Source organism: Malus domestica, chromosome 17 (genome assembly GCF_042453785.1).
Source record: "Malus domestica chromosome 17, GDT2T_hap1".
NCBI lineage: Eukaryota > Viridiplantae > Streptophyta > Magnoliopsida > Rosales > Rosaceae > Malus > Malus domestica.
The window spans coordinates 12367641-12428588 of record NC_091677.1 but is presented as its reverse complement, the minus strand read 5'-3'; the positions used below and the strand labels follow the sequence as shown (position 1 = coordinate 12428588).

At 37.6% G+C, this 60948-nt stretch overlaps 4 protein-coding genes, 1 long non-coding RNA gene and 1 pseudogene across 7 annotated transcripts; 2 read left to right on the top strand and 4 right to left on the bottom strand.

Annotated features, from left to right (window-relative positions):
* Positions 1–843: 843 nt before the first annotated feature.
* On the bottom strand, positions 844–2844 carry LOC103405162 (GDSL esterase/lipase At4g10955-like). Its single transcript, XM_008344123.4, has 2 exons — positions 2509–2844; positions 844–1997 (listed from the first exon to the last, which is right to left on the bottom strand). Exons 1-2 carry the CDS (start codon positions 2718–2720, stop codon positions 977–979), a joined length of 1233 nt encoding a protein of 410 aa, XP_008342345.2. The 5' UTR covers positions 2721–2844; the 3' UTR covers positions 844–976.
* Positions 2845–5248: 2404 nt separating this feature from the next.
* LOC114822753 (uncharacterized) lies at positions 5249–7130 on the top strand. Its single transcript, XM_029097847.2, has 3 exons — positions 5249–5589; positions 6610–6684; positions 6791–7130. The coding sequence occupies exons 1-3, from the start codon at positions 5403–5405 to the stop codon at positions 7084–7086; spliced, it is 558 nt and encodes a 185-aa protein (XP_028953680.2). The 5' UTR covers positions 5249–5402; the 3' UTR covers positions 7087–7130.
* Positions 7131–10327: 3197 nt separating this feature from the next.
* LOC103426023 (cytochrome b561 domain-containing protein At2g30890-like) lies at positions 10328–16874 on the bottom strand. 3 transcript variants are annotated; one of them, XM_070817590.1, is made up of 5 exons: positions 16317–16874; positions 16068–16232; positions 15357–15505; positions 14527–15058; positions 13133–13264 (listed from the first exon to the last, which is right to left on the bottom strand). In XM_070817590.1, the coding sequence occupies exons 1-4, from the start codon at positions 16446–16448 to the stop codon at positions 14746–14748; spliced, it is 759 nt and encodes a 252-aa protein (XP_070673691.1). In that variant the 5' UTR covers positions 16449–16874; the 3' UTR covers positions 13133–13264; positions 14527–14745. The 3 variants fall into 3 exon arrangements, with proteins under 3 accessions (XP_070673693.1, XP_070673691.1, XP_070673692.1); XM_070817591.1 differs by having other exon boundaries at positions 16068–16229; positions 16317–16598; XM_070817592.1 differs by lacking the exons at positions 13133–13264; positions 14527–15058 and adding an exon at positions 10328–10635 and having other exon boundaries at positions 16317–16598.
* On the bottom strand, positions 13279–14201 carry LOC114824025 (uncharacterized). Its single transcript, XR_003772257.2, has 2 exons — positions 13904–14201; positions 13279–13604 (listed from the first exon to the last, which is right to left on the bottom strand). It is a non-coding gene; the product is annotated as an uncharacterized lncRNA (long non-coding RNA).
* Positions 16875–26230: 9356 nt separating the features above from the next.
* On the top strand, positions 26231–32665 carry LOC103405160 (protein VACUOLELESS1). The gene is made up of 15 exons (XM_008344122.4): positions 26231–27165; positions 27345–27635; positions 28207–28346; positions 28973–29078; positions 29169–29261; positions 29545–29634; positions 29730–29843; positions 29960–30067; positions 30177–30250; positions 30482–30536; positions 31040–31221; positions 31516–31645; positions 31857–31959; positions 32116–32213; positions 32302–32665. Exons 1-15 carry the CDS (start codon positions 26380–26382, stop codon positions 32452–32454), a joined length of 2523 nt encoding a protein of 840 aa, XP_008342344.1. The 5' UTR covers positions 26231–26379; the 3' UTR covers positions 32455–32665.
* Positions 32666–52116: 19451 nt separating this feature from the next.
* Positions 52117–59602, bottom strand: LOC103405158 (3-hydroxyisobutyryl-CoA hydrolase-like protein 5; annotated as a pseudogene).
* Between the last annotated feature and the right edge of the window lie 1346 nt (positions 59603–60948).

Below are 60948 nucleotides of genomic sequence, written 5' to 3'. Positions count from 1 at the left end.
GTGACAAGAACTCTTGTAAAGGGTATGCTGATTCAGAGGAACTTGATTATGAATACTGGTTCAATAATGGATGGGGCTAAATCATGCAGAAGCGTGGTGGATTATAGTGACAAGACGTGGACTAGCCGACAAGCAGACAATGGGAATCGTAGAATAGTTTGAGTGAGATGTAAAGTAAAGAATCTTATCCAGAATAGTTCTAGGAGAGGTTCGGGAGAGTTCCTTCCAGGCCTCTAAATATGTGTGTGTATGATGCTTTGTAATACTCAGACTTGCTTGATATATCAATAAAGAGTGCTTGTTTGTATAACCATCCCTTGTTATTCTACTTTAAGTCATTCTAAAGAGTAAAGATCCTAGTTAGTTTATAGCTTAGTTGTCTTCAGCAACGGTAGTAGACTTACGGACGCTAATTTGGGTTGCACTAAGATTGGGCACAAGACTCCTAACTGCGAGGTCTACATCTCAGAGCCATAAGATTGGGAATACAACCCAACTTTCTGGCTGGCAAAAATGTCCAAACATCTTGAAATTGTTAGTTTTATTTGCTAGGTACGGGGAATTGACTTTAGCACCAAAAATCTATGTCCAAAAGCTTGCATTGGGCTGGAGTTCTGCCTTCGTGATGCTCTAGAAACCGATGATGTAACAACGCTAAAGATCACTGTAAAGAAGTTCAGTGCAGAAAGCACTTTTCAAAATACCTTGGATGGAAACTCCTGAAGGACATAAAAATACCTGGTGAAGCAAGCACGTTGAAAATTCCATAATACCATGTTGGGCCGCTTTAGAGCAGTAGAACAAATCGAAATTACTATAAGGAAACACTGTAGCTTACCAACATGAGCAAAGGCAAAGCCATTATGAACTGATGTTAAACAATGTAAACAAAGCATAAAAAAAAAAAACATGACAGTATGATAGACACAGATCGAAAACGAGTTATTTGACAAACAAAGAGAACAAGAAGCCTTTGTCATCTAGCTTGCGTTTGTTGTGGAGCTGGAACGCTATGCAAGGATTTCAGTTGCCTGCTAATGAGCTTACTGTTATGCATAGCCAGCTGAAGTTCCAGGTCATCCGACCACCATTGCTCTAACCCGTGAGCCTCCAGAAACTTCTGGTTTCCTTTTGACATCACAAACAGCTTCGCTGCTACTTGCCCGTTTGTTGGACGCACATTCTCCTTGTCGGCATTGGCTCCTTCCATTCCATCACGTTCGGTGTAAGAGCAGCAGATATAGTCACTGTTATTTACATATAAATGAGGAACCCATTTTCCCAAGCCTACACCAGGATTCTTCAAACCCGAAAAATTTGGTATCCAATCCTTCAATGCAAAACCAGGAGCTTTATCCCCCTCTTCACTGCTGACCTGAGTTCCACTGCCCGAAGGGAGCATTGCCTTAAATCTCTTCCAAGCAAATCCTGCTTTGTCTCCAATATTTCTGAAGCTCATTGCCAGCGACACAGAAGGTGGATTGAACAGATGAGTCTCCACATACATCCCTTCTTTAGCTAATGCTTTTCCCACTTGGAGAGCAAATCCGGCCCCCAATGAATGTCCTGCAATACACACATTACTGCTTCCATACCGTTCAGCAACTGATTTCAAAGCCTCCATAGCTGTTTTAAACCTCACAGAACCCTTCAAGCTCTCCCAAGCAAGAAAACGAAGGTCGTCTTCAATATCCCTTCTCATAGTTGGGCCTTTGAGCAATGTTCCTCGAAGTGCTAGAACCGCCTTTGGTGCTCCGCTTGGTCTGATAAGTACAAAGTCAGCAAGTGCTGCAGATCGATCCCATTCCAGTATTGCCCCAAAAGTGGATCCATCTCTTTCATCGATTAAGGTTTGGGACAATTTATACTTAAAGGGTGTCCACCATTTAGGAGCTAGAGCATGTGCTTCATCTCGATTCTCTTGTCTGTCGAGTTCAAGCAAATATATTGCTTGTATGAAGCACGCGATTACAGTTCGCTTATAATTCCCGTCCTTCCTGTATGAACATAAAATTTTGATACAAATTACAAATACACACATTGACTGGCTCAGGTGATTTGTCAAACCTACAATTATTTACCAAACTTCTATCTGAGATCCAATAATGCATTTCCCTAATTGATCAACTATTTAATAAAGGGGATTTAGTCCTGAATTATCACCTCAATAAAAATTAGGTCCCTAAATTATTTTTTCAATAAAATAAGTTCCTAAAATTCATTAAAAATTGTTAATTTCATCCCTACTAGACTTGCAAAAACTCTGTTATCTTCTCTGTTCCAGAAGTAGTTTCCTTTTATGTTCCACAAAAACAAATAAAATTCAAAATTAATCATTAGATATCCAAAATTTCATGGGCAAGTTTCTAAATTTCCACATTTATTAGAAAGAAAAAAAAAACCATTCTGCTAAAAAATAAGCAACAATCCAACATATTTCAAAATTGTAAAGTTCCAGAATTTCCTGAAATCTTACAGAACTCATAAAAATCTGAAATGGTTGCTTACCAGCTCGAGTTTATGAGGTCTCTCCAATTCGGAGAGGTCAAATTGCGAGGCCCGGATACATGAAAAGCGTATGGATGAGCAACCTCTGCTGCCACAACTTCCATAGCTATCTCCTCGCCGCCGCCGTGCTCTGTCATTAATGCACTGGCACCAGAAACAGCACGGCCTCGTTCTTCTTCTTCCTTCTCTCTTTGTTCTGGGTTTGTTTGCATGACGAGGGGAGAGAGAGGGGTGGAGTGGGGGTTATGGAAAAGGAAAGGTGAAGTCTTTTAATTGGTATCTGATTCGAAGGACATGTCGGCTTCCCTTTTAAATTAATTTATTTTAATGATTCGAAACGCCTGGTTTGTAGGCCTCCAACGGTCATATTACTGGCTAACTCAGTGGGTTCAATTCTAAATTACCATATCATCCCTCCCTAATTACAAGAAAAATGTCATTTAAAAAATCCCCAATTGTTTTGCATATGAATTTTCGTATTGAGAAAATTACAAAACAATTGCATTTATACACCGTGATGCAAGTTCGCCCCTCATCTATACTTCTCATTTCTAAAAACTAACTATCTAATGCACAAGTGTCATAGTTTTACTCAAAAATCATAGAAAGCATTTTTTAGAGGGCAGTAAATCTGAAGGTTATTTTGGTAAGTGGAGTCTATTGCACGCTGGATTATGTTATGTTGGTGGGGTTAAAGAAAGTCAAATGTTATACATTTGCATAATGTGAGTTTAGGATATCCTTAGGATCCTTCCTCAACGGTGATTTTTTCTTATATTATAGGGATCATGTGGGGTCACTTGGTAGATTTCTTAATCTAGAAGTTAAAACATTTAAATGTAAATTAAAAAAAAAACTAAATAAAATCAACGACGCATGACTATTTGGTCTAGCAACATCAGCCTTCACTTGGTTGAAGCACATTTCAAGTTTGACCCGTACAAATACACAGGGCTGTTACAAGATTTCGTGGATCATGTGCGAAATTTATGAAAGGGTCTCTCCTTAAAATAGTTATAAAAAAAAAAGATAGGACAATATATTTGACGTTATAAAACAATAATTTAAATCAAAACAAATAGGTCTCGTGGATTGTAAGTTTACATATGTAGTTAAATAATAAGTAAAAAAAAGCTACAAACATAACCCTCACTAAATAATCAAAAGCAATTCAACCTTAAACAACCAAACAAGAAAAAAAATGCAAAAACTTTAACATTAAAGTTTCCCTTGAATATGTAGCATTATTATATAACAAAATTAAAAAGAAAATTGTTTTCATTGTTGTTATTGGCACTCCAAATTTTTGTATTTAAATTTAGAAAAAAAAGAGAGTACACCTTAGTGTACAGTAAAATTTTAAAGTGCTACTAAAATCAATTTTTTGAAGATATAGCATTTATGTATAAATATTAGATGGCAAAAATACGGAAATATCGATGATATCGGAAATATCGGTAGTCCAAAAATACGGAAATTTCGATGGAAATATCGGAATATTATCGATATTGATAAAAATTGAATAAAAACCACGAAAATTGTAAGAAAAACTTGGAAATTTTTATTGAAACTTTGTAGGATATTTATTTAGTCAATTATCTATTAGTTTATCACAAAAAATTGGAAGAAAATGCATTATATGATGAATTTAACTGATTTAAGTTGATTATATAACGAGTTGGCAAACATTGTGAGTGTAGAAAATATGAAGTAATTAATGAAAGAAGTTTAAACACATCATAATCATTTATATATAATGAATTAGTACAATATTTTACGCTTTATACATTGTATGATAAGATACATGAGTGACTTAGTACTACATAGAGTTCCTATCAAAGTCTAAAATATCGGTAGTCCAAAAACACGGAAATTTCAATAAAAATATCAGGATAATATCGATATTTTAGACCTTGATGATTGCATCTTTTGCTTCCCCAAAACTGCCTCGGCAATTACAATTTATATTAGACTCGAAAAAAAAAAAAGTACAGGTGGTTCGATTTGCTTTCTATTGAAAAAGGTATTGCAAACCGCTTTTTTTATTTATTTTATTTATTTATTTCTGCTGCTGCGACCGAAACGAGTGGTTCGATTTTATTTCTATCGGAAAAAAATGAAGATTGAACTAACACGCTTCAAATTAATCAAATGATTTAGGCACATGATGTTTTTCTTATTTCTTGTTGCAGTTTATTCTTGTGTTCGCACACTTCTGTACCAACCAAAACGACCTCTCTCTTTCAAAATTTCTCTGCTTTTTCCTCCGAAGTTCTCTCTATTATTATCAATTTTACAGTACAAAATCTCATTTTATTATGTACATTTGAGAAAATATTTGTTAATTTTGTACAAGGAAGAGTGACTGAACCAATCCTAACCAAATTATTACTAAATAAAAATGAGTTTGATTCAATTAGAACATCTTAAACGAGTCAAAAAGTTCACATCAGCAATAACAGTAAAAAAAGACAGCTTAAGTATTTTCCGACTAAAATATTAATTCCTACATGGCAAAACGTGGATTGACATCAAAAGTTGTTGCTGTCAAATTTGATAGCAACTTCAAATCTATTTTTAACGATTAATAAATATTTTTTTACCATTTTTATTATTTAAATTTGTTTTGTCCTAAATTACTTTTTCCAATTATATTTTTAACGATTGATATTTATTTTTTGTCATTTTTTTCTCACATATATTTGTTTAACTTTCCATGGTCAAAAGACATACAACATATGTGTCGATATGTGGAGGAGCAATTTCCCGCATTTATTTTCGTCCATATAAATAATAAAATGAGGTGTGGGTGTAATGCGACCTGAGGCAATCCTCGAAGGCTCCATGGCCAATGAAGAACCTTGTAAACTCACACAAACAAATCTCATAAAATTATGGCCTTGAATATAACTGCTGCTGCTTCATTTTCGTCGTCTTTTAGTCCTCCTCCTCCTCCTCCATTTCTAAACCCAAAGCACAAACATCATCTCAAGTTCTATCCTTTCAGAACGCATGCAGCTCAGTCGTCAGACGGAACTGAGAGTTGGATTAAAGAGGAAGACCCTCCTGCTTCTTTCTCCGGTAAGCTTTTCGTTAGCGTATCATCGATTTAGTTCTTCTTCTGTAATCTGGGTTCGTTAACGCATGCCTCTTCATTATTTTCATTAATTTGAAATTCTAACCTTTTTCTTTGAAAATATTGAATAAGAAGTTTGGATTTTTGGGGATATTATGGATACCTTTGCCATGGGAGAGCCGAATGCTCTCCCCCTTGGATGCTTCTCTGATGCCTACCCTCCCACTTTTATGCTTCTCTGATTCTTACCCTCCCACTTTTCAAAGCATACTAAATGCACAAATATTAGATCTAGTTATGCGCATACACTAGCAACTATACCAACAACAAAGATAAAAAAATCTTAAGTTCACATGACATAATCAACACCTAGCATACCTAGCATACAACCCTTTTCTCCATTTTCCATTTAATAAATAGAAGAGAAAACATGCACAATTGCATACTAGTAAACACAGTCACAAATGGCTGCAACCATTTCCTTGGTAGCATTAAATAAATGCCACACTTCATCCACCACCGAAAGCACATGGGTCACCTCATTGTTGTCAGCTCAAAATATGAGCCAATCACAACAGATTCAACTATACTACTTTAGCAATAAGAGAGGAAAAGCAAAGAATTTAGCATGCCACTAACATTCTCTTACGGCTTCTCATCTCACTGTATTTTTTTAACAGAAACTGATTTCCGCGCTCCCCTTTTGACCTTTTGCACTCCTCTGTTTAATTTTGTCACTCGATTCTCCTTTGTATAGTAAGTTGATAATAATGGAGAGAATTCCAAACGAGGGGAGTGTAAGAGGTCAAAAGGGTTTACAATAACTAGATGTGTCTTGCTCTTCAACTTCTGGTTGCCACTTGCCAGCACCTTTTATTCTGCAGTTGATTTTATTTTGGCATTGGTTACCTGTAAACTAGTGATGCTAGAAGCTCGGCATGAATTTAGAGTATATTAACTTCACTTGATAAGCCAAAAATGCTTGAAACACTTCTGATATGCCTTTTTTTTTTCTTTTTCTATAGGATCATCGTCATCTGCTCGCATGCAGCTGGATCTTTTGGAGCAACTTACCTCTACTAGCTCATCAGTTGACGGTGGTATGCAAGTTCTGTCCATATACTGAAACAGACATATCAAGACATTATATGTTGATCAGAAATTTTGAAGGATAAGAATGCTTAGAGATGCATATTTGATTGCCAGGTTATGTTAGCGATGGTAACTCTCGGAAACTTACAATCCGTCAGCAGCTAGCGCAGTTGGTTGGGGACAGAGACGGCGATTTCATCATTCCACTTGGTAAAAACTTTAAAATGGCGAGTGCCAAGGTTTTAACTGTCTCTCAGAAGCGAAATATCAAACGACAGGCTTACTTAAATGAAGTATCGAAGAGGAATGATTCAGTTTTCTTTGCCACCATTGGAGCATTTGTACTTGTTCCACCTCTTGTAATATTAGGAATAGCCATATCAACAGGTTATGTACAGCTTTTCCCATGACATATATACTACTGAATATAGAGAAATTCAGTTTACTATCTTAATTTGGAGATCCAGTGCTTCATTTTTTGTCTTTTACATGGAAATTTTGTAAAGATCATATATAAACTGCTTCGATCTACAAATCGCATGCTTTTCACTTGAAGTTAAGAATGGTATCTAGACCATAAAAACAAAACCATTTTGTTTTGACGATCCAAAAGCTCTTTGAGGCAGACTTTATTCAAAAGCTATTATGATACGAGCGATATAAGGGGGGACTCAAACCCAAGACCTCGGGTGCAAGGGTACACCGACTTCTTAAAATTGCATTCCTTTACTCACTTTGTAAAAATGTATAGTCATAGAAGCCCCAAATCTTAGGCAGAGTCCTAGTTACAAACTTCAGTTATTGGTGTGTATCACAAGATAATTTCAAAATATACCAGCAAAACATCAGTAGCTCTTATTGGAAGAAATAATAGAAATTTTACGGCTTAAATCACCATGTATTCCATATTCTGAATATATATACATAATACAATCTTGTTCTCCAAGGAAACAATAAAGGACATAATATCCTTCCTAAAACATGACTCTAATAATTACAAAATATTTACATTCCTTTTGTCCTAAATATTGACTTATTCCAATACTCCCCCTCAAGTTGGAGCATAGATATTACTCATGCCCAACTTGACAAGCAAATCATCGAATCTTCTACTACACACAGCATGGGTAAGGATATCTGCAAGTTGTTCTTCTGAGTTCACAAACGGTATTGACACAATCTTCTTCTTTAGCTTTTCTTTGATAAATGGCAGAAGACCGTGACACCACATTCAGCTTCTTGCTTTGCCACGTAACCAAATTATCTCCAACGAATGTGAAATACCTAGATGTAGACCTCTTATCAATCACATCACCAACCCAATCAACATTAGTAAATCCCTCAATCCTTATATGTCCATGACATTCATACAAAATTCCTTTACCCGGGGCAGACTTCAAATACACCAAGATTCTCATTACTGCCGCCATATGATCCACACTTGGTGAGTGCATAAACTGACTAACCACACTTAGGGAATAGACGAGTTGAGACAGATAAATTAGCCTCCCCACTAGTCTTTGATATCTACCTCTGTCAACCGGTTCCTGATCAGGATAAATTCCCAGATAATGTTTCTCTACGATAGGGTGTCCACAGGCTTACATCCCACATGCATGTTTCTTTTAATAAATCCATAACATATTTACGTTGAGACAAGAAAATACCTCTAGATGACCGAGCTACTTCTATGCCAAGAAAATATTTCAAATCTTCCAAATTCTTCATCTCAAACTCGGCGGCAAGATTTTGTTCTAGCTTCATCATCTCTTCCGAATCACCACCTGTTATTATCATGTCATCCACATAAATAATTAAGGTTGTCACTCTACCATTTCCTCGTTTCACAAATAATGTATGATCTGAGTGATTTTGATAATACCTAATCCTCTTCATAACTTGAGTAAATCTACTAAATCATGCACGAGGTGATTGCTTAAGTTTGTAGAGTGACTTTCGCAATTTACATACTCCAGTTTTCGCTCCGGCATTGTACCCTGGAGGAAAATCCATATATACCTATTCTTCCAAGTGCCTAGAAGAAAAGCGTTTTTCACATCAAACTGCTTCAGTGGCCAATTCAAATTTGCAGCTAAAGAAATCATAACTCGTACTATATTCATCTTCACTACTGGAGAAAAAGTCTCCTGATAATCAACACCATAAGTTTGAGTATAACCCTTTACTACTAACCTCGCTTTATACTTGTCTACCGATCTGTCTGCCTTGTATTTGATTGTAAAGACCCATCTACACCCAACTGGTTTCTTTCCTTCAGGTAGCTTCATTACCTCCCATGTATCATTCTTATGTAGTGCCATCATTTCCTCATCCATTGCCGCAGCCCATTTAGGATCCTTCAAGGCCTTCTCAACTCGAGTTGGTGCTTGGAATGCTTCCACATTATTTACCTAGGCTTGACATTCTAGTGCAAGGTTTGAACATGACACATAATTAGCTATTGGATACTTTACTTTTTCTTCAGGAAAAAGCATGTTAGGAGGAACACTACGATTTTGCCTTGGTGGCAACTTATATGTAATCATAATATTATCTGGATTTGTTACATGAGCATCAGTAGTACTTACCTTAGGGATATTCAAAGAAGACATATTGGGTGGCACAATCAAGTTTGAGAGAGAGGGGGTGTGGGTTCGTTAGCTAATGGTTGTTGAAGCGGCGTAACTGGTTCAGCAGCTCTCTGCCGGCACTCTGCATCACACTCGACAACTTGTTGCCGAGAAGACCCAGCTGATTCGGTGCTCGGTGGTTGCATGATACTCCAATTCTCGGCAATGTCTTGCCGAGAGCCACTATCTCCATTATCGGCAGTGCTTTGCCGAGAGCTTTCACAACTTTCTTTTTCAACAAGTGCTCCCCCTGAGTTACATATTTCCAACCACCCAAGATTATCACTAGTATTCTCCCCTTAGTGATTGGAAGGTGACAAAATTGAAGCATCAAAGAACTCGGATTCAGAAAAAGTAACATCCATGGTCACATACATATGGCAAGTTTTAGGGTGGTAACACTTATACCCTTTCTGTTGAGGAGCAAATCCCAGAAAAAACACACCGATGAGCACATGGATCTAACTTACTATGATGAATCTTATGAATATGAACATAGGCTACACACCCAAATACACGAGGAGTAAGAGTATTGGTTGATACTATGGGAACAAATTCTGTTAACATTTGGAGAGGTGTACGAAAGTCCACAACCTGGGATGGCATACGGTTAATCACATACATGGCATAGGTGACAGCTTCAGGCCAGAACCGTTTAGGTACGGACTCACCAATAAGCAAGGCATGGGCAGTTTCTAGGATATGACGGTTCTTTCTCTCAGCAACCCCATTTTGTTGTGGGGTATGAGGACAAGTAATTTCATGTAGAATTCCTTGATCCCGAAGTAAGCCAGACAACTCAGAACCAATATACTTACCTCCATTATTAGAGCGGAGAACCTTAATAATAGAGGAATATTGTGTTGCAACCATTTAAGAGAATGACCGAAACACCATACTAACATCACTTTTATTCTTCATCATATAAATCCAAGTCATACGAGTGCAATCATCAACAAGGGTAACAAACCATTTAATGCCAAACAAAGTACTAACGGGAGAGGGACCGTAAACATCAGAGTGCACAAGATCAAAAGAAAATAATCTATTATTCATACTAGGAGGAAACGAAGCGCGATGACTTTTCGCGAGAATACACATTTCACAATGTAAGTCCGATTCTTTTATTTCATAAAATAAACTAGGCAACATACACCTTAAATAACCAAATGAAGTATGTCATAACCGACGATGCAATAACCAAACTTCTAACAAATTATTGGTATGGGATGCTTGAACTGCATTAGCTATGCCAGGAACGATGTTATCCACATAATATAACCCTTTTCTCGTAGTGCCACGCCCAATTATCTCCTTGGTCTGAATATCCTGAAGCAAACAAAACATCGGATACATAAGTACAACACAATCTAATTGCTCAGTAACTGGAGGAATAGATAACAAATTATGAAACAACGAGGGAACAAGCAGGTAATGATAAAGGCGAAAGGCCGGCGTGAGGTTCACAGTGCTGGCCCCCAAAACCAATGTTGTTTCGTTAGCGGTTGCAATATACTTCCGTGAACTTGTTTTCATGCTAGTAAATAAATTCTTATCAAAAGTGATATGATCGGTTGCACTCGAGTCTAGAATCCAACATATATGATGTTCCATATCAGAGGCTAAAAGAACACACCTTATACTACCTGGAGTGGCCAGGGTTTCACTAAGAGTGGTCCTAGTTAACAAGCTTTGACTCAGATCACTATAGGGGCACGACAGGTATAGCATCCTTGGTGGCAGTGGCAACAGATGCACGGCTTACACTTGCTTCATTAGCGGCTCGTTCTTTGGCATGTAATTTTTTCTTCAATTCAAGGAACCATTTAGGCACTCCATGTTTCTGAAAACATGTATCTTTTGTATGACGGGTTTGCCCACAAAAAGTGCACTTCAAATCATCCTTGTTTTCCCGAATGAATGGCCTAGAATTGGACAATGGTGATGGATTAAAGGGCAAGCTACCTGAAGGTGGCCGTGACACCATAGCCATGTGAGGAGCTTCTCCTTGGTTCCCAACGCCACTACTTCCCATCATAGTTGTATGGCGTTGTACTTCCCACTTAACAATGGAGAACACCCCCTCTACAGATCGTAAAGGTTGAGTTCTCAAAATATTACTATGCATTTCATCAAAATTATCATCAAGCCTTGCTAGGAAGGCATACACACGATCCAGTTGAATCTTTTCTTGAAGTGTCTTTAAGTCAATAACACATTCCATCTTGATTGGTTTTCTTTGATCCAACTTTTGCCAGACAGCTTTGAGATCGGCATAGTATACACCGATAGGTCCTTCTTGGTGAAGTCGGAATTACTTCACCTTCAACTCATAAATTTAAGAAATATCAAACCCATCATAATACGTTCGAGCAACTTCTTCCCAGACTTATTTAGTGGTACGAAGATGAATGAAAAATCCAATGATGGTAGGATCCATGGAATTAATCAGCCACCCTTTCACAATTGCATTCCCCATCTCCCAAACTTCATACTCGACACTGTCCTCCTTGGGCTCTTTGATGCTCCATGTCACAAACCTTTTTTTACCACGTCCAACGATATGCATCTCCAACACCTTGGACCAAAGAGGGTAGTTTGATCCATTAAGTTTTACAGTACTAGGTACGGCCGAAGCATCACTCTGAATAACCACCGGATTGGCAACTGAACCGTGGGTAGAGCCATGCGCCTCACCCTCCAATTTCAATCCCAACTCCCCCTATCACTTGTCATTGATCACGGTATCACCCAATACATAGTAGCACGCATCAAGTAATTGACTTTGCTGCAAGGATGCACCAGGAAAAACAGGAAAAAAAAACAAAAACAAAAAACTTGATGTGTGTTTCCCTTTATAATAGCAATAGCACAGCACACAGAGTTTTGGCAGTAACACACACACACGGCAGCCTTGGCTTGCTACAGGAATGCAGTAAAGAACAACAGACTCGCTATTTTGTTTTTTTCATGGCAGCAGCAATAGCACGACGGGAGTCTTAGGGTTACAGTTAGGCTCCGATGCCAAATAGAAATTGTACGGCTTAAATCACCATGCATTTCATATTCTGAATATATATACATAATACAATCATGTTCTCCAAGGAAACAATAAAGGACATAATATCCTTCCTAAAACATGTGTAACATCCCACATTACCTAGGGGAGTGGATCATGTAAGCCTTATATGTATATTTCCATCTTTATGCTTTTTGGGAGCTCACTGGCTTCGGGTTCCATCGGAACTCCAAAGTTAAGTGAGTTCGCGTGTGAGCAATCCTATGATGGGTGACCCACTGGGAAGTTCTCGTATGAGTTCCCAGAAACAAAACCATGAGGGCATGGTCAGGGCCCAAAACGGACAATATCGTGCCACAGTGGAGGCGGCCCCCAAGATGTGGTGGGAGCCCGGTCCGGGATGTGATAATTTGGTATCAGAGCCAATATCTGGTCGGATATGTGCCGACGAGGACGTTGGGCCCCTAAGGGGGGTGGATTGTAACATCCCACATTGCCTAGGGGAGTGGATCATGTAAGCCTTATATATATATATATATATATATATATATATATATATATATATATATATTCCTATCTCTACCTAGCACGAGGCCTTTTGGGAGCTCACTGGCTTCGGGTTCCATTGGAACTCCGAAGTCAAGCAAGTTCGCGCGAGAGCAATCCCATGATGGGTGACCCACTGGGAAGTTCTCGTGTGAGTTCCCAGAAACAAAACTGTGAGGGCATGGTCGGGGCTCAAAGCGGACAATATCATATTACGGCGGAGGCGGGGCCCGGGATGTGGTGGGGGCCCGGGCCGGGATGTGACAACATGACTCTAATAATTACAAAATATTTACATTCATTTTCTCCTAAATATTAACTTATCCCAATAGAAATCTTCATCCCAAGTCCCAACACCCAATGTGAACATGGTTCACATGCTATAAACACCTACTATTCCTAGTAGGGCTGGGTTCGGTTTGAAACGGTTCGGTTTTTAGTCAAAACCGAAACCGAACCGAAATTTCAGTTCAGTTCGGTTCGGTTCAATTTTTTTCGGTTTTTTTTCGGTTCGGTTTTTTTCGGTTTTAATTTTTTCGGTTCGGTTTCAGTCCGGTTCGGTTTTTTCCATAATATTTTTTTTTTTTTAATTTGGAACAAATCTGCAACGATTGATTGCGAGCACTGAAGATGCAGAAACTTATTGGGTGTTGGTGCAAATGAATATGAACTGTAACAAATCTGCAAATCTGCACTGGAAGAAATCTGCAAATGAATACGAACTGGAACAAATCTGCAAATGAAAACGAAAATTACAATATAAAATCCCAAATCCCAACAAATCTGCAAAGATTATAACATGCAAAATCCCAACTAATAATTAAAAGAAAAACCCATTTTAATTCAGTAAATCACAATATAAAATCCCAACAAATCTGCAAATGAATACGAAAATTACAATATAAATTCCCAACAAATCTGCAAAGATTATAACATGCAAATCCCAACAAATAATGAAAAGAAAAACCCATTTTAATTCAGTAAATCACAATATAAAATTATAAATCATATTAGTTTTGATTCGAAAATTACCTGTGAGAGATCGGAAAACCCGGATTCGAATCTTCCAATTTAGAGGGGGTTCTGATTCGAAAGGGGCGAGGGAAAATCATGGTTTGGAAGAAGGAATCCGTGAGGAGGACATGAGAAGACTGGAGAGAGAGTGATTTGGAGGAAGAGAGGAAGGAGAGAGAGAGAGAGAGAGAGAGAGAGAGAGGGGCTGAGGAAGCAAAAGGCAGAGAGAGGACGCAGCGGAGGAGTGTTTGAAATCTGAAATGGGAAGTGAGATAAAGTGTGAGACGGCTAGGGTTTGTAAAGTTTAAGAAATTTTATAAAGCATTAAATACAAGAACCCTATAAACATTGTACTGGTACAATAATAACAACTCAAAGCCCACAGTCAAGTTGGCTTGCAGCAACTAATCCTAAGCTATAGGGAAGGGGTTCAAACCCCGGCGCCTACATGTTGTTTTAGAATTTATATATGATTTTTTTTTTCGGTTCGGTTCGGTCCGGTTCGATTTCCGGACCTCAAAAACCGAAACCGAACCAACCAGATTCGGTTCGGTTCGGTTTGGCAGTTTCGGTTCGGTTTTTTTTTCGGTTCGGTTTTTTTCGGCTTCGGTTCGGTTTGGTTTTCGGTTTTTTGAACCCACCCCTAATTCCTAGAGAAGAAGTGAAAATGATTCTAGCAAATCCTGTTTTCTCCTTCTGCACTCCTCCTTTTGTTTGTCCATCGATTCTCCTTTTGATCTATTCGAACTGGAGGAGTACAGGGAAGAGAAAGGGACTGAGAAAAGCAAAGAAAAAGGAAAGAAAAAAAAAAAGATTCCATGTTAGTTAAAAACTAGCCAGCCATTTGGTCATTTGCCTTCTCAGCTAGAATCAGTCACCGACTGCTTTTGCTTTTCAATTGGCAAAAGCACTTGATCCGCAGTGGGCCGTACTGGTTCATTGCCCAGAAGCACTCCTTGCTTTTGGATGTACAACCATTTGTCTTGGAAGAGGTAGAAGAAGGTGATGGCACTGACTTGAGCAGTGAAAATTATGGTCCAAAGCTTTATGCCTTTTGAGGTCTTCTCGTGGTAGGCTTGTAGTCCTGTGTATATGTTGAGGACCCCAAGCAGAGACATTGCAGTTCCAAGTATCCAATGTACAGAAAACCATATGCTTCTTCCCTTGGATCCCCTGTTTAGACGATAAAAAGATTCAATTCGTAATCAAAATCATTTCGCCTTTTGTTTTCTCCCACACATTTATTGAACACTTCTATATTTTTTTTATAAGCGATATTCTAAACTATTTTAAACTACAAAAATGGAGAGCAAACTCTGACTCAAAAGAGTGGACAAACCATTCTTGCCAACTAACCTGACCCGCTTATACATAGTTTTGCTCTATCGACAACCACAATTCATAGCACCCGAAAGAAAAATTTACTCATTTTATTATGTTTTGTTAAGGACATTTGGACTTGGTAGTTTACCTCTGTGGCCTTACAAACCCAATTAGGGCCTGCAACCATATTAGGCCATATAAGCCTATCCCAACCCTTTGGTGTTTATTGTTGAAGGAGTTGTTGAAGTTTCTGAAGGACATCACTGCTCCTGCTGTTGCAAGAAGGACAGAGAGCATCTGTTGAACAAAAACTAATTAAGCATGAACTAATCAAAGTCATTTGGTAATTAATTGAATCAAAAGCCACTACATATGATTAGGGAATGCAGCACCTAACACTAATTATGTTCTACAGACATGTGTTAATTAAGTTAATTTAAAAAAAAAAAGTCAGAATCTTCGAGTTTTTAGTGACCCAGAAAATTATAATCACACTCCTCTCTTGCTTTCTAAGCATTAATCATAATCTCCTTTAAAGAAAACATATTTTTATTTTTATTTCCTCTCACCATCTTTGTAAGTCAAAGAAGTGGGGCATCTGACCCTAATAAATTAAGCTTGTAGCATAAATAATGTAGTCTTTTTATTTGTTTATTAATATTATAAAGATGGAAGAGTTTGAACTAAGAAACATTAGATTAAAGAGAAAGACTCTATTCGTTACGACAATTCACCACTTGCAATATTAATCGTTTATAAGCAAAAGAATTCTAAAACTATTGAATAGTCTAAATCAATGTCAATCTAGATTATTGGAGAGGAGGATGATAATATAACAGTAATTAATAGATGAACTTACCTCTGATAACCCATGAACATAGAAAAGAATTCTGAGCCTTCTTCCACATTCCTCTCCGTGTGACATTCTGATAGCAAGTATTCCTACAGGCATCAAGAACCCCATTGAAGCCCAAAGAAGAAACCCGTGGAGTCTGATTTCCGATGACAGTTTGTGACTCATCTGCTGTAAAAATCATGCCCCAAAATCTGAGATATGAGCATTTCAATTCCTTCACAAAAAAAAAGGTGGCATGAAATGGAGTATTACCTTATGAATGTTCTCTTTGTGACTGCCTGCACCTTTCATTTGTTCTTGGGACGAGCTTACGAGCGGCGAAACAAGGAAAAGAAGAAAACTTAAACGAATGCAGAAGAAACCCAATTTCTGTAGAAACCCCATCTTGCTTTCTCTACGAAAAATGAAGAAAACAAACCCTAAACTTAAAGGTATTTGGAAAAGCTTTGTATTGCGGTGAATCTTTGGATGTCAGTTGCAGACAATATGGTCTAGTGCTTCACAGCACTTGATTGCCTCTCTCTCTCCCTCATACCCCACTTCAAAAAAAAAAAAAAAACAAAAGACATGTCAAACTGCAAGAGAACAAATTGATCAAGAAAGATGCTTAAAAAGTTCGTGAGTTTATTCTTTCATCTGTTTCATTCGGCTTAAAAGAATGCAAAGTGGGATTCTTTGATGTTATAGTAATACGGATGGGAATTGCATGGATGTTGATGGTCTAAGTGAAAAAAGGTAAGAAAAGAAAGTGGAGGGTAAGAGAAATAGATGTTTCAAACTTGTGGGGGTTCCATTTGGTTGATAGTGGAATTTCATCAGAGCAAAATGAACGTCAGGTTTTCAATGCCCAAAGAAAAATATTGCATTGTGTGGGTTCGCTAGTATACTTTATCTTCTGCTCTCCACTAACCAGTGGTGTGCTTGTACATAACTCACGAGTCTAACATATTGCACCAACTCATCGAAAAAAACAAAAAACTTTTCACACTTACAATCAAGTATTCTTCCTGCACTCGAAGCTTCAAGTTCAAATCCTCAATCCTTCAATATTGTTGTAAACATGTGTTTGTACCATACTTGACCAGCACCGGTCAACATTATACCGTCAAAGACCCAGAAGAGTTTCCCTACAACCATGAGGCCAATCACAGCGCGACACGTGTCGACATCAGAAGCCAATCATAGCGCGACACGTGTCAACATCAAAAGCCAATCACAACACGACACTTGTCAATGTCAGAATGAAACTAGAAACGCTCTTCTATAAATAGAGATCATTCTCTCACAATTTTTCGTAATGTCATTTGTACTAAATCATTCACTTGTACTCACTAAAGGAGAGCTTGAACCTATGTACTTGTGTAAACCCTTCACAATTAATGAGAACTCCTCTACTCCGTGGATGTAGCCAATCTGGGTGAACCACGTACATCTTGTGTTTGCTTCCCTATCTCTATCCATTTACATACTTATCCATACTAGTGACCGGAGCAATTTAGCAAAGGTCACAAACTTAACACTTTCTGTTGTACTAAAGTCCTCGCTGATTTTGTTCATCAACAACATGAAAATTTTATATCAAATGAAACGAGAACTCGTGTACAAAGTAGATTTGTATTGATTTGAATTTGTAGGGTTACAATCTCTGTTTACAATTTTCCTCTGATTCAGTCTTCAAATTTGATTTAGATGGTTAATTGTTGGTCCAAGGGTCGCGATGACTTGATCTCGGGCAAACGATTGAACGATTGCTTCAAGTTTTGAACTATAAACGATGTGTGGATAGTCTTCACCTCAAAGTTGCGGCAAAGGTAGTGTTGATGTAGGATTTCGTTGATTCAAGGGTCTTGGCGACTTTATCTTGAACCGAACGTTGTTACAAGTTTTGAGCTTGCAACAAAGTCTTGAAGGAATTGGCACAAATGCTTGTTGATTCTTCAAGGGAGTGCTTTGACTTTGGTTGAAAGAAAGCTTCGGCTGTGGTTGTATGTTCTTCGAAGAGAGCTTTGGCAGCGTATCAATCTTCAAAGATTTGGCAGAGTTTCTCCTTTTGTGAGAATTTCGACCCTTCAATATAGAAATTGTCGACCTTATGCTTGTCTTGGGACCTTGTATTTATAGACTTCTCAAAGCTTGACTTTGGATGGATTTGGCTTTGATTTGTGTCTTGATTCGTCCATGGGAGAATCTAGGCATGTTTTGTGTCTTAATTTCAGCCACTTTCCCTTGCTTGGCCGAATTATAGGGCTTTCTTGCCTATTTTGTGAGCAATCTTCAATTCTTGCTTGTTTTGTGAAGATGCTTTAGCTTTCTTTCCGGTTTTTGGAGCAATTTGGATCCCTTGCCGTTTTTAAGGAAGCTTCCTCCCTTTTGCCGAATTTTAGGAATGCTTTTGAGCTTCATTTGCTTGATTTGTGCCACATGTCATTGATGACTTGTCCATTTGTGATGAGTCATATGCCACGTGGAGCTTTGTGATAGATCATTTGCATGCAACGAAATTTACACGTCTACAACTGTTTTGTATACACCTAATATAAACAATCAGTAAACTTGCTCCTTTTATAGTTTAATTAGCACTAAAATATCATCATTTACAATGTAGGAATATTAAGGAAGAGAAAAAAGTTTTTGGACAAGTTACAATATTTTTTTTTCATTAGTGCGCTTAAGTCTGGATTTTGATAACGATTATCAAATATCTTACTGCGGACTCTGACGAGGATATGTTAAGCATGGTCTACTAATAAACACAATGATATTGTTTCAACTTAACCATCTGCACAACTCAACAAGGATTGAGTTTTATCTTAAAAAGACATCGATATCATTAGAAGTGGAACCATTCATTCGTAAATAATAATATATTCTATCAAGTTTTCAATGTGGGATTGCATTCTTCGTATCATTCTCTTCTACATATGATCCAAGCTGTTAAAATGATAAAAAAAAATATATATGCATACCACACTGAATTGAACCAGTGTTACACACTTGCACTTGGAATTAATCAGCGAATACTGGATACAATGGATGGATCTTCTCAGTATATTATGAGACAAGTGGACCAAGACAGCATGTAGCTCTCATCTCATGCATGTATACTTTTTGATAAAGTGGGAAATCTAATCTTTGATTGCATAAAGAAAGATGAATGTGTGTGTGGTCCTCCCTTATCAAAAACAGCCACCTCTTGATTCCTTGAGTCTCATGATTACCATTTTGTAACTTATACTTGTTCTTGCATGTTTGAGTCACACAGACCCTTATCGTATTAGTGGGTAACCTTAATCAACAATCTAAACCATATAAATTTTAGGGATGGTTTGAAAAGTGCTTTTAATTGACTGAAAGCACTCTTAGTAAAATAATATTTTTGGGTCTTGAATTGCTTCCTGCAAGAAGGACCGATTATGTGCTTCCAGTAGGAAGCTCTTCCAAGATTAACTTACAGTTTACTGATGATTGGTTTCATTAACATTTTCTCTAAAAAGACATTCCATTATTTAAATGTACTTTCCAAACAAGCCATTAAACCATAAAAGCGGTTTTGCTTTATGTATTATTTTCCTAATAAAAATAGGAAAGAATTAAGCAAGATTAACTCTACATTAATAGCCGAATGCGAGGTGTCTACCCGTAGTATGCGTTTTTGCTGTGTGTTTCTGTGGGATGGGAACTAAAGTAGAACATAATGCACATTATTATTTTATCTTTATATTAGTAATAATTAGGGATGGGCAAATACCCATTGGTTATGGGTAACCGCGGTTACCCGCCCATTTAAATTAAACGGTTACAGTTATGGGTAACCGTTTAGATAAATAAACGGTTATGGATATAACAGTTTACCTATAAAATTTAAATGGACGGTTATGGGTATTAACCGTAGTTATAAAAGGGTAACCATTTACCCATTTATTTTATATATGTAAAACTAACACGGACCATGTTCTCGATCCAATAATACTTAGCACCCAATAAATTAGCAAGGAATTCATCGGTCATTCTCTTAATAACACTGCTACAGGAATGATAATTCTCATCATCAAAGAATTCGCCAAATTAATTTAATTTAAATTCTTTGCTGGTAACTGTGAAATTGACATAAATCCTTTAACAGAAATGTCTTCTAAACAATTTTGTAACCCAATAATACTTAGCAAATATTATATTTACCTTCATTGGTAACAGTTAAAAATATCGTCCGTAAACTATTATTTCAATTATTGGAATGGTATAAGGACTTAAAAAATTAAAATACGGAAATGTATGATGAATGTACCTATAACGGTGTTTAATTGTCAAAAAAAAAAAATTATGACAATTTTTTATTTATTTTCAAGTTGTTAAAAAACATGTAAACGGATGAAAAATTGATAATGGTAAAAAAAAAATAAAGAGGTTAAAAAGGGTAAATAGGTAAACGGGTATTAAATGATTACGGTTAAATGAGTATGGTTAACCATTTATAAACAGTTATGGGTATGTGTATAATCGTTTAGACAATTACCCAACGAGTAAACGGTTATGTGGGTATGAGTATAAACGGTTATAAGTAAATAACCGCGGTTACGGATAAATAACCGCAGTTACCCGCCTACCATACCCGTTGCCCATCCCTAGTAATAACAATAAAATTGGCTATAATTATTAGAAACTTTAAGCTAAATCAAGCCAAGAACATTGTTTATGATAACTATGAGACGCCCACACACACTTTGTGTAAACAATTTCATTTTGTTTTGTTTTTTATTATGAAGTGGGATTAATTTTTAAAATTCTAAAAAAAAAATAGTTATGAAATTGGGATAATGATGAGTAGTTTCTTCTAACATGGGAATATTTTTATTTTATATTTTATTTTTAAATAGGGCATGTTATACTAACCTGGTTGTGAGGTTGCTGTAAAAACAATAACATTTATGTTCATGTAATTACTAAATTGCCTATATTTTTTACTTGAGTTAAGTTTCGGTGAGGGGATTAAAATGGAATTTTTTTTAAATTTTGGTTGACAACAAGAGCTTTATTAATAGATAGTGTAAATTGATTTTGGGATAAAAGAAATTCAAGTTCTATGATTCGTCACATGATTGTACGTACACCTCAGGGAGTAAAAAATCCATAAGAGGCTATAAGTAAGAAGCACCATGATGAGATATGCTGTTCCATTTATCACATCAGCCAATCATTAAAGTTACTAACGTTGTTGACTTGTCACATTTGATTTTAACAGCATATATTATCCACTTAGAATATTAATCATGCCATGGACCTAGGAACAATAATATAAATGCATTAGTTAGTGTTTTGGGAAATAATTAATTAGCTTTTTTAGTTAAAAAGTAACATCAAAGTTAAGTCCTCATCTTAATTCCTAAAGTAGGAATGCGCCAATGATTTTATTCAGATGGATAAACCCATCCACCCTCAGTCAAACATCGTGTTTTAAGATTCCTTGATTGGAGTTCTTAACAACATCCGAGTTTATGGTTTTTTTAAGATGAAGATCACCTCCGATGTCAATCATGCGGAGAAAAAATCTTTTTGGATAAATCTGTTATCTATCTCATATGAAAGAATGAAACATCAATTTTTTTTTTCACCCTTGCACAAGATTAATTGAAAAATTGGCCAAAATTATAAAGAAACGTTGGATTTGCACTTCAACCTTTTGGATATTGTTCAATCTTCTGTTCGAACTTTTCATTTTGTTTTAAGCCCCCAAAAATTTCAATTTCATGTCAACCTCCTTTCAACCGTCAATTTTGTCACGTGCAATGAATATGACAACTTTTAGGAGCATATATGTCAACATGCTATATTTACTAGGAAAGTTAGTAAATAATAGAAATTTTAATAATTTTTCTAAGAAAAATTTAGGAGGAATTGAAACTTACACATATCTATAGTAAATTTAGAGGCTTCTTCTTTCATATGAAATAGACCAAAATGATTCTCAATTTAGCATGGTAATTGACAAAATGAACAATTGAGGAGACATTGACAAAAGTTGAAAATTTAGGGTTCAAAACTAAATGGAAAGTAATAAAAAGTTATCTCCCTTAGACCTACTCCAACCCTGGGCTAAATGCCAAATATTTAGCCCAAAATTCCCCCCAAACACCCCCCAACCCAAGCTAAAATATTGGGCTAAAAGGGGAATGCTAAAGTTGGGCCAAATTCCCCCCCAAATTCCCCCCGGGCTAAATGCGAAATGTTTATCGGAATTTAAATTTTTTTAGATTAAAATGTTCATAAAATTAATTTACAATAATCTACATATTTATTTATTTTTAAAAAATTGATTTAAGAAAAAAATTTAGGCTAATTTCATTCTTTAATAATTCCGGGCTAAAATTTTAGAGTAGAAGGGTTGGAGCAGAAAAGATGTTTCTGGGCTAAAAGCTAAATTTTCCGGGCTAAAAAATTTGGCTTTTAGCCCAAGGGTTGGAGATGGTCTTAGTGAGAGCTTTTCTCTCCTCTTGTGAGAGTTTTTCTCCGTCTGTGTGAGTGGTCTTCACTTTTGTCGATTCGTGTCGTCCCCAGCCCTAGTCTTCGGTCCAACTTCACCTTCACTCCTACACTCCATCACCATAACCCTATCCCTTTCGACCCCCTCATCGACGACACTGAGCGCCACCGCGATTATCACAAATGGGAGCAGCATAATTTCAATTATGCCTTCAACGCCTTCTCTTCTTCCAACAACCCGAATCTTAACCCCCGTCGCCAATTCATGAACGCATAAACTCTTTCCAAATTGCATCAATTCTCTATAATCTTCAAACCAAATTTGCAAAAGGAAAATTTTAAGAAAGAATCACTAAATTTATCTTAGGGTACAGAAATTTGGATTGGAAGGTGGATGTTTGGATTGTGAGAGAATAAGAGGTAGGTAGGTTAGGGAATTTTATTTAGACATGTCTGTTGGATTTACCCACCAAATGAAGAAGACGACCTCTTCTTTAATTTTTTATTTATAATTTTTACTTCTTCCTAGTATCATTTTTAGTTTTAAATATAAAAATAGTTTTTAAAGTTAATCCACATGTCATTGTATGATTGTATTAGTGCCCATGTGGTGCCACGTCATCTCACTAGCAGAGCAATTGACAATTTTTCACATAAAGACTAAAATGATTCACGATAGACAAATTCAATGACACTATTATTGATTTTCAATGTTAAGGACCAAATTACGAAGTTATGTCAATGTCACGAACCATTTGGGCTTAAAAGCCTTTAATTTATTTGATTATTAAATTTGAGGTTATTTGCGTCTATTTAAGTAGAATTTTGAATATATTTGAGAGCTTTTATAAAAATTGACAATTTTGAAATTAAGGGTTAATTTTTTACTATATTTGATAAATACTCTTTTTAAAATGTGCCACAAAGTCTCAATTTTTTCATATTACACATCATATAATGAAGTTGCTTCAATTTATGCTTTTAAAATATCTCCAATCATGCTCTCTATTTTATAGCAAAGTTTTAGCTAAAACTATCAAAATGTTATTTTAGGAGCTCTCTAGAAAAAGTTGTATACTCCCTACTTTAGAGAGTTATATAATGACTATAAGTCAATAATTAGTCAATAAGAATTAATTATCTATTTAAAAAATATATTAAAACAGTTACCATTAGTTATGGAGAGCCATTTGGAGCTCTTTTCTCCCTATTTATATTTAGGAGCTTCTAGATGAATCCTTATCTTAAGAGGTGGGTAGAAAGCATGATTGGAGTTGATTTATTTATATATCCTCTCTAAATTATAGTTAGGGGCTCATAAGATTAATACATACTCCCCTAAAAAAAAGTTTGATGACATACTAAGCATAAAACCTGTATATGGATCAACCTGTAAACCATATTAAAAGGGTAATTTTCACTCACTATCCTTAAGTTTCACCAAAATCACACTTTACTACACGTACTTTTTTTTTGTCTCACTTTCATACCTGATGTTTGATTTTTCTGCCGCTTTTATATTTCTATTAGCCTAGCGGTTAACTTTTCTATTAATTGATGACGTGACAGGATTTTGGCCCACTAATCGTCACTTTATTACTCTCAAGTATAGTGAAATTCTTAATTTGCAATCCTTAACTTTTGTTTTTCGTTTCACTTTTATAACTAAAGTTACATTTTGCTCCCAACTTCATATTACCATTAGCCAACGTGTTTTCCAAGGCCGAAGTAAGACGAATTGGAATACGTATACCTTAGAAGTTCAGTCATAAACTCAACAATTCTGATTAGACTGAGTTGGTTCAAACAGACTAGTGGTGCTACCATATCCTGCTTTGCTGGGCATTGGTAGGCGAAGCCTGCTGACTGTCGTAGATTGACAATTCTTATTCCACAAGTTATAGAAATATGATCCTATTGGGTATTAGATAAGTTTCATATATTATTGGAGATTCCTACAATTTAGGGATTAGCATGCGCTGAAGTAATCACACTCTTAAAAGGACACAATATATAATCCTAGATATCATCTTGGATTCTCCCGGTTTAGTATGGATTCCATATTCTAATAGATCTTTCTCTCGACTAGTATAAGTACACTTATCTAGGGTTCATCTATGGTAACATAATTATCGCATACTGCTTATTCTTTTGTCCACTGTTTGAGTCTAATGTATTGCTTACTAACTTGACCGTCAAAGAGCATTTTAACTGGTACTCCACTGGTACCCAAGGTTAATCATGATTGCTTGTCCCTTTACAAGCCTATAGATTTGCTTAGCTCATTCGTCCACTACGGTGAGCAAATTTAGTTCCAACACTTGGCATCAGGGACTCCATTAAATTGTCATGTGACTCTTGATTGGACAATGACTTTGCAGAGACGTGACACTGTGGACCAAGCGCCACATCGCGCTTTGACTGGATAATGACTGTGTAGAAACGTATTATTGTGAGCCCCGCGAGGTATACAAGATGGTTCAAGTGGAGATTTTGAAATAAGTTTCTGTCAAATTAAAATGTAAGAGCAACATATGCTGCCTCGTGGACAAAACCAAATTATTGCAAAAAAAAAAAAGTTACCGTTTTTATCTTTTGCCAAAAACAAGTTTCAATTGTTTCATATGTTCACGTGGGGCCACACCAGTGTTCTAAAAATTGATCTAGGCGATGAGGGCCCGCCGCAATTTAGTGCAAATCGTTTTGAAAAATCGGTCTAGAACTAGGCGGGTCCTAGGCGGGCCCTAGGCAATTTGATTTATTTTATTTTTATTAATTGTGTGCTTTTTTCATTTTTAGTTTCATGGTGGTATACTTATGGAAACGGTGTACCTAATTTGCAAGGGATGGATTGACTACAAGTTCATCCAATTGTGAAATGAATTGGAGCACTTTTGAGGGGATACATACAAAGAAATGAAATAAACTACAAGGCTAAATCATTTAGTCTATGTCCAATCCAATGCAAGGATCACGAACAAGAAAAATTTAGTCTATTATCCAAGAATACTCCTCATTATGATTATATGCTTACTATTTTTTAAATATTGAACTTGTTGGATGAATGTACTTTGTGTATTCTTCTACTTCTATTTTTGCATCTTTTACATAAATCCACCTAGGCTGCCTAGGCACCGGCTTAGCCGTCTAGGTGTTGGGCCCTTGCCTTTTGCCTGACTAGCGCCTAGCATTTTTAGAACCTTGGGCCACACTGTCACGTTTCTGCACAGTTATTGTTCAGTCAAGTGTCACGTCACGTTTTAACGGAGTTCCTAACGCCTAGGCTACAGAAGTATGAATCTAGGAACAAGTGTAACATTTGGTATAAAAGTGAGAAAAAAAACACTAAGAGCAACGAAATGAAAATTTCACGATATTTAGGAGTAGTAAAGTAAGAATTAGTAGGCCAAAATCTTGCCACGTCATTAGCTAACATAAAGTTAATGGCTAGGCTAACGGAAGTATCAAAGTGGAACTAAAATGAGATTTTGGCGAAACTTGACGGTAGTAAAATGAGAATTAACTTTAAATTAATGATTGTCTCTCTTTTTTTTTTTTTAGATTTTCTTTTCGATCGATTCATAAATAGTACTTTCTGGGCTGCATGAGTTGGCCCATTAGTGTACCTAACTAGTTCCCTCTAAAAATGTATTGGGCTTAGAGGTTGTTATTTCTCATTATTTTATTTTTTTAATTTTTAATGGGCTTAATTTTCTCTCTTGCCATGTTCCCTTGTTCCCGTCAAAGTTCCAGACGGTGAGCTCAAATCATCTCCGCTGATAACCCATCGATAATGCTCGGAATTTAACAAAGACTGTAACTTTCGATCGATCAAACCATGGCGAACGTCTCGGTTGCCGCGGAGTGGCAGCTCCTCTACAACCGCTACTACCGTAAGCCCGAAATCTACCGAATGAGCTGGAAGCACGTAGAGCTCAACCGCAACAAGGTCGCCTGCGCCCCGTTCGGCGGTCCCATCGCCGTCATCCGAGACGATTCCAAGATCGTCCAACTCGGCGGCGAATCGGCCCAGCGGAAGCTCCGCATCTTCAGTTCCGCTGGCCATCTTCTCGGCGAGACAATCTGGAAACACCCGGGCGGCCGATTAATCGGCATGGCCTGGACCGACGACCAGAACCTAGTCTGCCTCGTCCAAGACGGCACCGTTTTTCGCTACACCATCCACGCGGAGCTCGTCGAGCCAAGTATCTCCATGGGGAAAGAGTGCTTCGAGCGAAACGTCGTGGACTGCGTTTTCTGGGGAAACGGCGTCGTTTGTATCACCGAGACGAATCAGCTGTTCTGCATTTCCGATTTCAAGAACCCGAACCCGATTAAGCTTGCCGACCCGGGGATCGAGGACCCGCCGCTCTGTATGGCGGTGATCGAGCCGCAGTACACGATGTCGGGAAATGTGGAGGTTCTGCTCGGGATCGGAGATGCTTGCGTTTTGGCTGTGGAGGAAGACGGGGTTCAGCAGCTAGGGCTGGAGATGCTCCGCGGGCCGATTCAGAAGATGGCGGTTTCGAGAGACGGGCAGTGGCTTGCTTCCTTCACGCACGACGGTCGTTTGTTGGTGATGACTTCGAATTTGAACGACATTCTCATTGAGCAGGAATGTGAGGTCAGATTTTTCCGGCTTTTTGGTGCTTCTATCTGCAATTTTGTTATTCAATTTGTATAAATTTGATGTCTTTCGTTACAGTTTGTTTATGTTTCTCAGTAAAAATTGCTTCTTTGATTTCGTGTTTATTATGGCATTGTTGCAGATTGTAATGTGTGTATTTGTATTGTGTGACGCAGTCGGCTCTTCCTCCGGAACAGCTCTCTTGGTGTGGAATGGACACTGTGCTGCTTTATTGGGATGATATGCTTTTGATGATGGGTCCTAGAGGTGATCCAGTACGCTATTTTTATGATGAACCAATAATTCTTATTCCCGAGTGCGATGGAGTGAGGATATTATCTAACTCGAGCATGGAGTTTCTACAACGGGTGCCTGATTCCACTGAATCCATCTTCAAGATTGGAAGTACATCGCCTGCAGCTTTGTTGTATGATGCTTTGGACCATTTCGACAGACGAAGTGCCAAGGTAGGTCACTCTTATGTTGTTTTGCAATCAAACAGAAATAGATATTCCCCACTAATCAAAACAAAGTGCTAACTGCAAGTACCCTTTGGGCAATCTATAGATAATCCTTGCTGCTTAGAAACCAAGGTCAACATGAAAGTTTGAGAACGCCCCAGCTTTGTGTATCAGCAAAATTCACGATTTAAATGACAAAGTTAAATAGAAACGAATAAATATTTAGTCTTTTTCTCTTCATGGTTCCTGATTTCCTTAATCAAGCAAGTCAATTCTCTTAATTAAAGATGCAAGTAAGCATGCTGTAAACTTACAAGTGTATTAATTCTATTAAATTTGCAACTCGACCTTACATACATTCCGAGCTTGTAATCATCCAGTAGAAGACTAAGAACATGGTTATTGAGTTGCACAATAGAGTGCTATTTCTCCTAAAAAAGCAAACCTATGTCTTTCCCTCCAAAATGTTCACCAAACTACATGATTGATGGTCTTGGGGAAAAGGATGATTGATAAATACCTTGTGCATAGTGCTACAGTTAAGTAGTGGTAAAGTTCTAATTTCATGTTTTACCAGGCAGATGAGAATTTGCGACTAATACGCCCATCCTTGACGGAGGCTGTTGAAGCATGTATTGATGCTGCTGGCCATGAATTTGATGTTCTACGCCAACGAACACTCCTAAGAGCTGCAAGCTATGGCCAAGCCTTTTGCAGGTTTGTTTGGCTCAATATTAACGTAGAATTTGAACTTACCAGAAGTTATTAGTTGTTACCAAAAGAAGGTAGCATTTTCCTTTATCAATTGTCTTAACTCTTTTGCCCTGTCTTTGCTGATTTTTTAATTAGTTTTCCATTTCTAATAAAGTTGAGCTCTTGCTAATAAATTCTTTGTTGTGGATACTGTGTTGCATCGTTATCTGGTCATATTAGAACCTCAAACTAGTTACAATAACTGAAAGGGACTTTTGCCACCATTTTGTATTTATGTGAATGCATAGAGTTTGGGAGATCCAACCTTTCTGTAGAATATGAATGCAAACTGGAGAGACAGTAGGGTTATTTTGAGGCTTTGTTGAGTTTATGTTGTCCATCTGGCACAACAAAATTTCTATAATCTTCTTTTCTCCATTATTCAGTCTCACTGGATGTCCCTGTAGAGTTGCAAACCGTTACTTAACTTTGACATGTATCTTGATGCAGTATTTGTAATTCCTTTTGATTATCCATATCATCCTTCAATCATACAAACTGCGTAGTTCTTAGTTTCCAATTCCATGGTCTTGAAAGAGCATTCTTTCTGATTTCTACTCTCGGTAATGATATCCAGTTGGCTTTGGCAGCAATTTTCAACGTGATCATATTCAAGAGATGTGTAAAACTTTGCGGGTATTAAATGCTGTTCGGCATCCTGACGTTGGAATGCCTCTAAGTATTCAACAATACAAGGTTTCAAAGCTGACTGATCTCATTTTTTCAATTTGCTGACTATGCATGCTATTTTCTTTACATAATACTGAATAAAGTTATTGCTTTCAGTTACTTACACCAGCAGTTCTGATCAGTCGTTTGATCAATGCCTACAAACACTTTCTGGCACTACGGATATCAGAGTACCTTGGAATGAACCAAGTAAGTCCATTTGTTTTGTTCATTTCCTATTGGGTTCTTTGTGATTATGCCTTTGATCTATAAATCAGAATGTGATGTCACACTTTGACTAAATTTAAAAGCAAGGATGCAATTGAGGCGGGAAAAATGTTTTGGAATGTCATATTAAAATGGATTATGTATGCTTGTTTTAGATAGAGTACTAGCTTACTTCTAAAGCTCAATATAGTTTCTGTTTTCTATTTGGAAACTAGAATTAGTCCACTTTTACATGAACTTATCTCCTCTTATTGGCTTTGTGTAGGAGATGGTGATTATGCACTGGGCATGCTCCAAAATAACAGCATCCTTAGCAATTTCTGATACCAATCTCCTTGATATTTTGCTTGATAAGGTTGATTTTTTATCTTCATTTGTTACTGTGTTGTGTTTTCTCATTCTATTTTGTGCAAACAAACCATCTTATTGAATTTTATTTTATATTTTCAGTTGAAACTATGCAAAGGAATATCCTATGCAGCAGTTGCTGCTCATGCAGATAAGAATGGCCGCCGGAAGCTAGCTGCCATGCTTGTTGAGCATGAACCACGCTCCTCCAAACAGGTTATTAATAAAAAAAATGAAAAGATATCAGTATCTTTTTTATCGTGTTTTTTTTTTTTTTCCCTATTATGTAAAGTGACGGATGCATTATATTAATTCTGATTCTTTGAATCCAGGTTCCTCTGTTGTTGAGCATAGGAGAAGAAGATACAGCTTTAATGAAAGCAATTGAAAGTGGTGATACAGACCTTGTTTATCTTGTTCTCTTTCATATCTGGCAAAAGGTAAGACATCTAGAGAACTCAACATTTATTCTAGTGTCTGTTACAAGTTTACACAGTGGAACAAGCTATATTATTCATCTAACAAACAAAAGATCTCTACTGGATGCAGCGACAACCATTGGAGTTCTTTGGAATGATACAAGCTAGAGCTCTGGCACGCGATTTGTTTATAATTTATGCACGGTAGGTGAGGCGCACTAGTCTAAATATTTTCATTACATTGCCATTCAAATAATGGTTTTCTAAGTACTCTAGTATGATGAATATGAGGAGTCACAGGGAGATATGATAATGAAAACAAAACGATGTTTGCTTTAACTATGGTCAAAATTTAAGCTTCTGTTTCAGGTGCATGTGCATGTACACGTGATATGTATATTGCACACATAACAAGCTCTTTCTGGTCTGTATCAGGTGCTACAAGCATGAATTCTTGAAGGACTTTTTTCTATCAACAGGACAACTTCAAGTAGGTTCCGGTTTGGCTTTTGTTTTACATGTATAGATCACATACGTAGCACGTGTTTAGAATATAGACATACATTTTCTTAGATTACAAAAGACATGCATAAAAGCTATATCATACACACTAGATACATGCTTATATTGATATTTACGTGGTGTCCTGTAGAGGGAAAGAAACCATAATTTGGTCGCATATGATGGCATTATATATAGACATTGAAAATGGTAGGTTTGACAAAATTTTAAAATGTGGAGAGGGGTGCAACACAAAGGCAAGTCTACTTTTCTGTGGTGTTTTAACTTACAGAAAAGTATCTTATTTAAAACCTTCAAGGGATTTCACGGGAGAACTGGTATTCTTATTTACTAGAAAACCGCAATCCCATGATCAAGTTTCCACCATGTGAAAGTGTTTGTAATCAGTTGTTTAATTCTGATGTGCCACTGCACGAATATCATTATCTCTTATGGATAATTCACAGTCAATATAAAATTCATATCTTGTAGGAGGTGGCTTTCCTTCTGTGGAAAGAATCTTGGGAGATTGGAAAAAATCCAATGGCAAGCAGAGGATCTCCCCTTCATGGTCCACGCATAAAACTAATTGAGAAGGCCCATAATCTTTTCGTAGAAACTAAGGAATATACCTTTGAGTCGAAGGCTGCTGAAGAACATGCAAAGCTTATAAGGTTAGATTTGAGTTTTTTAGTTTCCTGCACTATTTATTGCGTGAAGTATGAATTCTGGGCATGCCATTCATTCCATTAACTAGGCTTCAAGAAATGGCATGCTAATGTAGTTTACAGGAGTGTATTGTAATAGATTATTCCAACTACCTATTAACCACAGATTAATGTTTGAAACTATTATATATGCAATATGTTTTCCTTTTTCTCTATTAGTAACGATAGATTGCTTTAGTTCTACATTTGTTTTGCTGTTTTAAATCCACATTTTTTTCCTGAAAATATTTATTTCTTCAGGATGCAGCATGAGTTAGAAGTCTCAACAAAGCAGGCCATTTTTGTTGACTCGAGTATCAGTGATACAATTAGAACTTGTATTGTTCTGGGAAATCATCGAGCTGCAATGAAAGTGAAAACAGAATTCAAGGTTTGTGACGGAAGCTCATTTCTCCTTCGTAGCCTTTCTTCCTTTGTCCCTCATTTCCTTTTTTTAGCAAAATAGGAACTTGATACTATTCTCATGGGAGATGCAAAACAAAGGAGTTGGCGTCTTGTGTGATTAACATAATCTTGTATTTGGCGTTTCACACATCCGCTGCAATATAGTCCTTTATGGCACTGTTTTGATCTTGTCTCAGGTTTCTGAGAAGAGATGGTATTGGCTAAAAGTTTTTGCTTTGGCTACAATCAGAGATTGGGATGCCTTGGAGAAGTTCTCAAAGGAAAAGAGACCACCAATTGGTAAGGCGTTCATTTAAATATGGAAGTTGGGGAAGGAAAATAAAATGCAACATTTAGAATGTACTTTTGTTTTTCTTTTCCTCTCTTTTCAGGGACATTCCATGGCAAGGTGGCAACCATGCTAAGTCTACCTTTGTTCTTTTGTTTGTACCATAGGTTACAGGCCATTTGTGGAGGCGTGTGTTGACGCAGATGAGAAAGGAGAGGCTTTGAAATATATCCCAAAACTCACAGATCCTCGGGAAAGAGCGGAGGTAACAGAAACCCTAGTCTTGCTATTTAGCAATCGCCCAAATCTTCTTATCATCTCTTTAACTAAGCCCACATTTATTATCTATACAGTCTTATGCTCGGATTGGCATGGCCAAGGAAGCTGCTGATGCTGCCTCTCAGGCAAAAGATGGTGAATTGCTTGGTCGACTCAAAATGACTTTCTCACAAAATGCTGCAGCCTCATCAATTTTTGATACTCTTAGGGACCGATTCGTTTCATAGTTTATCTGCCTCCATCCTTTCCCTTTATCTTTAATTTATTCTTGTTGATCGTGTGTATTGTGTGCATATTCTTGACATTGTACATGACATGATGAATGTGTAAAGGCAGATGAGTTTCGTTTTCATGCATGATGTATTGTAAACATTTGTGAATTGTGGCCATATGTAGCAACAAACGTGATTTCATGGATTTTGGTCATTTTCACCGATATTTCCCGTCCTTTTTTTGGTCGTGTCGATTAATATCACATTACCTAGGGTGCTTTAAACCTCTCCCTTCATTTTGACACTATATGCTGTACTCGAGCTTTTGTATTCCATGATTGGTTTCGGCTTACCCATAACTTTTTATATTTTCTGCGAACGGCTGAAAGAGCAGGTCGACCTTCTCATCACCCACATTGTCAAGAGATGGCGGGTTCCACTACAACCAACAACAATAAGCATTAGATTTTCATGTCTTTAGAGATGACTGTGTAATCTTTAGATGATTTGATCTTTAAGTCATAACAGAAGGAATTGGAAAACGTTTACGGAATAGAGGGATTACCTTAGGAGCATTATCCTTGTCAATGGTGAGAGGTCTAATACCCTTTATATCAAAACCGATGATTAGTACACTTCAAAAGAGGGAGTGTGTTGGAATGAAATTTCCTATGGGAAGAAATACCTTCACAGATTTGTTGACTGCAATTCTCACGTTCGCCAAATCCCTCGTAAGAGGTGTCCCCAAATAGTTTTTCTCTGTAGCTTGTTTGGGCGGGGTACTTGTAAGAGATACTTCGACGCTTAAGTCAATTGATTGATTTTCTATTCTTTGGTTTCTCTCGGGCCCTGATTGCGTACCTTGCACCTTGGCTCCTCTCCATATTTATAGGATTACATGTTTGGGGAACAAGTACCACGACCTGTCTTCCTCTCCCTCTTCCTTAGTGGTCCTCCGTAGTGGAGGTAGTTATCTAGACATGGACTACATGCTTGGGAAACAAGTACGACGACCTGTCTTCCTCTCCCTCTTCCTTAGTGGTCCTTCGTAGCGGAGGTAGTTATCTAGACACGGACTACATGCTTGGGAAAAAAGTACCACGACTTGTCTTCCTCTCCCTCTTCCTTAGTGGTCCTCCGTAGCGGAGGTAGTTATCTAGACACGTTTCCCTTCTCTTGCATCTGTATATTTCTTGTGGGCTTTCCTCACAGTTTATCTTGCACAACATCATCTCTTTGGATGATTGGTATTGGCCCATGAGTCGAAACCGAATTTTATCCTCCCACAATGCCCCTTTTTTTCCCTTGTATGCAAAATAGGGGAAAACTAAGTTTTTCAATTGCATGAGGCCTTGAAACTATATTCTTTAAGCCAAGGTAAATCTTAAAGCATTTATTTCCAAAGCCCAATTAGTGGAAGCCACTTTTTCTAAGGCCTAATTTACAACAACCTTTGCCTAACTCTCGAATGCTCTGATATCTTCGCAAAATTTAGGAACTATCATCTTAGCATAATTTACGAGTGTAAACTAACACCTAAACCATAATTCACGAAAGTTGATTGTCGCGTAACTTGCGATAGTTAGCTAACTCCTTTGTATAATTTACAAACATCACAACTTAATTTACGAACTTGGAACACCTTCTCATAGTTTATGAATGTGGACTATCTTCGCATGACTTATGAAAGTGGATTGACTCTTTCCGTAACTTTCCGAATGTGGACCATCTTCGCATGACTTACTAAAGTTGACTGACTATTTCTGTAACTTTACGAATGTGGACTATTTTCGCATGACTTACGAAAGTGGACTAACTCTCTTGCGAAAGTCAACTGACTCCTTCGCATAATTTATAAACATCACAGCATAATTTACGAACTTGGAGCACCTTCGCATAGTGTACGAATGTGGAACTTACGAACGTGAAACACTTTCAAACAGTTTACGAACGTGGTGGACTGATGCATAATTTACGAAAGTGGGTTGACACATTTGCATGGTTTACAAAAGTTGACTGACACCTCTGCATAACTTACGAAAGTGGGCTGAAGCTTACGAAAGTGGACTGACAAAGTTATCTTTGCACGCCTAGTTCCTATTCTGTATGTCTAGACTGCATGTCTATAGGCTGCATACTTGCACCTATGTTGGTTTAGGTTTATATATACATACATACATACATATCTACATATCTACATACATACATATACAAACATATCTATATATATACATATATATACATATTTCTACATATATATACATATATACACATATCTACATATATACATATATATATATATATATATATATCTACATACATACATACATACATACATACATACATACATACATAAATATATATATATATATATACATACATATCTACATATTATATATATATATACACACACACACATATACATATATATACATATCTATATATATATATATACATACATATCTACATATATAGATACATAAGTACATACATACATATATATCTACATACTATACATATATATATATATATATATGTATATGTATATAGATGAACAAATAAGATGATTAAACAGATGATAATTCAATTACCACTCACTTGACTCTGAACCAAATGGGGCGGAAATCTAGTGATAATAAAAACGATGAGGACAATTATACTAAGGGCAATGATGATTAGGATTGAATGAACTGTTAAATAAATTGTTAATTGAATTATGTGGAACTTGATGTGGAGGATAACCAGAATTGAATATACCATGGAACCAGCTGTTATAAATGAATAAGAAGAATTGAACAAAAGATTGATCGGTGTTTACCTTGAACAAATGATCAAATGATGATCATTTGTTCAATTCTTCTTATTCATGGTATATTCAAGGTAAACACCGATCAATCATTTGTTCAATTCTTCTTATTCATTTATAACAGCTGGTTCCATGGTATATTCAATTCTGGTTATCCTCCACATCAAGTTCCACATAATTCAATTAACAATTTATTTAACAGTTCATTCAATCCTAATCATCATTGCCCTTGGTATAATTGTCCTCATCATTTTTATTAGCACTAGATTTCCGCCCCATTTGGTATCAGAGCCAAGTGAGTGGTAATTGAATTATCATCTCTTTAATAGTCTTATTTGTTCATCTTTTAGCTATCAAAATCAATTTATCTTGTTTGTTCACCTTCTAAGCTGTCTTGTTTAACTCTCAACCCAAACAATAAGACGTGTTCCAAACAATAAGTCCATAGGATTGACATGAGCGGAGATGGAGTTTAGCAAATACTTAAGGAAGGTAAGCCAATAGGATTTTTGTTCTGTAAGTCTGTATTTTGAGCAATATAAGTAGATTATTTAAATCTAATTCAATGACCAACACTAGCTCTAGATCCAGTCTAGGAACAATTCCAGATGTAGTAAATGAAGAACAAAAATTAGGATTTCAAACAGATGACAGTATTGACTTTGGAAATTGGAATATCCTCAAGGTTTCAAGTAAAAAATTTTATAAAAAGAAATGGTCAACAGCCTCTTTTAGAAGTGAACACCATATCAAAACAGTTGAAAAAACATATACTCTTAGCAAAGAACATGAAACTTGTCAATTATTCACACTTGAACAAATCAGAACTCACAGAAAAGATGGTTACAATTACATTCATATAGGTTTAGTCCAAATAGCAGTCAAACCCTTAACAAGAAGAGGCCTTAATACCTTTATTTTAGTATGTCTTCGAGATGCAAGATTCATTGACTTCAGTGATAGTATTCTTGGAATGATCGAATCAAGCCTTTACAATGGACCAATTCATTTTAATTGTTTCCCAAATCTCATTATAAGTCTTTCAGACCCCTACATGCTAAAAGCACTCACGTTAAACATAAAAACTTTAGGGTACCAAGTCCTTGAAAGAGTCCAACCATTAGCTCTAATTTTCAAGGTACCAAGTCCTTGAATGAGTCCAACCAACAGCTTCAGACTTTGGAGGAAGTCAAGTCAATCATCAATTACTAGTCTTAAATAAACCATTCAAGATTTGATGGAAGAAACTCAATGCTGACATCGAAGCTATAGAAAACATTCCCCGTAGGGACATTTTCCGTAATAAGTATACAAAAGAACAAAGATTGGACATTTACAATAAGTGGACCAATTTCATGGAAAAGCACAGATTTGAAGTATTTTTTGTCGACTTTGTTGAAAAGTATTATGAATCTGAAAACAGATTAGAGGTCATCACCAAAGAAAATTGGGTTAAAGAAGATAAAACCTTAGTTTCATCTAGTCATCCCCCATAAGAAACTATTTTAATTTCCACTACAAACACCCAAATACCAACTACTCCTTTCAAACTCCCGAAAGAAGATGCAGGAGTCAAACCCGTCATTGAACAAAACAATTTCACAAACCAAGAGTTTACACACTATAGGAAAATAGTTCGACAAAATCGAAACAAAAACAGACAAACTTTCCCAACCAAAACCAACACGTAGGGAAAACCCCTTAGTCAACTTCCCAGAATCTTTTTCTAGCACAATCGCTTTGAAAACAATTTCCACAAGTAAAAAAATAGACCAAATGTTACAAGAATTAAAATAAGAAAAAATAGTCAATGTTTTACAACATCCAAATGAGTCTCATGTAGAAACAATTTCTACAATATGGGATTCAGAAAATGAAACCGAAATATGAAACCGAAATAGACTCCATTAGGAAAGTAGAACAAGCTTTTCAAAACCTTGAACTCAAAGAATCACAAATAAACGAGTCAACCCAACAACTCTTACCAAAAATTGGTATCTGAGACCAACACCTCCGGATATTCAGTTTGAGGAACGAAACATCCAAAATCAATTCTTAGTTTCGGCTGATAAACTCTATGAATGGAATATAGATGGGTTATCAGAACAAGAACTTTTAAACAAATTACAACACATCTCTATGGTTGCTAATAGTTATATTACCAATCATAATCTCAGTCAAACCCAAGTTGTCGATCTTTTAGTCACTAGATTCAAAGGAATGCTTCATTTCTGGTCGGAAAAACATCTCACTGAACAATCACGAAACGAAATTAAACATGCAGTTAAAAAGGATGAAGATGGAACGCCCATCTTTGATGAGCATATAGGACAATGAGTCCCAGATGCAGTCAACACCTTACTCTTTACCATTATAGAACATTTCATAGGTACACCCAGTAATGTCACTTCTAGAATTAATGACCAACTTAGCAATCTAAGATGTCCAACCTTAAGTGATTTCAAGTGGTACAAAGATGTTTTCATATCCAGAGTCATGCTTAGAGAAGATAGTAATCAACCATTTAGGAAAGAAAAATTCATCAATGAATTACTAAACCTTTTTGCCCATAAAATTAGAAATGTCTTAGTCAATGATGAAGGTGTCATACCATTCATACCCTTACTTATGGAAATATTGTTAATATTATCCATAATGAAGGATTCAAAATGTGTATTAATATGAAAATTTCAAAACAAGTAAATAAAGACAAATCAATAGCCAAATATGAATTAGAAATATTTTGTGAACAATACGGATTACCATCTATTGCTCCATTCAACAAAAAGAAAAAATCAGAAGCCGACAATAGGTATCCAAATAGATACCCAAATAGATATTCCAGTAGGAAACATCCCAATTATAACAAATTCAAAAACAAGAATTTTGAAACAAATAAATTTTACGACAAACCCAAGTCTAGCAAGTGGAAGAGGAAACCCTCAGGAAATTCCACTCCAAAAACCAAGAACAAAAAGGAAATTGCTACAAGTGTGGCAAATTTGATTATTATACAAATAAATGTCGAGTCAAGAAAACAATCAGCCAGCTGAAAATCCCTGAAGAAGAGAAACTACAGCTAATTCAAGTCTTAGAATTAAGGGACACAGACCATAGTCAATCTAAAGATGATTTAAGTTCTAATTCGTCTTCTTCCAACAATTACTCAAGTAGTCTTTCATCCCCCAACATTAAAATAAGATGCATTGATACTTATTGTAAAAAGATTTCAGTCCTCAATAGACAAGAAGAACAAGAAAATCTTCTTATCGAATTAATCAGTAAAGTAGATGATCCAGAATTGAAATCATTCTATTTACAGAAGCTTAAGAAATTAGTCTCCCAAGAAGAAGCCAATACTAGTCAACCCCAAGTTTCCCAAAAAATAAGCCTTAGCACAACCTTGGAGAGATTCAATAAATCTAAAAAAGAAATTACATTTAAAGATTTACAAAGAGAAGTCAATAAAATCAAAGATGAAATTAGGTTTCTAAAATTAGAAAACCTAGAAATTTGTACACATCTCAATAAGGATTCAAACACAGACACTTTTCAACAATAATGATGAAGGACATGATAGTTCTTCCTCAGGTCACAATTCAGACTCTCAGTCTGAAGAAAAATCAACAAAAAAATTAATATTAGGATTATTAGACAAGATAAGAATTCAGAAATGGTATTCTAAAATTAAAATAATAATTGAAGATTTTCACTTAGAAACAATTGCTTTGATTGACTCAGGAGCAGACTTGAATTGTATTCAAGAAGGACCAATTCCTACTAAGTATTTTCATAAATCAACAGAAATGCTTAGTGCTGCCAACCAGTCGCCAATGCAATTAAAATATGAAATTCCAAAAGCTCATGTCTGTCAAAACAATATTTGTTTCAAAACCCCATTTGTTTTAATAAAAACCATTTCAGACCCAGTTATTTTACGACTTCCTTTCATAGCTCTTCTATATCCTTTTAACGTACACCATAATCGGATAACCACTAGCATGTTAGGGCAAAAAATCACTTTTGAGTTCTGCATGGAAACAAACCTAAAAAAATTAAGACAATTACAAAAAGATAGCATTTCAAAAACCATCAATTTACTTCCCAATAAATCACAACAAATTAATTTCTTAAAGGAAGAAATTAATTACAAAAGGATTGAAGAACAATTAACAAATAAATCTTTGTTACAAAGTATCGACAATTTTCAAAAGAAACTTGTAAATGAAATTTGTTTTGATATTCCCAACGCCTTTTGGCACAGAAAACAACACATTGTCAAACTAAAACAGAAATTCAAGAACTTCTTAATAAAGGAATAATTAGAAAAAGTAAATAACCATGGTCATGTCCTGCTTTCTATGTCCAAAAGAATGCAGAATTAGAAAGAGTAACCCCTAGATTAGTCATCAATTATAAACCTTTTAATGAAGTCTTGGAATGGATACGATATCCAATTCCTAACAAAAGAGATTTGATTAAGAGATAAGTCAAGCAATAATTTTTTCAAAATTTGATATGAAGTCTGGATTTTGGCAGATTCAGATTCATGAGGATGATAAATACAAAACATCATTTATCACTCATTTTGGCCATTATGAACGGAATGTAATGTCTTTCGGTCTTAAGAATGCATCCAACAAATTTCAAAATATCATGAATGAAATATTTAATCAATACAGTCATTTCTCAATTGTTTATATTGACGATGTTTTCATTTATTCCAAATCGATAGATGAGCATTGAAAACACTTAAATATTTTTGCTAGGATAATCAAGTTAAATGGATTAGTTGTGTAAGTAACCAAAATTAGATTTTTAGGATACAATATTCACCAGTCAACCATTCAACCAATAGATAGAGTAATTCAATTTGCTGATAAATTCACAGATGAAATCATTGACAAACCCCAATTACAGAAATTTCTAGGATCATTAAATTATGTTGCAGAATTTTACCCACATCTTAGACCAACAATGCAAACCATTGTTTGATCGTCTCAAAGAAAATCCTTCACCTTGGTCTCATACTCATACTTCCATTGTCAAACAAATCAAATCCCATGTTAAGACCTTGCCTTGTCTTGGCATCCCAACTCCCAATTCGTTCAAAATTGTTGAAACTGATGTCTTTGAAATTGGTTACGAAGGTATTCTTAAACAATCAATCTCATTCGGATCTCCTGAACAAATTTTTCGCTTCCATTCAAGAGTATGAAATCTAGTACAAAGTAATTATAGTACTATTAAAAAGGAGATATTATCTATCGTATTATGCATTAGCAAATTTCAAGATGATTTATTAAATCAAAATTTTTTGGTCCGAGTCGATTGCAAATTTGCAAAACATGTTTTACAAAAAGATGTTCAAAACATTCATCAAAACAGATTTTTGCACGATGGCAGACCATATTAAGTATTTTTTATTTTGACATTGAGTATATAAAAGGCAGCCAAAATTGCATTCCTGATTTCCTAACCAGAGAATTTTTTAGGGGAAGAATGACAGACAAAAGAATTGATCAAAGAAGGCTTCCAGCCACCCTACCACCACCACCAGTAAAACAAGAATCAAACCCAGATTCTTCATCGGCTTTAGCCATTACCAACTACTTCACCTCCTAGGTTCCACAATAGGAAATCTCAGGCCGAACTACCAAACACCACGTCCAAATTATCAAAAGGCATTAGTCAATCAATATGATCCATATTCAACTTCATCATACCAAACATCATCATCTCGATCAGCCAGTTACACCAAAACATTATCATATGTCAAGAAAAACCCCAATGAATACCTTTTCAGTATTCCTTTCAACAGCCACCAAGAACAAACACCAGAAAAAATAGCTAAAACAATTTTTCCACCCAATTTTCATTATCAACCTATTGAATCATATAAAAACCCTCCAATATTACCAAGTCATTCTCAGTGAGACTGAATCCATTTCAATAAAACCACTTTATAGCAAAACCCATGAAAACAAAATACTTTACCATTCTCTTTATATTAGAAAGTTTTTAACTGAATCAAAATGGGGACTCCCCTTCTACTAAACCAAACCCCTTCATACACATCATGTTCTCATTCCTAATAACAATTACAATTATTTTAATTACATTCAAGTATGGACTAACATTTCCTCCATCAAACTGAAGACTTTAGTCATTCATGGTTTATCAATTTTGACAAAAGTTTCAGATTAAATTTCCCAGCATGGCTCCTGAAATGGTGGTCAATTCATGGCCCAACAGCCAACCTCTTACTCGAAGAACTCATGTAAGTCTTATCAGCTGGCTTCCAGAAGAAATTTGACAGAAGCCAATTTAACTACATGATTACACTTCTCCCATTATTCATGGCCAAGTACAAAGTCTCGTGGATTTTGAAGTGGAATTATGAAGTTGAAACCGGTGAAGTCTACAGATCAAGATCAATCAAGTGGTGGGATAAATTCAATTATCATAAGATCATTAATCAAGTCCTCTCAAAGTTTCCCTTCATTCCAGTTCCAGCTATTCCAGCACAACCAACAATGGTGTTGCTAACCATTCCAGAACAATCTTTATCAGATATTAGTCCGTCTTCATCCCTCAAATGAACAACCAACTCATCAAAATCAACAAATTCAAAGAAGAAAGAAAAATCATCCCATCTCAAATATTTAGCCCAACAGTTAATGGCAGAAGCAACTTTGTTCCATGACGAAGACTCAGACTTTGACGCTTCGGCCACATCCTCACATCATCTAGCCAATTCAGCAAGTAAAAAATCTTAAGCAACATATTATCAGGATTCCCATGACCCATTTGATCTCTGAATAATTCAAACATGTGAAGATACAGTAACTAGGCATGTGACCCCAGTTAGAAACATGTCATTTCCAGCACCGAAAGTAGTAGCCATCATTCCAGATTCCAGACAATTCACTATTCATGAATAGTAAAATCATTTTTTTCGCTATTCATCAGCAGTAAAAGCAAGCCATCATTTTGCTTCCCAACAGGAGCCGCATGATTAAACAATCATCAGCTTTAACCCCATCCTCTAGCTCAGAAGACAACGAGATTCTCGACCTTAATCATTCCATTCAATTATTTCCAGTCCATAAAAAGAAAGCTCAAGTCCAATTGGTAGGAGGCTGAAACTTCTGCGCATTCTCATCTTAGAACAGAAGCAATATTCATATTGTAATTTCCCAGTTCAAAATTATAAACACTTTTAATTTTCAAATGTTAAGGATGCCTGCGTGCACTAATATCCTTTTCATCAATTATGGAACCAGCTGTTATAAATGAATAAGAAGAATTGAACAAATGATTGATCGTTGTTTACCTTGAACTTGAGATACTCGATGAATTGACTAAGTAAGAATTTTATGTCATTCAAAATCAGTTGTTATGAAAATAATGAATTTAAAATAGTGATGCAAATATAATTTGAAAATAAGTTTTATTGCAAAACTTACATTGGAACTTACAATTGATTTACTGACGATTGGGTCAGCAAATGGGAAAATAACTGATGAAAAGGATATTAGTGCACGCAGGCATCCTTGACATTTGAAAATTAAAAGTGTTTATAATATTGAACTGGGAAATTACAAGATGAATATTGCTTCTGTTCTAAGATGAGAATGCGCAAAAGTTTCAGTCTCCTGCCAATTGGTCTTGAGCTTTCTTTCTATGGACTGGAAATAATGAATGGAATGATTAAGGCCGAGAATCCCGCTGTCTTCTGAGCTGGAGGATGATGATTAAAGTTGATGATTGTTGAATCACATGGCTCTTGTTGGGAAACAGAATGATGACTTGCTTTTTCTACATAATGAATAGTGAAAAAGGTGATTTTACTATTCATGAATAGTGAATTGTTTGGAATCTGGAATGATGGCTATTGCTTTCGATGCTGGAAATGACATGTTTACTATTAGGGTCACATACCTAATTACTGTATCTTCACATGTTTGAATTATTCAGAGATCGAATGGGTCTTGTGAATCCTGATAATATGTTACTTGAGATTTTTGACTTGCTGAATTGGCTGGATGCTGTGAGAATGCGTCCGAAGCGTCTGAGTCTGAGTCTTCATCATGGAGCAAAGCTGCTTCTACCATTAACTGTTGAGCTAAATCTTTAAGGTGGGATGATTTTTCTTTCTTCTTCGAACTTGTTGATTTGGATGACTTAGTTGTTCCTTTGAGGGATGAAGACGGACTAATGTCTGATAAAGATTGTTCTTGAATGGTTGGCAACGCCATTGTTGGTTGTGCTGGAATAGCTGGAACTGGAGTGACAGGAAACTCTGAGAGGACTCTATTAATGATCTTCTGATGATTGAATTTATCTCAACACTTGACTGATCTTGATCTGTAAACTTCATCGGTTTGAACTTCATAATTCCACTTCAAAATCCACTGGACTTTGTACTTGGCCATGAATAATGGGAGAAGTGCAATCCTGTACTTAAATCGACTTCTGTCAAATTTCTTCTAGAAATCAACTGATAAGACTTGCATGAATTCTTCTGGTAAGAGGCTGGCTGTTGAGCCATGAATTGACCACCATTTTGGGAAATTTAATCTGAAACTTTTGTCAAAATTGATATTGAAATACATATGAGAAAAGAATACTTTCCTTACATTTCTTGTCCAATCCATCAGGATGTCTACAGCCTCTGTCCCCTCAATTGGAGTTTCATCCATCCTTCATAGGGATAAAGATTTACGTCCAAGCTCCTTATGCACTCATTTCTCTTTTTATAAATTAAGTTTCTCCTTTCCCTGCTTTTCTTCACTTCCTCCCCTCAGTTATCCACCAAGCCTGTGATTTCTCGTTTCAGAGTGACCTCTTGGCTTACAAGTAATTTTTCCATTTCGAACTCCTCTTGTGGCAATATTTCAAACATTTATGTTTACGGGTCCAAATTCCTTTTCTTATCTTCTCGAATCAATTTTGGCCGGCAAGTCTCCCATCTCGTTCCTCATGTCGAGACGTACACATTGGTCTAAATATAGTGGTACTGCACCACACTTTGAAATCGTCAAGACTCGTGACCAATGCCACGTTCCAGATGACGTGCACCTCAGCCCACTTCTTGCTGAAGCTAACATGAATTCGGGTTCCAATATCCTAGATGGGTCTACCGTTTTGTTTCCAGACCACTTAGGGGCCATTAGTTTCCCTCTCCACCCTATGATTCATCTCATCTTATTCTTCAAAAATACTTACCCTATGCAATTGAACCTGAACTCTTACTTGGTTATGTCGACCTTTCTGGCATTAGGTCTGAAGCTAGGGGTATCCTTAGGGTTTTAGAGATTTCCTCTATCTCTTTGACTTGATTACCCTTAAAGGTGAAACTAGTTTCTTTAATTTTAAACCTAGATATCCCAAGAAATTCTTGTCACTAGATCCCTTAAGAGCTAGAGATTGAAGGACCGCCCTCTTCTGATTTTGGGGAATTAGAAGGCTCCCAAGCTGTCTCAACTATCTATCTCTTCTACTTTTGGTCTTAAACCTGGTATATAAATTTACTTTTGCTATCAGCTTTTCCATAAATATGTAAACATAACTTACCATGAGCTTCTTTCGCAGCTTTATCGGATGCTCCATAACAGATAATCTCCAAAGGCCGAAAGTGTTAGCTAAAGAGGTTTGTGACAAGGAAGATATAGAGCTATAGAGAAGTTGCTAACACTCTTACCTAAATCACCTCTCTCCGCAACTCTATCATTTACTTCCCGTATTGTTTGGTTGACCGGTCGTTGCCCTCAGACCCCCTGCTTAGATATATCTTCACTCTAGATATTGAGCTTTAGTTCAACTTAGACTCTCATATACTTGTGACCAACTCCCTGAATGGAGGGCTCAGAAGAAGGAGAGGAAAGAGAAGAAGACAAGGATAAAGGGCAAACGGACACGGACTCCGACTCGAATTATTTTCCTACTATGGCTTCACCACCTTTTGACCTTCCCCCGCCCCACTATGTTACATTGCCTCTTCGTGATCTTCTAGTGCCTAGAATTGCAGGCAAGTCGGATAAACATCATCTGGCCGATAGGCCTAAAAAGTCTAGGCGTGGTTCGCCGACTATCTTCGATACAACCCCTAGCCCATGCAATGGCAATCGGCTCTTCCCCCCTTCAGCTCGGTTAGTGGCTATAGTTCCAATAATTCATCTTAAGCTTGGAGACCTGAATTCACAAAAAGAGATGGGAGTTTCGTCACCCTTGGCGATCATCTATGGGGCAATGCAAACACTGCTACTGCTGTGGCGATAGACTTGACTCATCCTAATGATGCCAGTGGCTTTGAGGCAATGCTCGATGACGATCTCGACTCCTATGAATCTCATTGTCTTATGAAGGTATTCTCTCATTCTCTGCATATTTTATCATTTCTATAAGCTTTAACCCTACCGTTGTTTTTAGATGACTCTACTCCAAAAGAAAAAAAAAATCAGTTATACTAGCTGCCAAGTTGGAATCCCTCAGCCTTAATCAGTAGCAGGTCAGAGAGTGCCAAGCTAGACTTCACTGATATGAGGAAGAGATCACAGATTTGAAAGGAACTCACGATGCTGTGACGTCTAAAGTACGCCGCACGAAGGAATAGTTGGCTGAGGTCAAGTAAGAGAGGACCACTGAGTGCGAGATGAACATGCAACAGATACGCAAGGAGATGGCCTCCAGCTTCAGATTTGGTTGGGTGCAAAGCTAGCAATGTCTGGAACATCGATTTATAGTTGATCCTAAAATGTACGATTATTATATTGGGATTGAGCCTAGTGGATATAAACGGTATGAGGGGATGGATCCTAAGGATTAGAGACCCTTAGACGAACCTGCTTCTTCTGATCTTATCCTAAGCAGCAGGTTTGTTACTAATTCCGGACCCATTTCGAGTTTAGACTTTGGAGGCTTTCAACCAGGCCCTTGTTTTTGTGCTTAGTAGCTTATGCAATCGCGTGATCTGTTCTCATGGGCTAATTGTATTTACATTATCGCACTTTTACTTATTATATCTTTTTATATCTTAGCGTAATTTTCGTTCGCAATTCCTAGCCGTTCCTTTCGATTTTCAATTTTATTTAAATGAGTGCAATATCCTTTAGGATTAAATTTGAGTTTTCAAACGAGAGATTAACTTATCCCAATAAGATACGATCATCTAAGATTTTGAATTCTTGTTTCTAGCAACATCGAAATATCTCTATATAAAGAGGCGTTTGAGAGAAGGGAAACATGAGTTAATCTCTCGTTTGAAAACTCAAATTTAAAATCTAGAAACAATAATTCAAAATCTAAGATGATTGTATCTTATTGGGATAAGTTCATCTCTCGTTTGAAAACTCAAATTTAAGGATAAAGGATACTGCTCTAATTTTTCCTTAAACCTGAAATGGGTCCGGAATTAGTAACAAACCCGCTACCTGGGATAGGATCAAAAGAAGCAGGTTCGTCTGAGGGTCTCTAATCCTTACGATCCATCCCCTCATACCGCTTATATCTACCAGGCTCAATCCCCATATGATGATCGTACACGTCAGGATCAGCTACAAATCAATATTTCAGACATTACTGGCTTTGCACCCAACCAAATCTGAAGCTGAAGGCCATTTCCTTGTGTATCTGTTGCATGCTCATCTCGCTAAATCTGTGATGTCTTCCTCATATCCATGAAGTCTAGCTTTGCACTTTGACCTGCTGATGATTATGGATGAAGGATTTCAACCTGGTAGCTAGTTCCTTTTAGGATACGTTACTGCTTTCATTTAAGATGATTGTATTTTATTGGGATAAGTTAATCTCTTGTTTGGAAACCCAAATTTAAGGATAAAGGATACTGCTCTCATTTAATTAAAACTGAAAATCGAAAGGAACGGCTAAGAAGGGTTGGGCAATGGAAGGGTGATGGCCCAACTTGCGAACGAAAATTACGTTAAGATACAAGCAGATATACTAAGTAAAAGTGCGATGATGTAAATACAAACACAAATGAGGCGTTAGCCCATGAAAACAGATCATGAAATTGCATGAGCTTCTGGGCACCAAAATGAGGGCTGGACTGAAAGCCTCCAAAACCTAAACCTGAAATGGGTTCGAAATTAGTAACAAACCTGCTGCCTGGGATAAGATCAGAAGAAGAAGGTTCGTCTGAGGGTTTCTGATCCTTAGGATCCATCCCCTTATGCCGCTTATATCCACCAGGCTCAATCCTTATATGATGATCGTACACATCAAGATCAGCTACAATTCGATGTTCCAGACATTATTGGCTTTGCACCCAACCAAATATGAAGCTGAAGGCCATCTCCTTACATATCTACTGAATGTTCATCTCGCTAAATTTATGATGTCTTCCTCATATCCGTGAAGTCTAGCTTGGCACTCTGACCTGCTACTGATTAAGGTTGAGGGATTTTAACTTGGCAGCTAGTTCCTTTTGGGATAAGTTACAACTCTCATTTAAGATAATTGTCTCTTATTGGGATAAGTTAATCTCTTATTTGAAAACTTAAATTTAAGGATAAATGATACTGCTCTCATTTAATTAAAACTGAAAACTAAAAGGAACGGCTAGGAAGGATTGGGTAATGGAAGGGCGAAGGCCCAACTTGCGAACGAAAATTACGTTAAGATACAAGCAGATATAATAAGTAAAAGTGCGATGACGTAAATACAAACACAAATGGGGTTTTAGCCCATGAGAACAGATCATGCGATTGCATGAGCTACTGAGCACCAAAACAAGGGCCGGACTGAAAGCCTCCAAAGCATAAACCCGAAATGGGTTCGGAATTAGTAACAAACCCGCTTCCTGGGATAAGATCAGAAGAAGCAGGTTCGTCAAAGGGTCTCCGATCCTTAGGATCCATCCATTTGTACCGCTTATATCCACCAAGCTCAATCCCTATATGATGATCGATCAATTATAAATCAATGTTCCAGACATTGCTGGCTTTGCACCCAACCAAATCTGAAGCTGAATGCCATCTCCTTGCATATCTATTGCATGTTCATCTCGCACTCAATGGTCCTCGATTGCTTAACCTCGGCCAACTCTTCTTTCGTGTGGCGTACTTCAGACGTCGTAGCATTGTGAGCTCCTTTCAAATCTGTGATTTCTTCCTCATATTTGTGAAGTCTAGTTTGGCACTCTGACCTGCTACTGATTAAGGCTGAGGGATTCCAACCTGGTAGCTAGTTCCTTTTGGAGTAGGGCCATCTGAAAACAACCGTAGGGTTAAAGCTTACACAAATGATAAGATATGCAGAGAATGAGGGAATACCTTCATAAGATAATGGATTCATAGGAGTCGAGATCATCATTGAGCATTGCCTCAAAGCGACCGTCGTTATTAGGATGAGTTAAGCCTCTTGCCACAACAGTAGCAGCGCTTGCATTGCCTCATAGATTATCGCCAAGGGTGATGAAACTCCCATCTCTTTTTGTGAATTCAGGTCTCCAAGCTTAAGATGAATTATTGGAACTATTGCCACTAATCAAGCCAAAGGGGGAGGAACCGACTGCAATTGCATGGGTTTAAGAGTTGTGCCAAAGATAGTTGGCAAACCACGTTAACACTTTTTGGGCCTAGTCACCAAATGACGTTTATCCAACTTGCCTACAATTATGGGCACTAGAAAATCAAGATGAGGTGATGCAACACAGCGGGGCGGGGGAAAGTCAGAAGGTGGTGAAGCCATAGTAGGAGAATAATTCGAGTCGAAGTCCGTGTCCGTTTGCCTTGTCTCTTTGTTTTCTTCTTTTTTGTCTCTTTCTTCTGAGCCCTCAATTTGGGAATTGATCACAAGTACAGGAGAGTCTACGTTGAACTGAAGCTCAATATCAAGAACGAAGATAGATCTAAGTAAGGGGTTTGGGGGTAACAACCGGTCGACCAAACAATATGGGAAGTAAATGATAGACTTGTGGAGATAGGTGATTTGGGTAAGAGTGTTAGTAACTTCTCTAGAGCTTCATATCTTCCTCGTTACAAACCTCTTTAGCCAACATTTTTTACCTTTGAAGATTATCTGTTTTGGACCATCCGATAAAGCTACGAAAGAAGCTTGTGGTAAGTTATGTTTACATATTTATGGAAAAGCTGATAGCAAAAGTAAATTTATATACCAGGTTTAGGACCAAAAGTAGAAGGAATAGATAGTTGAGACAACTTGGGAGCCTTCCAATTCCTGGAAATCAAAAGAGGGCGGTTCTTCCAATCTTTGGCTCTTGAGGGATCCAGTGACAAGAATTTCTTACGATATCTAGGTTTAAAATTAAAGAAACTAGTGTCACCCTTAATGGTAATCCAGTCGAAGAGATAGAGGAAATCTCTAAAACCTAAGGATACCCCTAACTTCAGGCCCAATGCCGGGAAGGTTGACATAACCAAGTGAGAGTTTAGGTTTAGTTACATAGGGTGAGTATTTGTGAAGAATAAGATGAGATGAATCATGGGATTGAACGGGAAACTAATGGCCCCTAAGTGGTCTGTAGACAAAACAGTAGAGGCTGGGATACCGGAACTCGAATACATGTCGGCTCCAACAAGAAGTGGGCTGAGGTGCACGTCATCTCGAAAGTAACGTTGGTCCCGAGCCTTGACGATTTCAAAGTGTGGTGGAGTACCACCATATTTAGACCAATGTGTACGTCTCGACATGCGGAACAAGATGGGAGACTTGCTAACCAAAATTGATTTGAGGAGATAAAAAGAGGAATTTGGACTCGTAAATGTAAGTGGAATGTTTGAAATATTCCCACAGGAGGAGTTTGAAATGGAAAAATTACTTGTAAGCCAAGAGGCCACTTTGAAACGAGAAATCACACGCTTGGTGAAGAACTGAGCGAAGGAAGTGAAGAAAAGCGGGGAAAGGAGAAACTTAATTTATAAAAAGAGAGTGCATGAGGAGTTTGGACGTAAATCTTTATCCCTATGGAGGATGGATGAAACTCTGATTAAGGGGACGGGGGCTGTAGACATCCTGATGGAGTGGACAAGACATGTAAGGAAAATATTCTTTTCTCATGTGTATTTCAGTGTGTAGTCACAATCTAGGTGACGAGAGACGACGATTTGACAAGAGCGAAAGAAGAGAGCTTATTCTGGAGCACATGTTCAAAGGTGGAAAAGCGTACATGATGACAGAATTTAACTGGGCATGAAATTCTGAAACACGTTGAACCCAAGGTAATGACACATAAATATGTATATATGTGTGTGCATAGAGATATATATAAATATATGAAAAGTGTTTGCAGAGATTCACATGTCAGTACGCAGAGATATCCACATATATGTTGTGTGTGTATGTGTGTGTGTGTGAGTATAAAAAGAAAAAAATAGAAAGGCAGGTGTGTCAATGTCGGTAAGAATGTGCATATATATATATATATAAACCTAAACCAACATAGGTGCAAGTATGCAGTCTAGACGTACAGAGTAGGAACTAGGTGTGCAGAGATAACTTTGTCAGTCCACTTTCGTAAGTTATGCAAAGGTGTCAGTCAACTTTTGTAAACCATGTGAATGTGTCAGCCCACTTTCGTAAATTATGCGTCAGTTCACCATGTTCGTAAACTGTGTGAAAGTGTTTCACATTCGTAAGTTCCACATTCGTAAATTATGCGAAGGTGTTCTAAGTTCATAAATTATGATGTGATGTTTGTAAATTATGCGAAGGAGTCAGTTGACTTTCGCAGGTTACGAAAAGAGTCAGTCCACTTTCGTAAGTCATGCGAAGATAGTCCACATTCGTAAAGTTACGGAAAGAGTCAGTTCACTTTCGTAAGTCATGTGAAGAGTCAGTCCACTTTCGTAAGTCATGCGAATATAGTCCACGTTCGTAAAGTTACGGAAAGAGTCAGTCCACTTTCATAAGTCATGCGAAGATAGTCCACATTCGTAAACTATGCGAAGGTGTTCCAAGTTTGTAAATTAAGCTGTGATGTCTATAAATTATACGAAGGAGTCAGCTAACTATTGCAAGTTACGCAACAACCAACTTTCGTGAATTATGATTTAGGTGTCAGTTTACACTCATAAATTATGCTAAGATGATAGTTCCCAAATTTTGCGAAGATGTCAGAGCATTCGAGAGTTAGGCAAAGGCTGTAGTAAATTAGGCCTTAGAAAAAGTGGCTTCCACTAATTGGGCTTTAGAAATAAGTGCTTGAAGTTTTAGCCTGGCTTAAAGAAAATAGTTCCAAGGCCTCATGCGATCGAAAAACTCAGTTTTTCCCTATTTTGCATACATAAAAAAGGGAAAAAAAGGGCATTGTGGGAGGATAAAATTCGGTTTCGACTCATGGGCCAATACCAATCATCCAAAGAGATGATGTTGTGCAAGATAAACTGTGAGGAAAGCCCACAAGAAATATACAGACGTAAGAGAAGGGAAACGTGTCTAGATAACTACCTCCGCTACGAAGGACCACTAAGGAAGAGGGAGAGGAAGACAAGTCGTGGTACTTTTTTCTCAAGCATGTAGTCCGTGTCTAGATAACTACCTCCACTACGGAGGACCACTAAGGAAGGGGGAGAGGAAGACAAGTCGTGGTACTTGTTTCCCAAGCATGTAGTTCGTGTCTAGATAACTACCTCCACTACGGAGGACCACTAAGGAAGAGGGAGAGGAAGACAGGTTGTGGTACTTGTTCCCCAAACATGTAGTCCTATAAATATGGAAAGGAGCCAAGGAGTAGGGTACGCAATTAGGGCCCGAGAGAAACCAGAGAATAGAAAATCAATCAACTGACTTGAGCGTCAGAGTATCTCTTTCAGGTACCCCACCCAGACAAGCTACGGAGAAAGACTATTCGGGGACACCTCTTACGAGAGATTCGGCAAACATGAGGATTGCAGTCAACAAATCTATGGAGGTATTTCTTCCCATAGGAAATTTCGCTCCAACAGAGTGAGATGGAATTTTCCGCATGGGAATGACCATAGTTACATGTTCTAGTTAGTAATATCATTATACAACAATTACCTCATAAACATCCTCAGAAATTGTGGATCTTAATATATTGATTGTGAGTCTAAATTCCTTCTTCAGAGATTCAGACAACGTTTGCTTCCTGCCTTCGCGATTCTGAAGAATAATAGGTCAAGTGGCAACTTAAACATGAAATGTATCGATCCAAGGCACAAGGAATTGTGAAGGGGTTCCATTCCCACGGATGTTCAAGTCACGAGAATACTTTTCGGGCTTCCATTAACTAGAAATGACACAAAACCATCCTACTAAGCAGTAGGACTCAAAACCCAATATGCATTATCAAACTGTAAGAAACTGTACCGATCTTAGAGTTATTCTCAATCCTGTAGGTGATGACCTCTTTAAGCCCTTAAGAACTGGACCTATCCATCCATTTCCTTCTTTGTTTGCTTCTGCTTCCTGAAAAGTAAAGACATATTTGTAGAATTTATGCCCGAGAAAATACTGGAATCTGCATTTTTCTGATGAAACGAGAAAAAGTAACTTACAAACGATTGTATAATCTCGGCCACTGTATCTTTGGAGAAGCACCCATCAATTACCGACTTCCTGAAAAAGGTAAGGAAAGCTTAATGATGTCACCTACGGAGATTTGTGTGTTGATTCCAAGGATCGAAGTGGAATTAGCAATAAACATCAGCAACTAAGATTTATTACTTGTTTAAAACACTTTCTTCATCAGGGGCTTTGACTTCCACAGAAAATTCTTCAATCGCAGCTTTGACTGCATTCTCATTTCCGGAGTTTAAGCTTATCAAACGCTTCTCTAGAACAGAGATTTTCTGATGCAAAAACACAGTTTAATAACAAATTTCAGTTTCGTATAAAAACTATTTAAGAGTTTTCTCAGCAGATCTATAACAACGCTCACAAAACAAAGACTACAATGCAGTCTTCTAGGTTGTTACGGAAAATCTTGTGAACCAATGCTTTGGTTTACGGTGGAAGAAAATTATAGTGAAGCGTGAGAAAATTACCTCAAGAGGGACAAAATGGGTTGCTAGTCCTGCTGCAACCAATTCCTTACCATTCAGCCTTGCTCCTGTTAAGGCCAAGAACTCCCCTGCATTCTCCATATAAAAACGTGATATAGCAGAATGCTTTTCACTAGTATTCACCGAATGCTAGGGTTACAAAATATATAGGAAACAGATACATTCCTGATCCTAATCTAATGCCTACAATCAAGGAAACCAAACTATAATAGGAAGCAAATAACTAATTACAGATTTACAATATTTACTATAATTAATCTTAGATATCTTCCTTAACACTCCCCCTCAAGTTGGAGTGTATGTTAATGACACCCAACTTGCTGAGCAATGTTTCAAACTGTGTGGAACCCAACGGCTTGGTGAAGATGTCTGCTGGTTGGTCATTTGTGCGTATGTATGCCGTACGAATCAGTCCTTCTTGAACCTTTTCTCTCACTAAATGACAGTCAATCTCTATATGCTTTGTCCGTTCATGAAACACCGGGTTCGAAGCAATGTATATGGCTGCTTGGTTATCACAGAACAACATGATTGGTTGTGAATGACTCACCTTTAAGTCCCTCAAAATGTTCTTTAACCATGTGATCTCACAACATGTGGCTGCCATGGAACGGTACTCGGCTTCTGCACTAGAACGGGAGACAGTGGTTTGCTTCTTTGTTTTCCAGGATATCGGTGCTTGACCAAGTTGAACACAATAGCCTGTTATCGATCTTCTTGTGTCTTTGCATCTAGCCCAGTCAGCGTCACAAAATGCCCTTAACTGTAAGGATCCCTTAGATGGCAAAAATATGCCTTGTCCTGGTGCACTCTTGATGTATTTGAGAACTTTGTGTGCTGCTTCAAGATGTGGTTGTCTAGGCTTTTCCATAAACTGACTTAACATATGCACAGCGTAAGCTAAGTCCGGCCTCGTTATAGTCAGGTAGATCAACCTACCCACAAGCCTTCTATAGGATGAAGCATCAACCAGAAGTTCTCCTTCTGCCTGTGTGAGAGAAACATTGGGCTCCACAGGAAATCGTGAAGGTTTAGCACCCAAAAATCCTGCATCATCTAATATATCCAATGCATACTTTCGTTGACATAAGGTGATGCCATTGTTAGACCGTGCAACCTCTATCCCCAAGAAATATTTAAGTTGTCCCAAGTCCTTCAATTTGAATTGTTGCGAGAGGAACTTTTTCGTTGCTTCAATTTCTTGCAGATTATTTCCTGCCAAAATTACATCATCAACATATACCAACAAAGCAATGAAGTTACCGTGCTGACTTCGGACGAACAAAGAATAATCAGACCACGATTGATGAAATCCAGCAGCCTTGAGAGCATTGGAAAGTTTAATGAACCATTGTCTGGAGGCTTGCTTTAAACCATATAAGGATTTGTGTAGCTTGCATACACGAGTCTCCCCCTTTCGACCGAAGCCAGGAGGTAAGTGCATGTACACTTCCTCATCAAGATCACCATGCAAGAAGGCGTTGTTGACATCGAGTTGGTGCAAATGCCACTGACGCACAGCCGCAACACTAAGGAGCACACGGACAGTGGTTAACTTGGCAACCGGAGCAAAAGTTTCACGGTAGTCAACCCCTTCGATTTGGCTATAGCCCTTGGCAACCAACCTGGCTTTGTAACGCTCGATGGTCCCATCAGGTTTAAGCTTAACCTTGTACACCCATTTGCACCCAATCGCCCTTTTGCGAGGAGGAAGATGAACGAGAGACCAAGTATGGTTGGCCTGAAGAGCAGCAATTTCGTGTTGCATGGCGTCACGCCATTGTGGATGTTGGACAGCCTGCAGGTAAGTGGTAGGCTCTCGGATGGTGGTAACGTTAGTGATAAAATGTTTATGCATGGGAGAAAGGCGATTGTAAGATAGGTAATGAGATAAAGGGTGAGCTGTACCTGAGACCTGAACCAGATTCGAGGAAGGAGCAAGTCGGGACGGGAGAGAGGTCTCGACGTGGAAATCCTGCAAGAAAGAGGAGGGTTTTGTAGGACGTGTGCCACGACGAGGTGGCGGTGGTGCAGTGGGGAAGTGAGCAGCGGGGGGGGAAGGTGGAGGTGAGGAGGATGGTGCAGGTGAGGGAGGCGAGGGGGTTTCAACAGGTGGAGAAGAGCCTATGTCAGGAGAAGGTTCTATGGGAGGTGGAGGGAAGAGGGGAGGTGATGTATCAAAAGATGGCGAGTAAGGTTCTATGGGAGGCGGAGTGGGAGTGGTAGAAGAAGCAGCGGAAGTAGGAGGTAATTGATAGGGAAAATGATCTTCGAAAAAGGTGACATCCCGGGACACGAAAATCTGTTTAAGTGTGAGATCAAACAATCGGTAACCCTTTTGACCATGGGGGTACCCAAGAAAAATACATCGTCGTGCACGAGGATCAAATTTAGAGGGTTTTTGTGCATGGGTTGATGCAAAACATAAGCAGCCAAAAACACGTAAATGCATGTAATTTGGTGCTGTGTTAAACAACTTGTGATATGGTGTTTTCCCTTGAAGAAGAGGTGTGGGTGTACGGTTAATAAGATAGGCCGAAGTGAGAATGGCATCCCCCCAAAATTGTTTAGGCAGGTTGGCTTGAAAAAGAAGTGCTCGTGCAACATTTAACAGGTGTCTGTGTTTGCGTTTAGCAACACCATTTTGTTGTGGTGTGTTGACACAACTGGTTTGGTGTAGGATCCCTTTGAGTTCGTAAAAAGAGACAAGTTTGAACTCGGGACCATTATCACTTCGAATCACCTTAACTGTTGTGTTGAATTGATTCTCAACCATGTGTATGAATTGAACAAGGATAGCTTGTGTGTCAGATTTGTGTTTCATCAAGTAAACCCAGGTGCACCGTGTGTAATCATCTACAATGGTGAGGAAATATTTTGCGCCTGAGAGGGAAGGAACTTTATAACCACCCCAAATATCAATATGTATTAATTCAAAACATGAATGAGTAGATATAGAACTCAAGGGAAAAGACAATCTGGTTTGTTTAGCCAAGGGACAAATTAAACATTGATGAGAATCACACGTTTTATTGTGCACAAATGGAAGTAACGAAGACACTTTAGATGATGGGTGCCCAAGGCGTTGGTGCCAAAAAGAAGAGCTCATGGTGGATATGGTGTTGCAGGATCCCTTCCTTGGTGGTTCGAGATAGTAGAGTCCCTCTCGTTCAATTCCCGTCCCAATCATCTTCCTCGAACGTAGGTCCTGTATGACACAAAATTGTTTGAGAAAAATGGTGATGTAGAGGGAATCATAGGCTAATTTGCTAATAGATATCAAATTTAACCTAAACAAGGGTACACATAAAACATTGTCAAGGATAAGGTTGGGAGAGAACACCACTTGGCCGACATGGGTTACGGTAGCAAGGGAACCATTTGGTAATTCAACACTATGATTTTCAACACGTTTTGAGGACGTGAGGAACTCAGGACTGTATACGATGTGGTCTGTGGCACCACTGTCCAAAATCCAAATGGTTTGCTTTCCATTACGCATGAAGGAAAATGCTTTACCTGAAAGGTCTTCATGATTGGAAGAATTACCCACTTGATTGGCGAAAGAGGATTTGCTCTTGTTCAAAAGCTGAAGAATCTGCTTGCAGTCCTCCGGAGAAAAGGGAAAGTTGGGCATTGTGTCCTTCTTGTCACGACCCGTGACCTGGTTGCCCTTGGAAGGCCGACTTTGGTCAGTTTCAGCCGCTGCCTTTCGTTTGCGGCAAAAGTCGAAAGTGTGTCCCTTCCAACCACAAAATGTACACTTGAGATGAGCACGACAATTCTTGGTGCTATGATTGGTCTTGTTGCATTTGGAGCATCGCTGACCACCATCTTCTGTCTCAGGTTCTCGACCCACACCTTTCACTGAAAACGCGGCAGCCTCAGGTTGCATGGTGCTGCTCTTTCCGTTTGACACCTCAACTTGTTTCTCATGACGAAGAACAAGCGCATAAGCTTTGTTAACAGTTGGCAATGGATCCAGCAAGAGGGTGTTGCTACGAACCGTAGCATATGAGTCACTTAAACCCATGAGGAACTTCATTGTTTTCTGAGTCTCCACATATGATGTTATTTCATTCCTTGCTTCGCAATGGCACGTCGGGATTGAACATAAGGCATCACGTTCATCCCAAAGGCTTTTGAGTTTGGTGAAATAGGAACTCACCGTCATGTTGGTTTGCACACAATTATGAATTTCGTTTTCTATGTGAAACAGTTGAACGATATTCACATGAGAAAACCTTTCTTGCAGGTCAAGCCACATCTGCCGCGCGTCCTTGCAGTGTATGACACTTCCTGAGATGTCTTTTGACATGGAACCGAGCAACCATGTTTTCACCAGATTATTACATCGGTTCCATTGCTGTAATTCTTCAACCTGCGCATCAGTTGGCTTTGTGATTGTTCCATCGACCAGCCCTAACTTGTTTTTGACCATCAAGGCCATGGTCATGGATTGCACCCATGTGCCATAGTTGTCTTCCACGAGTGGCTGCGGAACAAGGATGGCGCCAGGCTGATCCGAGTGGTGAAGAAAAAGTGGATGGTTAGGGTTTTCCCACTTTTGATGTAAAGTCATGCCTGAAGAGGTTGACTTGTCTGGTTTGTCACCCATGGCTATGGTTGCTAGGGTTTAGATTTCTGTCGTGGTTTGCCCAGATCGATCACTCTGGTACCATATAAAAACGTGATATAGCAGAATGCTTTTCACTAGTATTCACCGAATGCTAGGGTTACAAAATATATAGGAAACAGATACATTCCTGATCCTAATCTAATGCCTACAATCAAGGAAACCAAACTATAATAGGAAGCAAATAACTAATTACAGATTTACAATATTTACTATAATTAATCTTAGATATCTTCCTTAACACTCCACATGATATCAATCAGTCTCAGAAAAATCGTGGAAACTTCTTTTCCTTTTTATCAGCATGCTTACCGAGATGCCCGGGAAGATGGAAAAGCATATATGAGAAACCACAATCAGTATGAAAGCCAATGCTAGCTTTCGGAGTGGCAAAAACCTATCACGAAATATACCACAGAAAATTTTGATTTTCACTTGCAGAAGTAAATATCAAGCCGGTGAACACCGAGGATAGAGATGTTACTCAGTTTTTTCAGTGACTACTGAGAACTTCATTGGGACCAACCATCAAAGATGCGCCTCCACACCCATTGAAATTCCGTGAACCAGAGCCACCTAATTAACACGATTTCTTCTGTGATACCTTCAACAATGACATAAACTTGGAATAAATACATTCTGGAAACAACTTCAAGGCAGGAATCCTCTGCCAAAAGAGAATATGAGCAATTTCATTTTCTAATTTCAATATACGCTGGGAACTCAAAAAGATTTTCGCAAAAGCGAGCGTTTACTTGATTTTGTGCTGTCATAAAACATTTTCAAGTCCCCGCCTGCTGAAAAAGCTCCACCTGATCCCTACACAAGAACAGCAGAGTGTGTCAAGTGGCTAAGCCTAGTACCTACATGGCTATGTTTGTATATTGGTGTTTTAAACCAAGAGCACCAATGGCGGTTCGAGATTTCAGGATCATTGGAACTAACCTTGATAATTACAAGCTCAGCATTGTCATCTTTTTCCCACTTTTCCAAGTGTTCAGCTAGCAAAGAAACCTATTGAAGTAAAAACAATTAAATTACGAACGAAAAGGAAATGATATCAAGAACTCGAATGAAACAACAAATAGACGCAAAATGGATTGAGCATACCACTTTTGAAGAGATGACATTCAACTGACGAGGCCTGTTCAAAGTGATCAACCTCACATGCTCTATTTGTTCTCCAACAACAATCTTAAACATCACTCACGCAAACACCCATCAAGTAATTCACAGGCAGTAATTTCAGCAGAAGTACAAACAACAACAACAGCAGCAAAGCCTTATCCACTAAATAGGGTCGGCTGTATGAATCTTAAAACGTCACTGCGCTCGGTTGATTCATTCAATTAGAAATGCATAAGAAGATTTACCTCATCTGTATTTACAAATTCTTGTGCCATTTCAACGAATGGTTAACTGGTGGGTTATAATCTAACAAACTGCAGAAACAAATTTATCAGAAAGAAAGGAAAAGATGGATTGTGTAATCCCAGCTAATTAGTTCCAAATGTTTATGAATAATCCTAGTATGGAAGCTGGAACAGAAACAGTTGATCAAACAACGAAGGACAACTTACGTTAACAATGGAGTTGTTGATAGCAACCCAAGTAACTGGTCTGGTAGAGAGATAAAGCAAATGTCTGTACTTGTGTTTCCACTTCCACTTATGTATGGTTTCCATCTGCCAACTACCACCTCCAACTACATCCATGGTTTTCACAACACGTGGTTTAGTTATACTTGTGTTACTGCCACCAAACCCATCGTCATTACAAGTGAGGGGACCCACAGCAAAATGGTACAATAGAAATGCGGTAGAATTTCAAGTCAGGTTTGCTTTTGGTACCTGATTTGAGTCACGAAGTAGACAAAAACATCGGTAATTCTCTTATTGAAAGTTTCGGAAGGACGTATGTCATTTGACTGTGGTGTGAGGTAGACTAATATACCTTTATCCTTTATGGGCATCATTGGAATTACCCCTATTCTTTAGAGAGTGGAATACCTCAAGCTTCAGCCAAAAAAAAAAAAAAAAAAACCAAGGGGATGTTTTGGTGTAGGTTAAAACTTGATTATTTACTTTTAAGGAATTACTGTTCAAGATAAATCACAGTTTGATACTGTAAACATGAAAATTCTGTAACGAAAGAAATGAGAACACATGTACAAAGTAGATTTGTATTAATGAGTTTGTAGGGTTACAATCTCTGTTTACAACTTTCCTCTTTTTCAGTCTTCAAATTTGATGTAGATGCGTAGGTTGTTGATCCAAGGGTCGTGATGACTTGATCTCGAACGAATGATTGAACGATTGCTTCAAGTTTTGAGCTTGAAACAATGCGTGGATAGTCTTCACCTTAGGTTTAGGGCTGCGGCAAAGGGAGTGTTGATATAGAATTTCGTTAATTCAAGGGTCTTGGCGACTTGATCTTGCATCGAACGTCATTACAAGTTTTGAGCTTGTAACAAAATCTTGAAGGAATTGGCACAAGTGCTTATTGATTCTTCAAGGGAATGCTTTGCCTTTGGTTGAAAAAAACCTTCGTCTTTGGTTGTACGTTCTTCGAATAGAGCTTTGACAGCGTATTAGTCTTCAAAGATTTGGCAGAGGTTCTCCTTTTGTGAGAATTTCGGCCTTGAATGTAGAAATTGTCGACCCTTATGCTTGTCTGAGAACCTTGTATTTATAGACTTCTCAAAGCTTGCCTTTGGATGGATTTGGCTTTGATTTGTATCTTGATTTGTCCTTGTGAGAATTTAGGCATGTTTTATGTCTTAATACATTGTCTGATTTTCATAGTATAATTTGGAGATAAGTAGTCTCTAGTTTATGGGAAGGGTAGCTGAAGAAATCTTATTAGTTACTATCGAGTGTAACCCTAGCAAAATTGTGATTCTAATCCATTTTCATTTGGGAGGTACATGACATGATTCATTTTTCTCCCTGAGGAGGCCTTGGTCATCGACTCATCATATATGTAGTTGTCATTCGATCAAATGACATCGGGGAAGGCAGAAAATCGAACTCAAGACGTTGAGTGCAAATGTTCACTGC

What these genes read in the sequence shown, in the direction of transcription:
- LOC103405160 (XM_008344122.4), top strand. Translation starts at nt 26,380, where the DNA reads ATGGCGAACGTCTCGGTTGCCGCGGAGTGGCAGCTCCTCTACAACCGC. An exon ending in TTGATATTTTGCTTGATAAG is followed by an intron (nt 29,635 to 29,729) that starts GTTGATTTTTTA and finishes TTATATTTTCAG; the next exon opens with TTGAAACTATGCAAAGGAAT. An exon ending in GAACATGCAAAGCTTATAAG is followed by an intron (nt 31,222 to 31,515) that starts GTTAGATTTGAG and finishes TTATTTCTTCAG; the next exon opens with GATGCAGCATGAGTTAGAAG.
- LOC103426023 (XM_070817590.1), bottom strand. Translation starts at nt 16,448, where the DNA reads ATGGGGTTTCTACAGAAATTGGGTTTCTTCTGCATTCGTTTAAGTTTT. An exon ending in ATGTTCATGGGTTATCAGAG is followed by an intron (nt 15,506 to 16,067) that starts GTAAGTTCATCT and finishes TTTGTTCAACAG; the next exon opens with ATGCTCTCTGTCCTTCTTGC. An exon ending in GGGTTTGTAAGGCCACAGAG is followed by an intron (nt 15,059 to 15,356) that starts GTAAACTACCAA and finishes TCGTCTAAACAG; the next exon opens with GGGATCCAAGGGAAGAAGCA.
- LOC114822753 (XM_029097847.2), top strand. Translation starts at nt 5,403, where the DNA reads ATGGCCTTGAATATAACTGCTGCTGCTTCATTTTCGTCGTCTTTTAGT. An exon ending in CCCTCCTGCTTCTTTCTCCG is followed by an intron (nt 5,590 to 6,609) that starts GTAAGCTTTTCG and finishes CTTTTTCTATAG; the next exon opens with GATCATCGTCATCTGCTCGC. An exon ending in TAGCTCATCAGTTGACGGTG is followed by an intron (nt 6,685 to 6,790) that starts GTATGCAAGTTC and finishes TTTGATTGCCAG; the next exon opens with GTTATGTTAGCGATGGTAAC.
- LOC103405162 (XM_008344123.4), bottom strand. Translation starts at nt 2,720, where the DNA reads ATGCAAACAAACCCAGAACAAAGAGAGAAGGAAGAAGAAGAACGAGGC. An exon ending in GACCTCATAAACTCGAGCTG is followed by an intron (nt 1,998 to 2,508) that starts GTAAGCAACCAT and finishes ATGTTCATACAG; the next exon opens with GAAGGACGGGAATTATAAGC.